This window comes from Jatropha curcas, chromosome 4, assembly GCF_041381405.1.
Source record: "Jatropha curcas cultivar XTBG-Jc1 chromosome 4, XTBG_Jcur_1.0, whole genome shotgun sequence".
NCBI lineage: Eukaryota > Viridiplantae > Streptophyta > Magnoliopsida > Malpighiales > Euphorbiaceae > Jatropha > Jatropha curcas.
In genome coordinates, this window is record NC_143154.1 from 27,529,483 (window position 1) to 27,599,692 (window position 70,210).

The following is a 70,210-nucleotide window of genomic DNA, read 5'->3' on the forward strand; positions in this document are numbered from 1 at the left end:
GTCAAAATTATTTAATTAATCTCCATGAAATGCTAGTATTAGAGTGTTTAAGGTTTTATAAAAAGTGCTTTGTTAGTCTATAAAACTTATTGTAAAAGCTATATTACCGAACGGTAGAATTAATAGAGATGAAATTTTAATTTAACCAAAACACTAAAGATTTAGTACTTTGAATGTTGTTTGAATTTAATTTCTATATTTTCCTACTGCTTATAAAGGTTTAGGGGGTATAGGAAAAATACTTGCACTAAGCTAATGATTCACCGCCATTAATTTCAGTCCTGACTGTGCATATGGTGTATATATATATATATATATATATATATATATCCAATTCCTATATTCGCACTAGTTAAATAAACATTAAACTACTGACAATATAGAAAAAAAAAAACTCTTAATATAAATTAACAAAAATATTTTCACTAAAATTTGAATTTTTGAAGGGATTTGAATTTTATTTTGAAGAAATAATTATTAAAAACCATTTTGAATTAAATTCAAGAAGTAGAAAGAAAGGGAAAAAGAAAGGGAAAAAGAAGTATTCAAAATCTATATACCCAAGTGTGCTTTCAACGGGAAAAAATATGAAGTAGATCCAGTTTTAAGTGCGTGAAAATTACTCAACGAATAGAAAATTTTTTCTTTTATTATATATTACGTCAGTTGAAGCTTGTGCATCAAAATTATCCTTTTTTTTTTTTTCCATCTCATTTTGTGTGTGATTCACACTTTATTCTACCATATGCGAGGTGCACATTTATTAATAAAAATTATAATTTTAGATGGATGACAGGTATCTTGTAAATTTAAAAGTGACACAAAGTTAAACATGTAAATTTTAAAGGTAAATTTATATATCTTATACTATGGTTGAGGGAACGTTCATATATAAGGGTATTATAATCTTTTCAAATAGTAAAAGAAGGGTAAAAAAGAGAAAGAGCACAAAATCACTGTTCCCGTCATTTAGTGCATATATAATATTTGGCTCGCCAAGTCTTTTTCGGTTTTTCGTGTGTTCCAACAAAAAGATTGGAAAATCATATATCAAAAACTTGTGTTTTGTAAGCCTTATTATTGGCTGTCATTATAGTGGAAAAATAGATCTTGCAAGTTGCAAACAGTGCATAAAGATATTGCAGATGCTTCTGATCATGTGATCCGGAAGGACTGAAAATTGAAGCTCTACATTTCCCAACTTTTTATGTAGTTTCCACTTTTTATAAGTTTATTGGAAAAGTATGGACTTTGGACCTAAGAGATCATTCCAACCAGATATTTTATCAAGTTATACATAGACTTACTCTAAATTATGCTTTCGTATATCTACTTATTTTCTTGTTGATAATGATTGAATGAGGAATTGTTAATGACAATAATAATGACAATAAAATATTATTTTGAGCAATAAATAGTTCAATAATAATCCAAACAAATAACCGAACAAGTGATGATCTGGTTAGTTTTTTTACTTACGTGAGAAATGAAAAGTCTTAAGCTTGAGTTCTCTCGATCACTAACTTTATAGATAGTAATTATTCTGTATTGAAGTTTAATTCAATATTAATATATAATTTGTTTAAAAGAAGGATAAAAAATATAAATAATTTGAACTTTATGAATTAATTTAGATGAATGTATGTATATGTATTAAATAAATACAAAAAAAAAAAAGTTGAATTAACTAAAAATATTATAGTGGACGGACTGTCTGCAACCATGGTCATGTCTAAAAGTAAAAGCATGATGTTAATTTTGCCGCATGTATTCACTATCGGAAGAGATGGACCGGTTAGAAGAAAAGAAAATTCAACAGATGAAGTATTATTTTAGAAAATTGAATGGTGAGTGTATGCATCAATTCTTGTACCAATAATGCAGAAGTAAATGCCATAGACTTGAAAGACTTGGAGTGGACAAGCAATTTTCATGAAGTCGCATTCATGGTAGACCAAATCAGTGGTGTCGTTGATTATATATATGCTTACCTTTGTTTTACAAATATAAATCATTTTAAATTTTTACACAGTAATTATATAACTTATATATAATTACACAGTAATTAAATAATCACCAAAAAACGACTTATATTTTGAGGTATAAAAGGTATTTTAAAAAATAACTTATATATAGGTATAAAAATTACTCTAAAAAGACTCACGTAATTACTTGGATTTCTGATTTTGCTAAATACATTATTTCATTATTATTCTTAGGGATGGAGACAGTATAAGTGGTTGTGCTCCCATCAATAATGTTTTGAAACTTTTTGATTCACTGGGAGGTTTAATGGGTCGACTGCGTGCTACATAATAAAAATATTTTTGAACTTTTAGTGTAATCCTTTTTTAAGAAATATAACTTAGTTTATCCCCCAAGCAAAATTATTTTTTGGTCTTCTGTTTAACTATGTCGGGTGATTCTCTATTTTCCGTATTATACACCTTTAAATTAATAATTTCTTTCGTCCAAAAATCAATTTTTACCGTTAGTCAGAATTGAGAGATAAAATTTCAAAGATAAAAACTCTCTTAAGCACATATGTAAAGTTTAAAAATGACTTCCAAAATAAACCACAGTCCTTTTCTTTTAATTAATATATTTTTCCTCTTTATCATTTCTCTGTTCTTAGTCCATGTCTTCTTTCGCCGAAAGCATCAGTTTATCTCTTAGACCATGAAAGACTTTATTTAGCATTTTTCATCTATTTTTTTGCTTGTTATTTTTTGGTTTTCTCTTATTTTATTTTCTTTTTTAAGCTTTTTGTTGTGGTGTGCCCACTTAAATGGGACCCACATGTGTGAAAGTAAGAAAAAAAAATAGGAGCAGCCAGTTCAACAGTGATAGCACATGGGCGGTGCAACTTGAAAGAGTTGTACACGGCATTCCTACGCGTTAACCTGCCTATAAATAGAGGCAGAGGCAGAACGCACAACACACAGCAGAAACACGCAGAAAGAGAAAATGTAGCAAGAGAGTGTTAGCGTTTTAGGAAGGGAAGGGCTTCCTAAAACGAGGGAGAGAAAAATAGTGAGGATTATTTTGGGGTGTTTTTGGGAAACACTTTGTGTGCCACTATTTTTGTATTACTCTCTTTGTACCTACTATTGTTTTAATAGTGGAAGAAATATTCGGAGTTTGTCCCGTGGACGTAGCCCTAAAAGAGTTGAGGGTGAACCACGTAAATTTCTGTGTGTCCCATTTCTATTATTCCGCTGCCGTAATTATTTTCTCTTAATTGGTTAAAAGGGCCCAACGAGTGGTATCAGAGCTGATGCCCAACAACTGGTATCAGAGTCGATATCCTAACAAGTGGTATCAGAGCCGAAGGTTTCGGCAGGTCAAACCGGTCAGATAGCAATACCGGATCTGTTGATATATTTTGAAAATAAATATACCACGATGAAGAGAAAATTACGACGAGTCCATTGGTGTTGTCCGCTCGGAAAGACGTTGCAGAATCGACTTAGTGATGAATAGTAAAATAGTAACTCGTGGTTGATGGTGAATAGTTACTATTGGTGTTACTGTTGCTGAGTCCGTCACTGTTAAGCCCAGCACTATTTAAGTATAGTACTATTTATGTGTACAGTTACTATGCATGTATACAGTTACTATTCGAGTATACTGTTACTATTCATGGTCACTATTCACGTATACTACTGTTCACGTATACGATTTATGTTGGTGATGATATTCTGCACAAGTCAAAATGGACAAGCAAAATGATCAGTCTAAATGGCGAGAATTACCATATATGGAGAAATGAGAGATCTCCTTATGGTAATCAGAATGTATTTGCCTGTGTTTAGTTGAACTAAACCGGAAGAGAAGACTGATGAGAAATGGGTTTTTTGAGCATGCGTCCAAATCTCAGTTGTAGATTTGATGATGAAGGTTTCTGTAGCACCTTCAGAAATGGTCAGTGGAGGCTCACAAAAGGTTCATTTGTAGTAGCTAAAGATCAAAAGCTGTACGTGATGCATGCGAAACTCTCCCAAGACACTTTGAGTGTAGCGGAGAATGACAGTACAGTTGAATTGTGGCATAAACGACTACGCCACATGAGTAAGAAAACTCTGGCAAGAAAGAATGTGCTACCTGGATTGGATGAAGTTCACCTAGATAAGTGTCCTGATTGTATGGCATGAAAGCTAAACAGAGTAGCTTTCAAGATTATCCCTCCTTCTAGAATGAAGAATGTATTAAATCTGATTCATTCAGATTTGTGTGGACCATTGACGTTGTCATATGGTAGAAATCGATATTTTGTGATATTTATCGATGACCATTCTAGGAAGACTTGGGTATACACATTGAAGCCTTCTAAACCTGGTTCAGAGATAGACAGGCAAGAAGCTGAAGTGTATCAGGACAGATAATGGTGGAGAATACACTAGGCCATTTGATGCTTTCTGCAAAGAGCATGGCATTCGACATCAAATGACACATCCCAAGACGCGGCAACTGAACAGTTTTGCTGAGAGGATGAACAGAACTTTGATGGAGAGAGTCAGATGTTTACTCTCACATGCAAAGTTGTCTAAAAGATTTGGGGTGAAGCGTTACTCACAGCAGTTTGCCGTTCACTCTGTTTCCCTCTATAGTATGATACTCTAGAGAGAGTATGGTTAGGAAAGGATGTTTCCTATGATCATTTGCGGGTGTTTGGTTGCAAAGCCTTCGTGATGTCAAGACTAGACAGTGTGTCTTCATTGGCTATGGCCAAGACTAATTTGGCTATAAGTTTTATGACCCAATCCAGAAGACGATTATAAGAAATCGTGATGCTGTATTTGTTGAAGATCAGACTATTGAAGATATTGAAGCAGAGTGCCAATAGATCTGATGAAGACTCAACATACATACAGAGAGTACCTCCAATAGAACGCAGACAAATTGGAGATGAAGAAACTGTTCCACAAGAACAAGTGCTAGAGTTAGAAAATCCAGAAGTCCTAATGAAAATGAACCAGATGAAGATTGTGGTGTTCATGTTCAACCACCAGCACCGGAAGGTTCTCAAACATTAAGAAGATCTAGTAGAGTTTGACAACCATCTACTAGATATCCAGTCAATGAGTATGTACTGACGACTGACAGGGGAGAACCTGAAAGCTTTGAAGAAGCTATGGAAATGAACACAAAAGGAACTGGATTGAAGCCGTGCAAGATGAAATGAAGTCCTTGCATGAGGATGAAACATTTGAGCTGGTGAAGTTGCCTAAAGGCAAGAAAGCTTTGAAGAATAAGTGGGTGTTCAGGATCAAGCAGGAAGAACACAGCTCCCAACCACGATTCAAAGCTAGACTAGTTGTGAAATGACATCCATTCGGACAGTGCTCGGAACGGCCGCTAGTTTTGATTTGGAAATTGAGCAAATGGATGGAAAGACTACCTTCCTAAATGGAGATTTGGAAGAAGAAATATACATGGAGCTGCCAGAGGATTTCGTAGAAAAAGAGGATTGTGTTTGCAAACTGAGGAAGAGCTTGTACGACTTGAAGCAGGCACTGAGACAGTGGTACAAGAAGTTTGAGTCTGTTATGGGGGAGCAAGGCTACAGAAAGACTACTTCAGATCACTGTGTTTCTATTCTCTGATGATGACTACATTGTTTTTGCTCTATGTGGTTGATATGGTGACTGTTGGTCAGAATTCTAGCTTGAAGATACAGCTAAGTAAGTCTTGTTCATGAAAGACTTAGGACCAGCAAAGCAAATTCTTGGCATGAAGATCGAAGAGCCAAGAAATTATGGTTGTCACAGGAGAAGTACGTTGAGAGAGTACTTCAAAGGTTTAGAATGGAGAATGCTAAAGAGGTTAGTTGTCTTCTTACTAATCACTTTAAATTGAGTTCTAAACAGTGCCCTTCTACGAATGGAGAGAAGGAAGAAATGGAAAAAGATCTGTAGGTTGTGCCTTGTGTCGAAAGTCTTCCCGACAAAAGGAGTTCGGGCGGCGTGTCCCGCAAAGTTGTAGCGGCGGTACAAGATGGTGGGCAGATCTAATAGATTATCGCTGCAGGGGGAGCCGTGTCGTGACAGTCAAAGCTCAATTCACCTTGGAAAGAATTCCTCCTTCCATTCTATCACTAGATCAGGGATGTGTTGGAGATGAAGCTGTTACAGCTTGAGAAGATCCATACAGGAGAAAACGGATCAGTCATGTTGACGAAGATTCTTTCAAAGGAAAAGTTTGAATACTGTCGGATAGTTGCATGGATGATGGAGAATATGGCTAATGTTCCCACTTAAGTGTGCAGGGGGAGAATTGTTGTGGTGTGCCCACTTAAATGGGACCCACATGTGTGAAAGTAAGAAAAAAAAATAGGAGCAGCCAGTTCAACAGTGATAGCACATGGGCGGTGCAACTTGAAAGAGTTGTACACGGCATTCCTACGCGTTAACCTGCCTATAAATAGAGGCAGAGGCAGAACGCACAACACACAGCAGAAACACGCAGAAAGAGAAAATGTAGCAAGAGAGTGTTAGCGTTTTAGGAAGGGAAGGGCTTCCTAAAACGAGGGAGAGAAAAATAGTGAGGATTATTTTGGGGTGTTTTTGGGAAACACTTTGTGTGCCACTATTTTTGTATTACTCTCTTTGTACCTACTATTGTTTTAATAGTGGAAGAAATATTCGGAGTTTGTCCCGTGGACGTAGCCCTAAAAGAGTTGAGGGTGAACCACGTAAATTTCTGTGTGTCCCATTTCTATTATTCCGCTGCCGTAATTATTTTCTCTTAATTGGTTAAAAGGGCCCAACGAGTGGTATCAGAGCTGATGCCCAACAACTGGTATCAGAGTCGATATCCTAACACTTTTTAATTTGGTTAGCGAACGCAAACATTAATGGGTTAAAGGGTCACCTAATCCAATATCCATTTTTTTAAACGTTTCATCTATTTCCTTGTTGCTGACGGAATTTTTTTTTGTGTTTACCTACAGCATTTGGACGTAAGTGGGCAATCTTCTAGTTCGGGTTTTAGCATTTTGAATTTGCTAAATTTTTCCAGCATTTAAAAACAAATTAATAAAATATTTTATTTTGCTGATTAAAAAAAAAATCTAATTACCTGTTGACAAACTTCTTAAATCTCTTTAACTACTTTTATTCTATACCTTCTAACCCAAAAATGATAAGAAAAGGTCCCAAAAAATTGGAAATATCAGTTCTAAAAATTTTACGCGCCAATTTGGAGCAAGGAACCCACAACTGTTTCATCACTAAACGTGACGTGATTAGTTCTTCTGATGCAGAAGGGTCTTGTTAGTTTTACTCGGTGATGAATAGCTCTTATGACAGTTAAAATAAGGATCTTGTCTCCATAGTTACACATAAAATTAGCTTTGTAATTTTGAGGTTGTTGAGATCTATCCTTCCATGGTGTTGGGTTCTCCAATGTGATTTCCCGAAATCAATGAGAGTTGGGCTTTTCAGGGGGTAGATGATGTGGGCATTTTATGCACACATTTTTGGGCCATAGTTCCTATAGTATAGCATCTAAATGATACCTCATTTTGCCAAATGCACCACATTTTTTAATCCTTGTCATGTTTCTTTTGAATAGGTGAAAATATAGAGTGCTTACAGCTGAAAAAGGACCAAAACGAGTAAATCCCAAAAGCCAGGAACTAAGCTGCAGATTAACAGAGGCACCCAAAAACAGCCAGTAGCTATCCCTCAAGATAAGTCCCAAAGGGCTGTCATTCAAATGAGAAAGCTAAGCCCATGCATCAAGAATACAGTAATAAAATTTTCACACATATTATTGTTTTGATTAAATATTGTTACGGGAACACTATTTCCTTAAATACTTTTCCTTTAAACACCATCTTGGGAAAAAAAATTCAAAAACTTTATCTAATTTTAAAGGAAAATTGAAAATTTTTTTTAGAGCTTGGGGTCATGGCTGCCTTTCATTTCCTTCTCTCTGATCCTGTCTGTCTTTAGAACTTTAAATCACTCAAAGCTTCAAACTACAAATAATTTTGATTCTACTTTTAACCCCAAAACAAGAAAAATAATGTTTAATGAATAAGTATTATAATTGTAATGTCTTAGAAAATGTTTCTAACCACAAATATTTGAAAACATATATAGAGCATTAATTGCTAATTAACAATTGTTAAAAGCTGAAAACAAAAAAAATATATCAGCCAATCCTTGAGCCTAACACATCCGTAGTTGAACTACTTGTATCAAAATCAGTTGATGAAGTTGAGTCTGGCTGAGGTCCGTCGGCAATATCAACACATTGGGCAGGGAAAAAAGATACATCAGGATGGACTATTTCACCATCAGGGCTGATTCCCATATTCTCAGCTTCTGCATCGTCTTGCAGCTTCAGTGCAAACTCAAGTTCTTCCATAACATCTCTCATATTGGGCCGTTCAATGCCTTTGCTATGAACGCAACTGAATGCGATCTCCACAAATTTTTTGAAACACCGTGGAGCTATCTTCCCCTTCAAATAAGGATCAATTATTTGATAAATGTTTCCATTTTGAATGCATTTTTCAGCCCAGATGGCTAAGTTCATATGTTCTTCCACCAAATTTCAATCAAGCGGCTTCAGAGCACACAAGACTTCAAATAGTACTACACCAAATGAGTACACATCAGATTTTTCTGTTAATATTTGGTATCTTGCATATTCTGGATCTAAATAACCCCAAGTTCCCTTCACTATAGTAGTACTGACCTCCTGTTTGAAAGCTGCTTTGGATAATCCGAAATCTGAAACTTTTGCAATCCAGTTTTTGTCTAGCAAAATATTAGTTGTCTTCACGTCTCGATGGATAATGGTATGCGTGAACTCAGAATGAAGATAATGCAATCCGCGTGCTGCACCTATGCATATGTGAAGCCTTTTTTTCCACGGAAGAGGATCATTGTTTGTTTCATGTAAATGTTCTCCAAGTGTGCCGTTGATAAGGTAATCATAGATGAGAATCATTTCACCTTCATCAATGCAATATCCGATCAAAGATACAAGATTGACATGGCGGACTTGTGACAACGTCTCTATTTCTGTCGTGAATTCGCGAGTCCCTTGCTTTGATGATGAATTTAGCCGTTTGATAGCGACTGTGATGGATTCATTATCTATGTATCCTTTATATACATTACCAAATCCTCCAGAACCTATAAAGTTTTGATCGTCAAAATTTCTGGTAGCTTCTTTGATTTCGAGAATTGTAAATCTACGGCAACGCTCTGTTGGCAATGGTGAAGCAATTGTCGTGGACTTATTAGATTTGTCATCGAATTTGGATGTGGCTACCTCAATTTCGAAAATTGAGAACCGACGGAATTGATTAGAAGGATTTAGAGAAGATTTTCTGGTCGTGGATCTTGAAGTGTGAGGAAAAGGGGCTCGAAAGGATTTGGACTTGGTAATAATTGAGTACTTCTTTCCTCTCCTCCTCTGATTAAAAACAAAGAAACAAATAATAAAAGCAAGAAATAACACACCACCAAATACTGGTCCAATTAAAATTGTTACTTTCTTTACGTTTTTTCTTTTTGTTCTTTCTAATAATTTTGGTTGCTGGACTGGTGGTGTCTGAACTGGTATTGGTTCAGAGTTTGGCCCTGCTAAACTACCCTTTGAATTATTCAACTTGAATATCTCCAAACCGTTCAAGATCGCGTCAGCAATCTCACTCTCATCAGATGGGTGTAAAGCGAGCCACAAGTCCTGCTTGCTAGGGCTTCCTGCTGGAAACCATATGACGTGGTCTTTGTACACTGGAACACCTTTACCACCGCTCCAGTATATTACATCCGCTGTCCGTTCCGCTGTTTGATTATTGATGAATATGGAGAATACCAGTTGAAACGCACCGGTAACTTCTTTTCCAGTCTGACAAAAGTGGAGACGAACAAGATAGTTGAATCCAGTATCAACGGGGAATATCCAAGTGAGATTGTATTTAATGTTAACATTTGCATTAGGACCCATTGAACGCATAGTACTATATACTAATTCAGGAGCAACCCAAGCCGGAGTACTCTTTGTATAATTTATTTTAATTTTAGAAATAGACGCCACTCCAAATGCAGCACCAAAAATATAATTAGAGTCTTGAACCCATTTCCTGTACATTCCGGTGTCACCTGAGCCGTCGATATGCAGTCCTCCAACATTTAACCGATAAACAGTCTCAAGAGCTGTTGTTATTGGTTAGGTGGCTTGCAAATCCCACATCCAAAGAAAGGGAAGGGAATAGGGAGTTGTTTGGCTATAAAAGGAGCTTAGCTCCTTAAGTTTTATTCATTCCAAAACTTGTCTTCCAATTCTTAAGTGGGTTAGACAAGTTTCTCTCCTCTCTCAATTTGTATATTTCTTTAGTGAAATATAAATTTGGTAGTGTCCGAGGACGTAGGCAAAATTGGCCGAACCTCGTTAAATTTTGGTATTCTCTTTTATTTATTGCTTTTGTCTTTATTTATTTAATAGCTATTGTTGGGCAAAAATATTTTTGGTGGTTATTGTCTAATTAATTACTTCTAGGTAAATTCTGTCTAGGCAAGTGAGTTTTAAGTGAGACCATTTGTGACTCCTCCACTTACCTGGGAATTTATTTAGTGTAGTTAGTAAGTACAGTAATTCACAAATTGCTTTTGGTGGAAAAAGCCCAATTTCCACAACAATTGGTATCAGAGCCAAGGTTACTAAGTATTCACTGTGGTTGCAGCGTAGTCTGATCTGCCACATAAAAAAGGTTCCTTGGTTGTGTTCCGCATTTTTTGAAATGGCAGACGGAAAGAAAAATACCACACATGCTACAGCATCAACCTTCATAAGAAATGCTGCATCAAATGCAAGATTTACAGTGGAGATTTTCGATGGCACCGGTCATTTCGGCATGTGGCAAAGTGAAGTTCTAGACGCTCTCTTTCAGCAAGGTCTAGATGTTGCTATTGAAAAAGAGAAACCAAACGAGATGGAGGAAAGTGAATGGAAGACCATCAATCGTCTGGCATGTGGTACAATTCGGTCATGTCTTTCTAGAGAGCAAAAATATGCTTTCTCGAAAGAAACTTCTGCGAACAAATTGTGGAAGGCATTGGAGGAGAAATTTTTGAAGAAAAACAATCAGAATAAACTCTTCATGAAGAAGAAATTGTATCGCTTCGATTATGTTCCCGGTACCACTATGAATGAACACATCACAAAATTTAATCAGTTGGTGGGTGATTTGTTCAATTTGGATGTGATATTTGGAGACGAAGATTTGGCAGTGTTGTTGCTAGCATCTCTTCCTGATGAATTCGAGCATCTTACAACGACTCTAATTTATGGGAATAAAGATGTGACTTTCAGTGAAGTTTATGCTGATCTTTACAGCCATGAACTGAGAAAAGAAGGAAAAGGCAACTGAAGTAGAAGCTCTGGTAGTTGGAGGCCGTTCACGAAGCCAAAAGAAAGGGGGAAAGAAAAGTAGATCTCGTTCAAAAACCAGAGTTGAAAAAGATGAGTGTGCCTTTTGCCGTGAGAAAGGTCATTGGAAGAAAGATTGTCCAAAGCTAAAAGTCAAAGGCAAAGCTGTTATTAATTCAAACATAGCTGAGTGTGATGATGAAGACTCAGACTTCTCATTAGTTATCATGGCATCTATAGACAATTCATCAGCAAATTTGACAAGTTCTGGTGAGGTATGGCTGCTAGACTCTGCATGCAGTCATCATATGAGTCCCCACCGGGACTGGTTTTTTGACTTTAAAGAACTTGAAAATGAAGTTGTCTATATTGCAAATAATGTTCCTTGCTTCACAGAAGGGATTGGTTCAATCCATTTGAAGAATCATGATGGGTCAATCAGGATCCTGACTGATGTTCGATATGTACCGAGTTTGACAAAGAATCTCATTTTAGTGGGAGCCCTAGAATCAAAAGGACTCACTGTAATTGCGAAAGATGGAGTGATGAAAGTCATCTCTGGTGCACTTGTGGTGATGAAAGGAGTTCGGAGAAGGAATAATTTGTATTACTATCAGGGTAATACAATTATTGGATCGACAGCAACAGTTGTTTCTAGTGATGACAAAGAATTGGAAACAACTAGATTGTGGCATAGGCGTTTGGGACATGCAGGTGAAAAATCCTTGAAAAGATTGTCAGATCAGGGATTATTGAAAAATGTCAAAACCTGCAAGTTGGACTTCTGTGAGCATTGCACCAAAGGAAAGCAGACAAGAGTGAAATTTGGCACCGGAATCCATAATACCAAGGGTATTTTGGACTATGTTCACTCTGATGTATGGGGACCCTCTACAACAGCTTCTTTGAGTGGTAAACACTATTATGTGACCTTTGTTGATGATTTCTCTCGAAGGGTTTGGGTGTATACCTTGAAGTCAAAAGATGAAGTGCTTAAAGTTTTCCTTAAATGGAAAAAATTAGTGGAAACTCAGACTGGCAGACGCATCAAATGTCTCCGAACAGATAATGGAGGAGAGTATAAAAATGATGCTTTTGATAAAATTTGTGCAGATGAAGGTATTGTTCGGCACTTCACAGTTAAAAATACACCGCAGCAGAATGGGGTGGCAGAACGCATGAACCGAACGTTGCTGGAGAAATTTCGGTGTATGTTGTCTAATGCTGGGTTAGACAAGAAATTTTGGGCTGAGGCTATATCATATGCATGTCATCTCATTAATCGATTACCATCAACTGCTATTGGTGGCAAAACACCTATAGAGGTATGGTGTGGAGAACCTGCTAATGATTATGATTCCTTACGTGTATTTGGTTTCACTGCATACTATCATGTTAAGGAATCGAAGCTGGATCCAAGAGCTAAGAAAGCCATTTTCATGGGGATAAGCACCGGTGTTAAAGGCTATCGACTATGGTGTACAGAATCAAAGAAAATAATCTTTAGCAGAGATGTCACTTTTGATGAATCTACCATGTTAAAAAAGGTGACATTAGAGAAGCCAGATGGTACTCCACAACAGGTGGAGGATACTCCCAAACAGGTGGAGTTTGATAGAAAAATCCCAGTGGCAAGTACTGAACCTGCAGAAACTCCTGAGGTAGAAGGAGGTTCAGATGAAGAAGAGGTTCAACTCCAAGAACCTCCACAGCAACTTGAGTCAATTGCACTTGATAGGCCAAGGAGAGTTATAAGAAAGCCTGCTCGTTTTGATGATATGGTGGCCTATGCATCTCCAATTGCAGATGATAGCATTCCATCCACTTTCAATGAAGCTGTCAAAAGTTCAGAAGAATTAAAGTGGAGAAAAGCTATGGAAGATGAAATGAAGTCCCTTTATAAGAATCAGACGTGGAACTTAGTTGATCCACCAAAGGGAAAGAAGGCAATTGGATGCAAATGGGTATATGCAAAGAAAGATGGATTTCCTGACAAAGACAGTGTTCATTATAAGGCAAGGTTGGTAGCTAAAGGCTACGCTCAGACGGAGGGAATTGATGAAGTATTTTCTCCAGTTGTAAAACATTCCTCCATTCGGATTTTGTTAGCCTTGGTAGCACAGTTTGATTTGGAACTAGTTCAATTGGATGTAAAAACTGCATTTTTACATGGAGATCTGGAAGAGGAAATCTATATGACTCAGCCAAAAGCATTCAAGGTTGTTGAAAAGGAAAATATGGTATGTAAACTTGAGAAATCGCTTTACGGATTGAAGCAATCTCCGAGGCAGTGGTACAAGCGATTTGATAAGTTTATGCAAAGGCAAAAGTACACAAGAAGCAAATACGATCATTGTGTGTATTTGCGCAAGCTACAAGATGGCTCTTTCATTTATCTTCTTTTGTATGTTGATGATATGCTGATAGCTTTAAAGAATAAACAAGAAATTGAGAATTTGAAGAATCAGTTGAATCAAGAATTTGAAATGAAAGATCTGGGCGAAGCAAAAAGGATTCTCGGCATGGAGATAACCAGAGATAGGAAATTGGGGAGACTTTGTCTGAATCAGAAGCAATATCTGAGAAAGATACTAAAGCGTTTTGGTATGGATGACAAAACCAAACCTGTTAATACACCTCTTGCTCCTCATTTCAAACTCAGTGCAGCTCAGTCGCCAAAAAATGATGCAGAACGGGAATACATGTCAAAAGTTCCCTATGCAAATGCTGTAGGTAGTTTGATGTATGCTATGGTGTGTACAAGACCAGACATTTCACAGGCAGTTGGAGTTGTGAGCAGATACATGCATGATCCTGGCAAGGAGCATTGGCAAGCTGTGAAATGGATTCTGTGGTACCTTCAGAACACCGTGGATGTTGGATTGATTTTTGAGCAGGAGAAGAATAGTGGTCAACGCATAGTCGGATATTGTGATTCTGATTATGCCGGTGATTTGGATAAACGTCGATCAACTACTGGTTATGTGTTTACTCTTGCAAAAGCACCAGTTAGTTGGAAATCTACTTTACAGTCAACAGTGGCTTTGTCTACAACAGAGGCAGAGTATATGGCAGTTATAGAAGCTGTGAAGGAAGCAATTTGGCTTCAAGGATTGCTTGATGAATTGGGAATTAGACAAAACAACATTGTTGTACATTGCGATAGTCAAAGTGCTATTCACTTGGCAAAGAATCAAGTTTATCATGCAAGGACGAAGCATATTGACGTTCGATTTCATTTCGTCAGAGAAATTCTGGAGGAAGGACAGATTCAACTTCAGAAGATTCAGACTGCTGAAAATCCTGCTGATATGTTGACAAAAGTGGTGACAACTGTCAAGTTCAAACACTGTTTGGACTTGATCAATATTGTTAAAAATTGAAGCTTGGCACTGCCAAGCACATTTGTAGACATTGCAACTTTGTGAGAGAAAGAGCAGAAGCTTGCATTGGTGGGATTTTTCGCCAAGGTGGAGATTATTGGTTAGGTGGCTTGCAAATCCCACATCGAAAGAAAGGGAAGGGAATAGGGAGTTGTTTGGCTATAAAAGGAGCTTAGCTCCTTAAGTTTTATTCATTCCAAAACTTGTCTTCCAATTCTTAAGTGGGTTAGACAAGTTTCTCTCCTCTCTCAATTTGTATATTTCTTTAGTGAAATATAAATTTGGTAGTGTCCGAGGACGTAGGCAAAATTGGCCGAACCTCGTTAAATTTTGGTATTCTCTTTTATTTATTGCTTTTGTCTTTATTTATTTAATAGCTATTATTGGGCAAAAATATTTTTGGTGGTTATTGTCTAATTAATTACTTCTAGGTAAATTCTGTCTAGGCAAGTGGGTTTTAAGTGAGACCATTTGTGACTCCTCCACTTACCTGAGAATTTATTTAGTGTAGTTAGTAAGTACAATAATTTACAAATTGCTTTTGGTGGAAAAAACCCAATTTCCACAACAGTTGTATTATCCAAATAGAAGGGATAGTCAATGCCAACATTTGTCAGCGGGCTATCATTTCCGTGTATATAAAGACTGTCTGGAATGGAAACGATTTCAATACCATTTATGAAGGCAAAAGATTTCAGAGATGGATTAAAAGTTATGTTAAGCATCTGATTCACCTGAATAGTAATGACAAACTCTTTCACAATGGCAGCAGCTGGAGGCTGCATGGCTGAAACTGTAAGAGAAGCGCTAAAGTTGCTTAGAAGTGTGTAGTCATTGGCTTCAACGGAGAAGAAGGATTTGGAGATATCAAGATTGGAGTAAGCAACAGGATAGAAGTAGAGACGAACAAATTTTGAGCCAGGTGAGACAGGAAACACGTAGGTGAATTTGGATTGAGATATACGTGCGGTCATGAATGGCACTTGAGTTATGTTAAAACAAACTACAGTGGAGAATTTACAGATTAAATCTTATGAGATTGATAGAGAATTCCAGCATATTTTTCATTGAAGAATACTGCAGAATTTATACAAGAATGAAAATAACAAACTTCCTATTTAGAAGCCACTCATAAGGTGGATAAAAACTGAATAAAAAATCTGCAACTAAGAGCTAAAAAACAGCCACTAACTTAAGCCACTAACTCCACCATTTGATGCTGTAAAAAAAAAGAAATAACAGAAAAATATTAACAGTATGCTGGAACTGAAATGCCAGAAATCTAACACTCCTCCATGGCATTTCGGTGACAAACACCAATTCTTTGTCTCAAGTCTTCAAATCTCTCCTTAGGAATGGCCTTGGTAAAAATGTCTGCAAGCTGATTTTCAGATGAGCAATGTACAAGTAGCACTTCGTTAGATTGTTGAACTTCTCTGATAAAATGAAACTTAATTTTGATATGCTTCGTTCGACCATGAAACACTGGGTTTTTGGAGATTGAAACTGCTGAAATATTATCACACATGATCTTTGTAGCTTCTGTCTGCTCACACTGCAAATCTTTTAGCATCTTCCTTAGCCAAATAGCCTGGTTTACAGCAGAGGCAGCAGCAATGTACTCTGCTTCTGCTGTTGATTGAGCTGTAGTTTCTTGTTTTTTTGAGCTCCAACTGAAAAAACTTGTGCCCAATGAAAATAAGTATCCAGAAGTGCTTCTTGAGTCTTCAATACAGCCACCCCAATCGCTGTCACAGTAACCAACCAACTTCAAATTCTCCCCTGCAACTGCTGCAAAGAACATCCCAAATGTGCTGGTTCCTTTTATATACCTTAACACCCTTTTGGCAGCTGTAAAGTGGGTTTCCCTAGGTGAATGCATGAACCTAGAGAGTAAACTTACAGCAAATAGAATGTCAGGTCTGCTAGCTGTAAGGTACAGAAGACTACCAATTAAACTTCTATAGAGGCTTGCATCTACTTTTTCAGCATTTTCATCCTTGCCTAGCTTTAAACCAGTAGAAATTGGAGTGCTTACAGGTTTGCAATCTTGCATTTTAAACCTGTATAAAATATCAGAAATGTATTTCTGCTGACTTATAAAAAAACCATCATTAGTTTGCAGCACCTCCATCCCAAGAAAGTATTTCATGATTCCAAGATCAGTCATCTCAAAGACTTTCTCCATTTCATTCTTGAACTTTTGAATGAGTTCAAGTTTGCTACCTGTCACAAGCATGTCATCAACATAAATTGAAACAACTAAACACTCATCATCTGTATTTCTTACATACAAGGTAGCTTCACTTTGACTTCTGCTAAAGCCAAGTTGCATGAGATGATTGTCCATCCTTTCATACCAAGCTCTTGGAGCTTGTTTTAAGCCATACAAAGCTTTCTTTAGAAGATAAACTTGATCCTCTTTACCAGGAATTAAAAAACCATCAGGTTGCTCTACAAAAATCTCTTCATTGAGAAACCCATTCAGAAATGCTGATTTGACATCAAGTTGGTGAATTTGCCATGAATTGTGAGCAGCAAAAGCAAGAAGGAGTTTGATTGTGTCATACCTTGCTACTGGAGCAAAAGTTTCTTGGTAATCCACCCCATATTGCTGTGCATATCCCTTCACCACCAATCTGGCTTTATGCTTACAAACTGAACCATCAGAATTAAATTTGGTCTTAAAGACCCACTTTACACCAATCACCTTGCGATTTGCTGGCCTATCAACTAGCTGCCATGTCTCATTCTTGTTGATCATTTCTAATTCAGCTTGCATAGCTCTCCTCCATGCTTGAAATTCTTGTGCTTCATCGTAGCTTGTTGGTTCATTGACAACTAAGCTACACCTTTCATAAACGTCCTCTAAGGACTTTGTACCTCTCACCGGTAAGTCATCCACCAAATCATCTGCTACAAGTTGAGGTTGCTCTTTTGGAAAGAGATTAGCTTGAGTATCCTTTTGATTCTCCCAACACCAAACAGCAGCCTCATCAAACTTTACATCTCTGCTCAAAATTATTTTTTCAGTTTTCAAGCAGAAAATTCTGTACCCTTTACACGATGAACCATAGCCCATGAAAATGCCTTTTTCAGCCCTGTTGTCTAGCTTGCTTCTTTTTGATTCAGAGACTTGATAATAACATATACACCCAAAGATTCTGATATGATGTACTGTTGGCTTGTGGTCATACCAAGCTTCATAAGGAGTCTTGTCTTGCAAAGCTTTTGTGGGAAGTCTATTTAATAAATAGACAGATGTATTGACTGCCTCTGCCCAGAATTGGTTTGGCATGTGTTTCTCAATTAAAAGACACCTGGCCATCTCCATTACTGTCCTATTCTTCCTTTCAGACACCCCATTTTGTTGCGGAGTGTAAGGTACAGTCAATTGATGTTCAATGCCTGCACTTTTACAAAATTCAGCAAACTGGCGAGAAGTATATTCTCCACCATTGTCAGACCTTAAAGCTTTAATTTTAAGATTACATTGATTCTCTACTAAAGCTTTAAATTGTTTAAACACATCAAAGACTTCACTTTTGAGTTTAATGAAATAAACCCAACACATCCTGGTGCAGTCGTCAATAAATAGGAGAAAATAATTGTTACCACTCAAGGACTTGGTTGTCATCGGACCACACACATCAGTGTGGACGAGTTGAAGTTTTTGATTTGCTCTCCATGCCTGATTTGTTTGAAATGGTAGCTTCGATTGCTTCCCTTGCTGACAGATCTCACAAACTTGAGTATCATAGGAAATTTCAGGCATATCTTCCACCAGACCCTTCTTGTTCATTTCAGCAATTGTTCTTTGATTGAAATGTCCCAGCCTTTTATGCCATAAGTTTGTAATTGAATGTGAAGCACTTGTGTAAGCTTTCTCAGATGCTTTCTCCCAATTTACCACAAAACTTCTATTTTTCATGTTCACACTAAATAATTCAACTCCAGAAGGATCAAAAACAATGCATTTGTCATCCTTAAAAAGAAGTGAATAATTTTTTTCAAGCATTTGCCCAACACTTAGCAAATTTTGGCTAATTTCAGGTATGTACAAAACATCTGGAATGGTTTTGATACCTGATTTTGTTAAGACAACCACTAATCCTCTTCCTTTGACTTCTAGGAATTCTCCATTTCCCACCTTTACTTTGGATTTGTAGGTAACATCAAGAGTCCTGAACATCTCTGCATCATTGCACAAGTGATGAGTGCAGCCACTGTCGATAAGCCATGCATCAGAGAAGTCATTCATTGAGAAGCAAGAAACTGCAAAAAGTTGCTCCTCCTGTGCATTATTTTCGTCTGCCATTTGAGCTTGAGAAGGTTTTGAGCCTTTGTTTTTGGATTTGCAGACTTTGGAAACATGCCCAATCTGCTTACAACTGCCACATACAGCATCAGGTCTCCACCAGCAATATTTCTCAAGATGTGTTGTTTTTTTGCAGTGTTTGCAAGAAGGAAACAGTTTCTTTGACCCTTCACTGCAATTTCCACCATCGTGCTTGCCCTTATTTTTCTGGTTGGGATGATGTTTCCCCTTATAAGAGTTTTGCTTTTGCATAGAGAAAGCTCCTTCGGTGAATCTCTCCTGCCTCATATTCCTTCTTTGCTCTTGCGCTTGAAGTGCACTCATTAGTTCACCTAATGAAATCGTACTTAGGTCCTTGGACTCTTCAAGAGAAGAAATCTTGGATTCAAACCTCTCTGGAAGAGTCACAAGAACTTTTTCCACAATTCTTGTATCTGAGAAATCTTCACCAAGCAATCTTATGTTATTAACAATCAAAGAAATTCGATCGGCATACTTACTGATTGTTTCATCCTCCAACATGTTCAACGACTCAAATTCCCTTTTCAAGTTCAAAACTTGCATTTGACGTGTTCTATCACTGCCTTGGTATTCTTCCTTCAACCTGTCCCAAGCCTCCTTTGCAGTTTTGCAAGCCATAATTCGGTAGAACACAGAATCTGCTACTGAATTTTGAATAACTGACTTGGCTCTAGATTTCTTTGCTTTTTCTTCACTGTTGGATTTGATTTGTGCTAAGGTGGGGTTTGCTGGTAGAGAAGGAATTGGTTTATCCTCTGTTACAGATTCCCATAGATCAAAGGCTTCCAAGAAAGCTTGCATCTTCACTGACCAAATGTGATAATTTTGACCAGTTAAGATGATAGGCGGGTTTAAAGATTGGCTGCTGGATGCCATTTGGAGTTTTGGATTAAAAAAACTTTGGTTGTAGTTTGGTCCCGTAAGATAAACTGCTCTGATACCACTGTTAAAACAAACTACAGTGGAGAATTTACAGATTAAATCTTATGAGATTGATAGAGAATTCCAGCATATTTTTCATTGAAGAATACTGCAGAATTTATACAAGAATGAAAATAACAAACTTCCTATTTAGAAGCCACTCATAAGGTGGATAAAAACTGAATAAAAAATCTACAACTAAGAGCTAAAAAACAGCCACTAACTTAAGCCACTAACTCCACCATTTGATGCTGTAAAAAAAAAGAAATAACAGAAAAATATTAACAGTATGCTGGAACTGAAATGCCAGAAATCTAACAAGTTACAGAGGGATCTTGAAGGGAGGCTGTATACTCAAGTGAAGAGATTTGAGAATTAAAGGCTAGAAATTTGGAGTTGAAATCGCTAACCCAATTTCTTCCATCCAGTGATGTAGTGTCGAAGGATGCGCCACAGTTGAGCAGGAAGATTTCTGTTGGATCATACGGCGTCGAGTTGTTAATAGCAGTGATGCATGGGAGAAAATTTATAAAGAGAGATGCACGAGAAATTAATTTTGTCAAGATTAGAAAGACAGAGAACAAAGAACAAACTGAGACATTTATGAAGCCCATGGATGTTGTGTTTTGGATTTTGAATTTAATTTCTTTCCGTATGTTCCAAATACTTGTAAAGGTTTAGGGGCATAAGAAAAATACTTGCACTAAGCTAATAATTGACTGCCATTAATTAATCATGTGATAAATATATGAGAAAATATACAATATATAGAGATATTGACAATATAATATACCAATTCACTCCTGACTGTGCATATGGTGATCTATATCTCCAATTCCTGTATTCGCACTAGTTAAATAAAAATTAAATTTAAGTGATAAAAAATTCTACTAATTTTTTTTAAGAAAAATGTTAAATAATTGATTTTTTATCATAATAAAACTAGATATAATTTATTATTCAATCAGAGAATATAATTCATCACCATCAGACACACCCTTTTCTTTTATCCAAATTACTGAAGTCACAAGCTCAGAGCTTTTGCAACATGTATACCAAAGTCTCTTTTTTCTTGTTTTGAAGAACTGTTAATTGTTAACTTAAAAAGCATTTTTGGGAGTAAACAAAGACTTGAACAAGTCTTCAATGTTGACAAGTTTTGGCACTATCATTTAATCAAGTGGTACGTGCTCAGAAAGTAAGGGGCTGACCGTAAGGTCTAATTGTGGTTGGACAAAATATGTAACATCGACAAAATGGGTCGGGCAAGAAGACTTCTAGTATGTAGAAAGTCATCCATAGGATTTTAAAAAGACCTTGTTGAATACAAATTAAATAAAGAACTGCGGAAGACCTGGTGAATAGATTAGCTATAACGACAATGACAACAAAATAGTATAATTATACCCTTCACAAACAGAGCAATGCAGATCTTAAGAAGTTGGATTAATTATATCATTGGAGAGAAATCCATATCAAACTATTAATTATATTAATTAAAATCTAGATAGTACATTATTTAGAAATAGTATAATTACATAGAAATGCTTAAATTTTAAGAAAATATTCAAACTAGCAGAATAGAGCAGCGGTAATGATCTTAGTCTCCATATTTATCCAATTGCAATTCTTTCAAACAACTAAAAGCCCAGTAACCGGGAAACAAATTTTTTAAGAAATCAAAAACAGAGCAGGTCTTATTGTCTGTAACAGCACATTGTCGAGTATAAACAAATTTTTTCCATTCTTATAGTAACTACAAATTGGAAAAAGATCATCAGCATTTACTCTCAGGATTCCTTTCTAAAACCATGCAAAATTTGATAGACTGTAATAAGCATACCAGAGACTTAAATCAATTGGATTTAACTACAATTTTCATCTTCCCATTTGATTCATAATTTCCGAAAATACAGACTTAGACTTAAATCCAACAGGATCAAGTTTAGCAGCACTCCCTTCACCACTGCTAACTGTGCTCTTGGAGTCCTCCTTTTGTTCGCCTGAAACGCTAAATATATCATCATCATCAGTAGTTACAACAGCTTCCCCACGCAACAACAATGGACTTTCCTGCTCTTCACCCACACTCTCAACACTACTATTTCTACTCTTCTCTGCCGTCTCTTGAAGCTGCAATGCTAACTCCAGCTCACATATCACGCCGCTCATTGCCGGTCTTTGTGCTCCATTGTCACGCAAACAGCTCTCCGCAATCTCTCCAAATTTCTCCAAACAGGCAGGATCAGCATCACCTCTCAAGTGCGGGTCCATTATTCGATCGAGTACACCTCTTCTATAGCAGATTCTAGCCCAATCAGCTAAATTCGCTTGCTCTTTGGGCAATCCTGGAATTACAGGTGGCCTAGCACATAATATCTCCAATAGAACAACTCCGAACGAGTACACGTCAGATTTTTCAGTGAGGTGTTGCCTACGATAATACTCTGGATCTACATACCCAATACTACCCCTGACAACAGTGCTGACGTGAGTTTGGGACTGGCTAGTGGGACCCATTCTTGACAAGCCAAAGTCAGAAACTTTAGCCACCCAGTTCTCATCTATCAGTATGTTCGTTGACTTGACGTCGCGGTGAATGATCGGGTGTTTCGCACCTGTATGGAGATGATGCAGTCCATGTGCAGCTCCGATGCAGATCTGTAGTCTTTGCTTCCATGGAAGAGGAGGGTTTTTGGTTTTGTAGAGATGATCACGGAGAGTCCCGCGGTGCATGAACTCGTATACTAGAATCATCTCGCCTGGATCATCACAGTATCCTATTAGAGACACAAGATGCGTGTGACGGAGCTTGGAAAGCATCTGGATTTCTGTTTTGAACTCGCGAGCTCCCTGTTTTGATGATGAATGTAATCGCTTGATTGCGACAGTAAAGGCGCCATCATCGATGGATCCTTTGTAGACATTTCCAAATCCACCGGAGCCAATAACGAATTCGTCGTCGAATTTGGATGTGGCTACTTCAATTTCGAAAATTGAGAACCGACGGAATTGATTAGAAGGATTTGGAGCAGAATTTCTGGTCGTGGATCTTGAAGTGTGAGGAAAAGGGACTCGAAAGGATTTGGCCTTGGTAATAATCGAGTCCTTCTTTCCTCTCCTCCTCTGATTAAAAACAAAGAAACAAATGATAAAAGCAAGAAATAATACACCACCAAATACTGGTCCAATTAAAATTGTTTCTTTCTTTACGTTTTTTCTTTTTGTTCTTTCTAATAATTTTGGTTGCTGGACTGGTGGTGTCTGAACTGGTATTGGTTCAGAGTTTGGCCCTGCTAAACTACCCTTTGAATTATTCAACTTGAATATCTCCAAGCCGTTCAAGTTTGCGTCAGCAAACTCAAACTCATCAGATGGGTGTAAAGCGAGCCACAAGTCCTGCTTGCTAGGGCTTCCTGCTGGAATCCATATGACGTGGTCTTTGTACACTGGAACACCTTTACCACCGCTCCAGTATATTACATCTGCTTGACCTCCCGCTGTTTTATTATTGATGAATATGGAGAATACCAGTTGACGCGCACAGGTAACCTCTAGTCGAGTCTCACAAAAGTGGAGACGAACAAGATAGTTGAATCCAGTATCAACGGGGAATATCCAAGTGAGATTGTATTTAATGTTAACTTTTCGTTGAGGTCCCATTGAACGCATAGTAATATACACCAATACAGGAGCGACCCAAGCAGGAGTAGTCTTCGTATAATTTATCTTAACCTTAGAAATAGACACCACTCCAAATGCAGCACCAAAAATATAATTAGAGTCTTGAACCCATTTCCTGTACATTCCGGTGTCACCTGAACCGTCAATATCCCGTCCTCCAACATTTAACCGATAAACAGTCTCAAGAGCGGTTGTATTATCCAAATAGAAGGGATAGTCAATGCCAACATTTACCAGCGGGCTATCATTTCCGTGTATATAAAGACCCTCTGGCATTGAAATGATTTCAATACCGTTTATGAAGGCAAAAGATTTCAGAGATGGATTAAAAGTTACGTTAAGCATCTGTTTTTCCTGAATAGTAACGACAAACTCTTTCACAATGGCAGCAGCTGGAGGCTGCATGGCTGAAACCGTAAGAAAAGCGCTAAAGTTGCTTAGAAGTGTGTAGTCATTGGCTTCAACGGAGAAGAAGGATTTGGAGATATCAAGATTGGAGTAAGCAACAGGATAGAAGTAGAGACGAACAAATTTTGAGCCAAGTGAGACAGGAAAGCTGTAGGTGAATTTGGATAGAAAAATACGGGCTGTCATGTAAGGGACTTGGGTCACAGATGTATCTTGTCGGGAGGCTTTGAAAGCAAATGATGAGTTCTGAGAGTTAGAGGCACCGAATTTGGATCGGGCATCGCTAGCCCAATTTCGGCCGTCGGGTGATGTTGTGAGAGAGGACGCACCACAGTTGAGAAGGATAATGTCTGCTGGAGTATATGGCGGCAAGCTGTGAACGGCTGTGATGCAAGGGAGAAGGATTATGAAGAGAGATGCAAGAGAAATTAATTTTGTCAAGATAAGAGAGAGTGAGGCAATTATGAAGCCCATGGATAGTGTGAAATTTAATATCTTTTAGATCCAACCATTTGTTTATGGCGATCGGCAACGATAGGAATAAAGGGAAGAAGTTTACATCAACTTTCCAATTAAAAAAAAAAAAAAAAAGGGTAAAATTAGCTGCAAAAGTCTGCACTCATTTTCTGCGAGAAATGGTAATTTAAACGTACAATTAACGTTTAATAGTAAATTTGCTTTCTACTTTAAAAAAACAAAAAAAAAAAAAATTGTAGCATGATATATCCATTGAATTATGGATTAACTTGGTTAAAGGAAAAAAAATATATAAAAATATAATATGAAAGATACTTTTTAATAATTTAATGATATATCTTTGAATATATATTAATTAATTAATTATATAATAAGTAAATTAGTCATCCAATCAAAATTTTATAAAAGACAATGTAATTATTTTTAAAATTTGTAAAAAAAGAGAAAATAAAATGTTGAGAAAAGAGAGTATCAAGTTGAGGTTTATATATTTTTTTTTATTCTAATTTTATATTGATATATAGATATAAAAATAAAATATATAAAAAAATATTATATATATTTTTAAATTTTAAATTTTTAACTATTTGTCATCCCATGTATATTTGTTCTATTTAAAAATAAACTTTAAAAAGTAAAAATTTAAATTTTGGAAATTATACATATTCTATTTGAGAATTTAATATATCCAATCAAATTTTAAAAATATAAAAAATATTAATAAAAATGATATTTTTTTTCTTTTCTATCTCTCTCATCAGCAAAATAGTTAATAAAAAATAATTTTTAGTTCCCATGAATAAAAAATAAATTTGAAAAATAAAATATAAAAATTTTTAAATGTCTCTTTATGATATATTTATTGAAAAATAAATTAAAAAAAATAAAAAACGTAATTTTGAAATGCTTACTTATCTAATTTATTTATTTGAAGAATAATTTCAAATAAATTATATCTAATCAACTAACAAAATATATATTATGAGTGCTATCAGAAATTCTAGTACATCATTTCCGTATTTATATATATTATAGATTACAAATTATTAATGAATTATAATTCTAAAAAAAATTATTGTCTTATAGTTATTTCTCTTCTCTCAAATTGTCCCTGAAAATTACTTATAATACTTTTTTGGATTCTGGGAAAAAAAAAAAGAGTAATTATAATAATCTAGAAAATGAAATAAAGTAAAACATTAATAATTAATAACTCATTTTAAATTTTCAGTAACGCATAGCTACCAGTTCATTTTGAACCGAAACTGAATCGGAAGTGAATCATACCGTAGATGAATCGGAATCAGATCGAATTATCAGTTTAAAGTTTTGAATTGGAATTGGCGATTTAAGAACTGGTTAAAATTCATGTGAATGTTAAAATCTGAACCTGAATCGATCCAAAACTGGCAGTTCCAATCTGGTTCGAACCATAAATTTTCTATTTTTATTTTCAAAATGATAATCACTTACTCTATTCTATACACCTCTAAAAATCTAAATAAAATTTTAGTAAAAATACACTTAAGATTTTTTTTTAAATACACTTAAAAAGTTAAAAATCTAAAAAAGGTTAATTTCAGGTTAGAACTGAGCCAATTATCCTATTAATTCATAACAAGATCTGGCTATCTGGTTTGAAGTTCTTGTTGCTAAGAACTAAAATACAACGGTTTAGAGCCAATTCAAGTTTAAGTTTATATAATTATTTTTTTTCCTTAATTTTTAACTTCATAGTTTTAACATTTTAATAATTCTATAAAATTATTCTTTTTCTAAAATATAATTTATTTTACAGTTGAATTAGTTATATAAGCTATATTTTCAACTTACTTTACGGAAATGTCCATCAATAGTATAAGAAGTAAACGTACTTATCAACTATGAATTGATAATTTTTAAGGAGACGCAGTTTGCTTTTAACAATACAATTAGCAATTAATTGCCCGATTAAGAAATTCCTTTGTGACAACAAGTTAAGAATTTCGGGGGAAAAAAAGATCCTTTCAATAAGGTGTATAAAATCAGAAATTTTAATTAGAGAATGAACTGGTTTCTTTACGAGTATCTGCTCTGCACGATAGCCGGAGAATTTATGAAACCTTCAAGAATTTGCTATCAATAGAAACCAGAAAACCAAACAGATAATAATGGAAATGCCACAGAAGAATAAAAAAGTCGAGTAAAAACTAAGCTTCAATTATTCTCAAGTGTCTCCATCGCTGTGAGGTCATGAATTCAAATGAAATAGGATAAAAAAACTGAGCAAGCATAAGCGGGAAATGTTCTTCTCTTCTTAACAATAATCAAACACGATAATTTGCGGAAATTTCATTGCCATATTCGTAATTACAATGGGAAATTATTCAAACCTGCAGGCCATAAGCCTCTTGTTAATTCCCACTGCCAAATCTTCTGCATCGATCGTAAGTACTACAAGGTCGAATTTTCTTAGTGGGAGGTCCGAGGCAATTGCCATATTTAGCTTGACTGCAAAATGGTGGCTTTTGTAAACTTCCATAAGTTATATATGCCACAGACGTGGAAGGATTAATTAAAGGACTTGGACAGACATCATCTGAATATTCCATCGATAAATCTCCATAGCTTGCGTTCCCTTTTAGAGGCTCTGCTACAGCAACGTCTGTGATGATCAAAACAATCAAGACACTTGAAAGGAACCAAACCCATTCTTCAATCTTCATTTTCTTGTTTTTTCCTTGCACCTGTGTAAGGAGACTGTTATAAAACCAACAGCAGCTTATCAGAAACCAGAGCTGAAACTTGGGATGATATGTAAACAAGGACTCTGTTTACTGGGTTGACCGAGTCTTTTCCAGATAATATACATATATTACTTTCCTTAAAAAAGAAAAATATTTAATATAGTTTGCAATAAACAATATCCTATACTCTGGCACTATCATCTTATTATCTGAAATTTATTTTCGTTCTGTTCAAAAATAAAATAAAATAGAAACAAATAGCATCTTCCGTTGACAAGTTAAGAGCTTTCCACAATTCCACTAAGTTTCCCTCAAACGAAGGCGCAAATAAATACAAATTAGTCCCCTCTGGATTTGGGACCATGTAACCAAGAATTGACATTCAATTATCATGACAAATTTGGCGTTTTATGCCGATGATTGTGCTGAAATTTTGCCTACGAGCGTAAATTCTACTCCAACTTCTGTAAGACTAATAAGTGGTTCTTGTGTTTCTGAGATTTAGTACTTACAAACACCGAATTAAAGAGACTTGGTCAAGCGAGGTTCGAAGAAAGTCACCTTGCATATAAAAGTGATATATAGTCATTTCTCAATCAAACCTTCTCTGTAACGCGTTTTTTGGCCCTGCACTGAGTTTTCATAACCAACAATTGAACATTTCAATCAACTTGATGCGTCAGATTCTAAAAAAATCTATACTCGACCCAGCAAGAAAATATTTACCAGCTCATCCAGTTGCCCAACCTCAGGTTAGGGATAGGTCAGGTCTTACTTACGACTTCTTTTCTATTCATTCAGTTATATGTTTTTGTCTCTAATTTTAACCTGAATATAGCAAATAACACGAAGCTAAATTTTTTAAGGAAAAAAAAAAAAGAAATTCTATAAATTCACTAGATTTGGATAACCTTAAATAAACAACCTAACAACTAAAGTTCGAGCGTAAATGTCTGCATTCTGGATTTTTATTTATAGCATATTTAGTTTTTATATTTTTAAATTAACATTTAATAATTATATTTTCAACATATTTGTTGAATTCAGTTGTATTATAGATTGATAGTATTCTTAAATGTAATTATTTTTGTAACATTTTTGCAAAATTCATAATAAATAAAATTATATATCCAAACATTATAAATAAATAATCTAAACTATTATAAAATATATTTTAATTTTATAAATCCAAAATTAAAAAATAATTATTTTATAATTTAAAATTAATTAATGAAATCATACTAAAATAAATTTAAAAATTATATTTTAATTTTAAAAGTACTGCTTAATAAATAATTAAAATCAATACAATACCATATAATGAATATAAATATATTAATTGAATTTTCCAACTTTTATTGGTAATATTTAGAATTAAAAAAAAAAGTCTTATTCAATTCAATTCAATTAAAACACTTAATTTTTTAGCGAGAATATCAATCTTCTTCTTGCTTCTCTGCTGCTCTTAATTTTGTAATCACAATAGTATCTGTTACAGCTATTGTCAATTGAAAACTTGTTGTAATCTCATAATTACTGGTGGTGTTTTTATTTTTAAACATGACACAACTTCTGGAGAGACATTAAAGTGGATTCCCAAATTAGACCCGTCAACAGTATCAGTTCATGTTGTTGATTGTAATAAGCTATTAGAGGAACCAAGTGAAGGTGTTGAAGCTGAGAAAGCATTTTAACTTCTGTGAACACCAAGTTTGATCAACAAAAAATGGCAATATTTTCTTAATCCATCTTTTTGAGAATTTGAGGGTGGAGTTATAGGTTAGAGATATGACAACAACATCTCTAGAAAAACAGGGGAAGACAAAGTACCATAAAATTTGCAGAAGAATGCATGGATGGATGGAATTGAAAATCCAACTGTTATCTAGACGAACTTTGATTATGGTTCTCATTATTCTGTTATAAAGAAAGGGAGAGATTATTGTATTCGGATTGAAGATTTTTCCCTTTGATCATCTTACAATATCCCATATCTGTTGATGGTTACAAATATAAAGGCACATATAAGTTTTGAGTTACACCCTGAGCGAACATTTGTTTAATTTTTGTCAAAGCTGAAAATACACTTGCGAAACCTTGATGTGGTCTAGAGGTACCACGCTTTATTTATTGTCTTTTTTCTGTAATGGGCTAATAGCCCAAAATCTTGAAATGTGCACATACCTTTTCTTTTTACTGATAAGATGTGTCTCTTGTTATTATTAAGTATCCACATATTATCGGTCATAATTTTATAAATTTATTCAATCATTTATATTATTATATGCCCTATAATCACAGAATATTAATGGCCAATCCTCTGCCTTTGATGAATCAAATATATATATATTACAAGAAAAAAAATCATTTTAAAGCCCTCTGTTTTAAATTTTTATATGTATCTAAAAAATTTTCTTTTTTGATATAAATCACAGCTACATCCCTTAAGTGATACCATTTCAGAACATTTTTATTGTTTATGTAACATTACAAGCTGCTACATTGTGGGCAGGAGGAAAACTTTCTCCTTCATTTAGCCTGTTACATTAATGCAATATAAAAAGAAATCCAAGTTTCAACTAATTGCTTTTGTGATGCTATGTTATTCAGCGAAAAATGCAATGATTAAAGAGCCACAAGATCAGATTCAGAGTAATAGCAAAGACACAAATATGATAGCTAGATATAAGTACTTGGAAGCTATTAAATCCAACAGTTTTAACTTATTTTGGGGGGAGTGTAAAATTTGCATAGCTGAACATATCTCTGCTGGACCCGCTGTAACGTGTAACTACATGAGCAGAAGAAGTAAATATCATGGCGGCCATATTCGTCAATAATAATGGTTGGAGGAAGACTCGTAGAAAGTCGTTGGCAGGACTCAACAGAGTTCTTTTGTTTAGGCAGAATCATTTTTTCTAACTTGAAAAGGAATTTGGGGCAAACAGAGACTTGCACAAAGCTTAAGCAGTGACAGTTTTGGCGCAACCTTTTGATGAAGTCGTTCTAAGGATCTAATCATTCACTTGTTGATTGTCTTTTAATGGAGGGACAGTAGACCTACCTAGCAACTTGGTTCATAAATTTTATCGTTGGCCTGAAGACAAGGGACAGTACTGTGCCTACCTACTTTTTTTCCATTAGTTCCAATCAAAGATCGGAAAATCTTAGCCCGGAAGTGGTAGGAGCATGCATGCAAGACTTGGAAAAGTCCTTGCCTCCTTGGACATATTCTGAATCCATTTTTCTAATTCAATAAAACTAAAAAAGTGAATTTGTATTCCTAAAACACATTCATATGACCCCTTAGTTCAGTTGTCATTTTAGTGGAAAAATAGACATTCCAACCAACGAATTAATATCGTACGCATGCTTCATCTTATCTGAAACGACTGGAAATTAACGCGTCAATTGTCCTTACTTCTTCTCGTATCTCCTTTTTATATGTAGGCTATAGCTTCCACCCACCCAACCCATTCCATCAAGCTGATTGGAAAAGTCTGGACCCAATTTCCTACGGCAGACGAAGACTTGTAAAGCTCTCCGGGTCAATGCAACTTGCACAAAAATAAAAATTGACGCTGATTACACTTCCTCTGTTGTCCAATAGATGTTACCGCCAGAATATAATTGCTTCATCAATTCAGATATTTGAAGCATTTCCATTGGATAAAAAAAATATTGATAGTACATTAATTTCTGGTTGAGTTTCAATAAATTGACAAGTAAGAAAAAATATCTTGAGGAATCTTTGAAGGTAGAATAATCTACCCTTATAAAAAGGAAAAAAAAGATATATCTACACAAAACGACATTCACACCACATCAATTTTAAAATTTTTTTTTTTAAAGAAAAAATACCTTTTGTGTTCTTAAGACAGTCCAATTAGCAGTGAAAAATTTTTTTTTGTTCATTTAATTTTAGATTTTTCGACTCTAAAGAAGAATTTTTAATCAAGAATTAGGTAATCCCTCTTAATTGTTTTCTCAATAGTTAAAATCCAATCAAAAGCATTCAACTTTTGCTATTCAGAAAGATTCCCAGACCTTGAGAAAATGGCAAATGGTTCTTATAATATTAAATTGATCAAAATTTATAAAATACTTTGTATTGACAACTTCACAGTTATTTTCCGGATTGCTAATCGCTCACAGCTATTCTCTGATCAATCATAGAGGAACCAATAATTTAACCTTCCACACAAATTATTATCAAATCTTCAGTGCTTCCTTTCTAATAACAGAATCAATCAAATCAATCCAGAAAGATAATTCTTTGAAAAACTATAGTAAAATTATTAAAGAATATACAGAAGAAAAATTACTAAAATGAAATAGAGTAAACCGTTTGCATTGATAAATATAAACTACTATATAGTTGGAAAACCCTAATGAGCTAATTCCTCAAACATTACACCATATTAAACTAAGCTAATTAATATTACACAATATTTCTTATCGGGCTCTTGGGTTGATGATCTCAGAAAATACAGCACCAGACATTACTTGCTCGGAATTGTTACTAATAAAACTTTGTTCATCACTGCTGCTTATTAATGTCATTCCACTAAGCCGAGAACCAATCACAAGTTCACTGCCGCTACTAAACAAATCGTCACTGCTATCAGCAACTGAGGACCCTTTTAGTGGACTCTCCATGTCAATGTAACTTCCAGTTTGAAGCTCGCCTTGCTTGGTAGCAGTTTCCTGCAACTGTAGTGCAAATTCAAGACCCCAGACCACGTCGCCCATTGATGGCCTGTCCATTCCATTTTCATGCAAGCAACTTACTGCTACTTCAGCAAATTTTCTCAAACAATCAGGTAAAATCTTTCCATGCAAATATGGATCCACTATTTCATCAAAGTTTCCCTTTCTATAGCTTCGCCTTGCCCATTCTGCTAAGCTTGCAGGATTATCGACCGTTGATCGATTCACTGGCGGTCTAGCAGATATCACTTCACATAAAACAACACCAAATGAATATACATCAGATTTTTCTGTTAATCGCTGAAGCCGGAAATATTCAGGATCTAAATATCCAAAACTTCCTTTCACTACAGTACTAATATGCGGCTTTGACATGCTATTGGGACCTATTTTGGATAATCCGAAATCTGAAACCTTTGCAACCCATTTCTCATCTAGCAAAATATTTGTTGTTTTGACGTCTCGATGAATAATTGTGTTGCTGGCCCCAGAATGAAGGTAATATAACCCCCGCGCTGCCCCAATGCATATCTCTAGTCGTTGAGTCCATGGAAGTGGAGGATTGTCGGTCTTGTAGAGATGATCGCGAAGAGTTCCTCGAGCCATGTAATCATATACAAGTATCATTTCATTATCTTCATAGCAATAGCCAATTAAAGAGACTAAATGAAGATGACGAAGCTGAGAGAGCATCTCAATCTCTGTCTTGAACTCATGTGCCCCCTGTTCAGACCCTGGATTCAGCCGTTTGATTGCAACAGTACTGGCCCCATTGTTGATTAAGCCTTTGTAGACATTACCAAAACCTCCAACGCCTATAATGAATAAATTGTCAAAGTTATTGGTAGCATCTATAATCTCGGAGAGTGAAAACCGGCGACAAACATCAGCCGGTAGAGTTGATGAGCTCTGAGTCTTGGTAGAAGAAATAGAAAATGGGCCCAACCATGAAGCTGCTCCATTACCCCTGTCCTTGACTCCAAGTCTTCTTCGCCGGCCAATCAAGAAAAGTAGGAGAGAGAGTATAGCAAGGCCTGATACAGTACCACCAATAACGGCACCAATTTTTGTCCCGTTATTGCTAGAATTTGAAGACGTGGGGCCATTAGTTTCAGTAGTGTGTGCACTTGTTAAGTTCACGTCAGGATTTGGTCCGGCGAGGCTATTGTCTATATTACTCATTTTGAAGATTTCAATCCCATTCAAAATTGCATCAGAATATAAAGTCAGAGCAACCCTGGGATGCAATGCGACAGACACATTTTGAACCTTTTTGTTTCCTTGGGGTTCAATCGCTACTCCATAATCTTTGAATATAGGAAATCCATTCCCCCCACTCCATTTAATTACATCGGCACTATCTGCCGTTTGATTGTTTATGTAAATCCAAAAAACCCTGTCCTCTATTTCAGTTATTGGCGATTGAAACTCACAAAAATGAAGTCTAAAAAGATAAGTAAAATTAGAATCAAGCTGAAACGTCCAAGTGAGATTATATTTCTCGTTAGTGCTCTTGTTGTCACCCATTGACCTTGCAGTTTTATACACCTCGGCCGGTGCACCATAACGAGCGATATTATTGAGATCGCCATATTTAAGATGAAGGGTGAGATTATAAAGAATTGCACTTGGTTTTGCAATAGTTAAATATTCATCATCAGCTGTCCAGCTTCGAAACATTCCATTATCCTTTAGAGGTGAGACGTCACCGCCTCCAACATTTATCCGGTAGGTTACTTCTAGAGCAGTGTTGCTTCCAAGGCTGCCTAGATCGCTCCTGTCAAGAAATTTAATTTCTGGATCGCCGGTTGCATTGTACAGAAGATTTGAAGGTATAGATACGATTTCAAGTCCGTTAATGAAAGCATATGCGCCAGTCATACTAGGAGTTGGACTGAACGTTACGTTCAACATCTGACCATCTTCTACATTTAAGCTGAATTCCTTAACAAAAGTGTCAAAGTTATGAGCCTGTGCATAAAGCGCGGCACTGAAGTTGCTAAGCAGAGTGAAGCCACCGGCTTTGACAGAAAAGAATGCAGTGGAGCTGCTGAAACTGACATAGGAAGCTGGGTAAAAATAGAGGCGAATAAATTTTGGCCCTGGAGTAACCGGTAACGTGTAGGTGAAATCGGACCGTGAGAGGCGTGCAGTTATATAAGGAACTTGATCGCCAGAGGTAGGATTTTTAGGAGCTGGGGATGTTATTGATGCGTTGGTTGGATCCAGGAGGGAGAATTTCGAATCGGTGTCTGCAGTCCAGATTCGACCACCTTCGGCAGTTGGAGCACTAGTAGAGCCACAATCAATAGTTATGTTGCCGATAAGAGGAGATGGTGAATCTCCGGCGGTGAGGATAGTAAGTTGGTGGAGCAAGAGAAAAAAGTAGAGAACGGCAGAGATCGATGGGATTTGCAGGGGAAGATATTTGTTATTGGTTTTTCTCATCTTGTGAGAGAAAGAAGAGAAGTGCGGAGAGGAAACAGGTGGTGGAGCATGCATAGAAGCTTTTCGTTTTTAGCTATATAAAATATATATAAAAAAAAAAAGTAAAAATGCAAGGGATTGACTTCCTTACAGTCGCGATGAAAGGAAATTTTTTCTAACCGGAAAGAAAATGATAATACTTTAATCATTTCCATTTTTTTATTGTAATTATATTTATTTAGATCAAATTCATAGATCAAATCGAGAAAATAAATATTTTTTAAAATTATTTTTATTTTATTTTTTTTAATATATAATTAGAAATTTTTTTACATATTTTAATAAAAAATTTTTATTTTTATTTATTTGATTTATAGATAAATGCATGGACAGATCTGAAAAAGACAATCCCTTTTATTGTTTAGTAGTTAAAGAGTGTGAAATTTTGAAGAAATACTCGATTGGATACAGAAAAGAAAAGGGATGATAGATACGAGAGATGGAGTAAGGACATGTAAAAATTTTATCAATAACTAATGGCAAGTGTCAGCCACGTGGCACTGCGATGGCCTAAAATTCAATTTAACGTGTCGAGGGATTTAGTGTTATAAAAATATTAGTTCAGTGATGAGTTAAATGTTAGGATTGATGAAGTGCGTATTGAAATAGTTCATGGATCAGCGACATAATTAATCCCTTTGCCCTTTTAAGGAATTAACCCCTTTCGCCTTTTAAGGGATCGTTTAGTAATATTAATTGTTTTATTAGTCGTTAGTTATTGCAGTAATTATTAATTATTTTATTAGTTATTAGTGTTTTAATTTATCAAAATATTAAAAGCTATTTTTTATAGTGTTCAGTAATATAGTGTTTAAATTAATTTTTAGAAGTTAAGGTAACATTTTATAAAAAGTTAATTTATATAATATTTAGATTTTAGCATTTTGTAAATGCTGCTAAAACAGCTATCAGTTAAACGCTACTAAAACAGTTCACAATTATCAAAATAACTAATTTTATTGAATATATCATTTAAAATAATTATATTTTTAGCGTTTAAATTTTTTATTTTTTTTTATTTTGACGTTTGAAGGAAAAATGCTAAAACAGCAAAAGATCAGTGACAACATGAAGCCTTTTGGACATTATTCTGAGTTTGCATCTACTTGTGACTTCAGAATGCGACTTCTGCTTTAAATGTCTCTGCCTCTCAGGAATACTTTTTGTACCCGCGCAAATGGATGTCGCGCTCGCGAATGTTGCTGACAAACCTTCTGACTCTCAGGAGCGATCAAGTTCATGAACTTCTAAAAATTTATAACTGGATGTCTCCAATTGAGCTGGCAGATCAAAATCGTGATCGCGCTACTATAGAATCCACTTTTTTAACAAGTGGCAGCTGAAGCGGACAAAAAAGCCTACAAGTTAGCCAAATCAGAGTTAGACTTTGTGAAAATTTACCTTTTTAACCTTCATTTAATGTCGTCCGATGATCAAATCTACCAATAATTTCAAGTAGCCTTTTTAACCTTCATTTACAGTGATATTTTCTCCGATTATACTTCCAATTGGTCCTTTAATAGAAGGGGTACTCAATGGTCTGGGTCACTTGATTTGAATAGAAATTTTTATTGAAGGGGTACATTTATCATTAGATTATATTTTGATATTTATTTAATATATGTATTTAAAAAAATAAATTTATAAATTCTATAAATTTTTTATGAGTAAAGATGTGAGAATAAATAAAGTAAATTAAAAATAGATAAATTAAAAATATAAATAAATAAATAAATATGAATTTAAACTGTTGGTAATATGTTTGCCAATTAGATTATCAATTTAAAAAAAAAAAGATAAAAATAGTAACATTTTTAAAAATTTTTTTTGATCTCAAACGCAGGAATACACAAGTATTATCCTTCAAAAATTAGGCAGTAGCAATTGAATCCAAATGAAACCAAAAGTTACAATATGTAATAATTTCTTAAAAAATTTTACTATTTCAATCACATGAGGCAGTAATAATAATGATAAGAAAACATTATGAGAAGATAGAATGGTTACACTGTTAATGGAACAAATATAATTAAACAAAATTACTATTTAGTTCATGAGTTTTGATCAAATACACTAACCATCTTTACTTTTTCAAAATATATTTTTACATTCTTATGTTCTTATGTTTTGTCGCTAGTCATATATACCCAACTGTAAGTTTTTCTTTTTTTTCTTAGCATTTGGGTATGATTGTCATATATGCATTTAATGTTTGGGAATGTAATTTTCTTTTTCTTTTTTTTTTTAAATTGAGGTATTCGATCTCTTAGTTGAAATTATTTTAGTTCTTATTTTCATTGGTTGCATTAAAGTACGTGGATAATCTTACATTAGATAAACACAAATTAAGTAAATGACATATAATGAGAAGGTGAATCAATCAAAATGGCTTAGAGCCTAAATTTTTAACAAGCTAAAAATAAGCCAAACTCATACTTGAATTTGATTAATTTGTTCATAGAGCCTAAATTTTTAACAAGCTACATACACTTTGGTAAAAACTCTTAAAACAGACGAAATAACTAAATTATTGGATGGAAGAAACGATGACTAATTTATATATTTGATCAAAACTAATGGAATAAATAGTAATTCTCCTATATTATTTTTTAGTAACAATTTTTCCAAAAATAATATAAAATCAAATTTGTTTGTTATTTTTTTAGTGTAGGAAATAGTATTTACCAATTTGTTAAATTTTCACAATATATAACATTTTGCTTTGAAAATTCATATCACACTCTTTTGGTGAATGAGTTTGAAACTACACCATTTGGTTACATTTATATATTTTATACTTAATTTAAGAAATTTGCCTAAGCGATCTATTTTTAACAAGCATCAGAGCTTCCATCTAAAAGTTAACAATTTGAAGCTAACACCATCTCATCAAAGAAGTTAACAAGTGAAGGTGTTGAAGCTGAGAAAGCATTTTAATTTCTGTGAACACCATGTTTGCTCAACAAAAAACAGGCAATATTTTCTTAATCCATCTTTTTGAGAATTTGAGGGTGGAGTTATAGGTTAGAGATATGACAACAATATCTCTAGAAAAACAGGGGAAGACTAAGTATATTAACCCTTTCTAGAGCTATAAATGTGGATGTTTCTTGCATTGGATCATTCTTTATGATATTGAGAATTTCAATTTCATTAAGAATTGCATCAGAGTAAAGTACCATAAAATTTGCACGAGAATGCAAGGATGGATGGAATTGAAAATCCAACTATTATCTAAAAAATTGTTATATGTATCTTTTTTTTTTTTTTTTTTTTTTGATGTAAATCACAGCTACATCCCTTAAGTGATACCATTTCAGAACATTTTTTATTGTTTATGTAACATTACAAGTTGCTACATTGTGGGCAGGAGGAAAACTTTCTCCTTCATTTAGCCTGTTACATTAATGCAATATAAAAAGAAATCCAAGTTTCAACTAATTGCTTTTGTGATGGCTATGTTATGCAGCGAAAATACATTAAAGCGTTACAAGATCAGATTCAGAGCAATAGCAAAGACACAAATATGATAGCTAGATTTAAGTACTTGGAAGCTATTAAATCCAACAGTTTTAACTTATTTTGGAGGGAGTGTAAAATTTGCATGACTGAACATATCTCTGTTGGACCCGCTGTAACGTGTAACTACATGAGCAGAAGAAGTAAATATCATGGCGGCCATATTCGTCAAGAATAATGGTTGGAGGAAATATGAGCCATCAACAAAGTGGGCCGGGCAGGAAGACTTGTAGAAAGTCGTTGGCAGGACTCAACAGAGTTCTTTTGTTTAGGCAGAATCATTTTTTCTAACTTGAAAAAGAATTTGGGGCAAACAGAGACTTGCACAAAGCTTAAGCAGTGACAGTTTTGGCGCAACCTTTTGATCAAGTCGTTCCAAGGATCTAATCATTCACTTGTTGATTGTCTTTTAATGAAGGGAAAGTAGACCTACCCAGCAACTTGGTTCATAAATTTTATCGTTGGCCTGAAGACAAGGGACAGTACTGTGCCTACCTACTTTTTTTCCATTAGTTCCAATCAAACATCGGAAAATCTTAGCCCGTAAGTGGTATGGGCATGCAAGACTTGGAAAAGTCCTTGCCTCCTTGGACATATTCTGAATCCATTTTTCTAATTCAATAAAACTATTAAAATGAATTGGTATTCCTAAAACACATTCATATGACCCCTTAGTTCGGTTGTCATTTTAGTGGAAAAATAGACATTCCAACCAACGAATTAATATCGTACGCATACTTCATCTTTTCCGAAACGACTGGAAATTAACGCGTCAATTGTCCTTACTTGTTGTCGTATCTCCTTTTTACATGTAGGCTATAGCATCCACCCACCCAACCCATTCCATCAAGCTGATTGGAAAAGTCTGGACCCAATTTCCTACGGCAGACGAAGACTTGTAAAGGTCTCCGGGTCAATGCAACTTGCACAAAAATAAAAATTGACGCTGATTTCACTTCCTCTGTTGTCCAACAGATGTTACCGCCAAAATATAATTGCTTCATCAATTTAGATATTTAAAGCATTTCCATTGGATAAAAAAAAATATTGATAGTATATTAATTTATGGTTGAGTTCCAATAAATTGACAAGTAAGAAAAAATATCTTGAGGAATCTTTGAAGGTGGAATAATCTACCCTTATAAAAAGGAAAAAAAAGAAATATCTATACAAAACGACATTCACACCACATCAATTTTAATTTTTTTTTTTTAAAGAAAAAATACTTTTTGTGTTCTCAAGACAGTCCAATTAGTAGTGAAAAATTTTTTTTGTTCATTTAATTTTAGATTTTTCGACTCTAAAGAAGAATTTTTAATCAAGAATTAGGCAATCTCTCTTAATTGTTTTCTCAAAAGTTAAAATCCAATCAAAAGCATTCAACTTTTGCTATTCAGAAAGATTCCCAGACCTTGAGAAAATGGGAAATGGTTCTTATAATATTAAATTGATCAAAATTTATAAAATACTTTGTATTGACAACTTCACAGTTATTTTCCGGATTGCTAATGGCTCACAGCTATTCTCTGATCAACCATAGAGGAACCAATAATTTAAACCTTCCACACAAATTATTATCAAATCTTCAGTGCTTCCTTTCTAATAACAGAATCAATCAAATCAATCCAGAAAGATAATTCTTTGAAAAACTATAGTAAAATTATTAAAGAATATACAGAAGAAAAATTACTAAAATGAAATAGAGTAAACCGTTTGCATTGATAAATATAAACTACGATATAATTGGAAAACCCTGATGAGCTAATTCCTCTAATATTACACCATATTAAACTAAGCTAATTAATATTACACAATATTTCTTATCGGGCTCTTGGGTTGATGATCTCAGAAAATACAGCACCAGACATTACTTGCTCGGAATTGTTACTAATAAAACTTTGTTCATCACTGCTGCTTATTAATGTCATTCCACTAAGCCGAGAACCAATCACAAGTTCACTGCCGCTACTAAACAAATCGTCACTGCTATCAGCAACTGAGGACCCTTTTAGTGGACTCTCCATGTCAATGTAACTTCCAGTTTGAAGCTCGCCTTGCTTGGTAGCAGTTTCCTGCAACTGTAGTGCAAATTCAAGACCCCAGACCACGTCGCCCATTGATGGCCTGTCCATTCCATTTTCATGCAAGCAACTTACTGCTACTTCAGCAAATTTTCTCAAACAATCCGGTAAAATCTTTCCATGCAAATATGGATCCACTATTTCATCAAAGTTTCCCTTTCTATAGCTTCGCCTTGCCCATTCTGCTAAGCTCGCAGGATTATCGACCGTTGATCGATTCACTGGCGGTCTAGCAGATATCACTTCACATAAAACAACACCAAATGAATATACATCAGATTTTTCTGTTAATCTCTGAAGCCGGAAATATTCAGGATCTAAATATCCAAAACTTCCTTTCACTACGGTACTAATATGCGGCTTTGACATGCTATTGGGACCTATTTTGGATAATCCGAAGTCTGAAACCTTTGCTACCCATTTCTCATCTAGCAAAATATTTGTTGTTTTGACGTCTCGATGAATGATTGTGTTGCTGGCCCCAGAATGAAGGTAATTTAACCCCCGCGCTGCCCCAATGCATATCTCTAGTCGTTGAGTCCATGGAAGTGGAGGATTGCCGGTCTTGTAGAGATGATCGCGAAGAGTTCCTCGAGCCATGTAATCATATACAAGTATCATTTCATTATCTTCATAGCAATAGCCAATTAAAGAGACTAAATGAAGATGACGAAGCTGAGAGAGCATCTCAATCTCTGTCTTGAACTCATGTGCCCCCTGTTCAGACCCTGGATTCAGCCGTTTGATTGCAACAGTACTGGCCCCATTGTTGATTAAGCCTTTGTAGACATTACCAAAACCTCCAACGCCTATAATGAATAAATTGTCAAAGTTATTGGTAGCATCTATAATCTCGGAGAGTGAAAACCGGCGACAAATATCAGCCGGTAGAGTTGATGAGCTCTGAGTCTTGGTAGAAGAAATAGAAAATGGGCCCAACCACGAAGCAGCTCCATTACCCCTGTCCTTGACTCCAAGTCTTCTTCGCCGGCCAATCAAGAAAAGTACGAGAGAGAGTATAGCAAGGCCTGATACAGTACCACCAATAACGGCACCAATTTTTGTCCCGTTACTGCTAGAATTTGAAGACGTGGGGCGATTAGTTGGAGTAGTGTGTGCACTTGTTAAGTTCACGTCAGGATTTGGTCCGGCGAGGCTATTGTCTATATTACTCATTTTGAAGATTTCAATCCCATTCAAAATTGCATCAGAATATAAAGTCAGAGCAACCCTGGGATGCAATGCGACAGACACATTTTGAACCTTTTTGTTTCCTTGGGGTTCAATCGCTACTCCATAATCTTTGAATATAGGAAATCCATTCCCCCCACTCCATTTAATTACATCGGCACTATCTGCCGTTTGATTGTTTATGTAAATCCAAAAAACCCTGTCCTCTATTTCAGTTATTGGCGGTTGAAACTCACAAAAATGAAGTCTAAAAAGATAAGTAAAATTAGAATCAAGCTGAAACGTCCAAGTGAGATTATATTTCTCGTTAATGCTCTTGTTCATACCCATTGACCTTGCAGTTTCATACACCACGTCCGGTGCACCATAACGAGAGATATTATTGAGATCGCCATATTTAAGATGAATGGCGAAATTAGAAAGAATTGCACCTTGTTCTGCACTAGTTAAATATTCATCATCAGCTGTCCAGCTTCGAAACATTCCATTATCCTTTAGAGGTGAGACGTCACCGCCTCCAACATTTATCCGGTAGGTTACTTCTAGAGCAGTGTTGCTTCCAAGGCTGCCTAGATCGCTCCTGTCAAGAAATTTAATTCCTGGATCACCGGTTGCATTGTACAGAAGATTTGTAGGTATAGATACGATTTCAAGTCCGTTAATGAAAGCATATGCGCCAGTCATACTAGGAGTTGGACTGAACGTTACGTTCAACATCTGACCATCTTCTACATTTAAGCTGAATTCCTTAACAAAAGTGTCAAAGTTATGAGCCTGTGCATAAAGCGCGGCACTGAAGTTGCTAAGAAGAGTGAAGCCACCGGCTTTGACAGAAAAGAATGCAGTGGAGCTGCTGAAACTGACATAGGAAGCTGGGTAAAAATAGAGGCGAATAAATTTTGGCCCTGGAGTAACCGGTAACGTGTAGGTGAAATCGGACTGTGAGAGGCGTGCAGTTATATAAGGAACTTGATCGCCGGAGGTGGGATGTTTAGAAGCTGGGGATGTTATTGATGCGTTGGTTGGATCCAGGAGGGAGAATTTTGAATCGGTGTCTACAGTCCAGATTCGATCACCTTCTGCAGTTGTAGCACTAGTAGAGCCACAGTCAATAGTTATGTTGCCGATAAGAGGAGATGGTGAATCTCCGGCGGTGAGGATAGTAAGGTGGTGGAGCAAGAGAAAAAAGTAGAGAACGGCAGAGATCGATGGGATTTGCAGGTGAAGATATTTGTTATTGGTTTTTCTCATCTTGTGAGAGAAAGAAGAGAAGCGCGGGGAGGAAACAGGTGGTGGAGCATGCATAGAAGCTTTTCGTTTTTAGCTGTATAAAATATAAAAAAAAAAACCGTAAAAATGCAAGGGATTGACTTCCTTAAAGTCGCCATGAAAGGAAAGTTTTTCTAACCCGGAAAGAAAATGATAATACTTTAATCATTTCCATTTTTTTATTGTAATTATATTTATTTAGATCAAATTCATAGACTCGATATGTAAAAATTTTATGAATAACTAATGGCAAGTGTCAGCCACGTGGCAATGCGATGGCCGAAAATTCAATTTAACAGGTCAAGGGATTTTATTGTCATAAAAATGTTAGTCAGTGATGAATTAAATGTTAGGATTGATGAACTGCGTATTGAAATAGTTCATGGATCAGTGACAGAATAAATCCCTTTGGCGTTTTAAGGAATTAATCCCTTTCCCCTTTTAAAAGTTTGTTCAATAATATTAATTATTTTACTAATTATTTGTTGTTATAGTAATTATTAATTTTTCTATTAGCTATTGTTAGCTGTTTATACAACAATTTAAAGGTTTTTTCGGCAATGTTAATTTCAGCAACTGTTAGTTGTTTTATTAGCGGTTAGCTGTTATCCATTAGCTTTTCGTTGTGCTCGACAACAGTTTTTTAATTTGCTGTTAGCGTTTTAATATGTCAAAATACTAAAAGCTATTTTTAATTGATTCGATAACATAGTGTTTAAACTAGCTTAGTTTTTAGAAGTTAAGGTAGCATTTTACAGAGAGTTAATTCCTGTGACATTTAGATTTTAGCATTTTATAAAATGCTGCTAAAACAACTAACAAATAAACCCAATTAATAATTATCAAAATAATTAATTTTGTCGAATATATTATTAAGGGATATTATATTTTTATTGTGCAATTATGGAATCCACTGTTTTCAACAAGTGGCAGCTGAAGCGGACAAAAAGAGCTACAAATTAGCCAAATCAGACATAGAATTTGTGGAAATTGACCTTTTTAACCTTATTTAATGTTGTCCGATAATCAAATCTACCAATAATTTCAACTGGCCTTTTTAACCTTCATTTCTTACAGTTGCGAATTTGACGAACAACGAAGAGATTCATTAACAATTATTAAAGTATTATTCATGGACTTTTGGCCAAAGGAAGGAAAGAGGACTACTGCAAGTACTGTTTTTAGCAAATCTGATGCAAGAGAGGGAGGAGATTAGTGGTGGTGGTGGTGTGCTGCTTGTTGATTGATTGGAGGTGGTTGTTTTTGTTTGAATTGTAAAATGAACGATAGTAGGACTGCTTAGGAGGGGTAGCCATTTCACAGCTTTCGAAATCGAAACTGCGGGTTTGAAACCTGTGAAAATGGAACCAGAATTAAGGGGCTACGATCCGATTTTGATTTCAATTTTTGAGGAACTGTGAATCAGTTAGAATATGTTATAATTGGCTTTTTTTTCCAACCGGTTAGATTTGGCGGTTCGGACTAGTGGTTCCACTCGGTTCCAGCAAATTTTTTTTGAAAATATTTTTATGAAATCCTCAAATTAACCCTCCTAATAACTACAGCTAGTTTTAAGAGTATTCGTAGAAAGTTGATTTTTTGGATTTACAATAAATATCACTTTTCATTTAAAAAAACTAAATTAAGTTCAAGCCATTTTTTTTAAAAAAAATAAGTACAATCTTTTTTTAAAAATTTTTCTTAAAGTTTTTCTAAAATTATTTCATATATATTTGAATTTTAAATTTTCTAAATTTTTAATTTCATAATTATGCGATTCGTTAAAAAATCAGTCAAAAAATTGGCTGAAATTGTTACGAAACCAGAACCATAACAGTTCGGTTTCAAACCGAAACTAGAACCATCAATTTTCGATTTAATTTCAACTTTAAATTTTTTTGAATCGGAATCGTGAATTGCAGAACGATGGCCGCCCTGCTGCTTAGAGAAGGTAGTGTTGTCGTTTTGTAATGTTAAGGAGTGTTTGTTTTACGTTTACTCACAAATATTGATCATTCAAATTATAATATAAAATTATACCAACTAAATAATTTTATACCAACTAAATGAAGGTTAAGAAGGCTAATTGAAATTATTTGTAGATTTGATAATCGGGCAACATTAAATGAGGGTTAAAAAGGTCAATTCCCACAAAGTCGAAGTATGATTTAGCTAATTTGTAGCTTTTTTTTTTTTTTGTCTACTTCAGCTGCCACTTATTAAAAAAAATGGGTTTGTATAATCATATTCCCTTCGGCCAGCACTGTTAGAGACACTTAATAATAAATTTTTAAAAGTTTGTGCACTCAATTAACAGCGTTTTTTATTCAGACACTAAAATAGAAAAAAATAAAAAGTTTAGGCATGCTAAATTAGCTATCTTAATAGTTATTAGTTATTTTAGCAGTGTTTAACTGTTAACTATTTTAAATAGCGTTTCATAAAATGCTAAAGGCTCAATGTTACATGGTTTAACTTTTCATAAAACGCTATATTGACATCTAAAAATTAATTCAAACATTATGTTACCGAATGTTATCATTAATTGTTTTATTAGTTTAATTCAAAAAATAAAACAATGAGTACAATTGTCAAAGAAACTTAATCAATATTGTGAAATATTAAAAGTTAGATCGTTTAATATTTCATAAAAAAAAGTTTGCAGCGGCCTTTAGAACTATTATAAAATTTATATTAGCCAACGGTACAAGTAATAAAAAGATAGAATTTTGATTTTTTTTTTTTTTTTTATATAAAGAGGGATTACAATCTTGCGGTTGCTACCGCAGCTATCATCACGGCCATTTATTAAAGGGATCAATTGAAATTCAGACAACAAGTCAATGTCATACAACTAATAGTTTGTTATACCAAGCTCTCTCGCAAATGTATTTCCATTTGGCATAAAAGAAAATAGTAGTTAAAAAAAAGAAAAAAAAAAAAAAAGGAATGAGGAGTCTCTCTCTAGCGATGGTGGTGATTTTGGTTCTGACGAGCGGAAGCAGTTGTTTCGGAGTTATAAGTACTCCGCAGGAAATGATCAGCAACATCTCCTTTTCCATAGCAGACACCAACATGGAATTAGGGTTCATGATGGACTCGGAGATCAACAGAATGCTTGCAGTTGGTAGCACCAAACTGAAACCGGGAACTTACGATACATTAAAGCCTCCTGCACTTTTTGGTTGCGGTCAAGGCAAATCCTACTGCCTTCCTCCTCCAAATTCGAAAAAGCCTCCAGGATCGAGTCCATACCTCCGCCGGAAACCATAGAATGCAACGGTCGGATTTTAAGATGAACTCGGGATCACACCAAAGGGTATGCTGTCAATTTCTATATCTTGTTACTGTTATTATAATAATTTAAATTAGGCTCAGATTAATGTTCAAAAATTAAATTTATAAATAATTTAAATTAATACTGAGCCAAACTTATTGAGTGTATTATATTTCATCTACTTTAATCTGTTTTATGTGTACGGAGTGGTTTGATTAATTAATGTGTATACTAAGTAACAGTATTATGATTATCTCTCTTCTGTTGCAATTTGTGTGGCTGACATTCTATTTCCCATGTTTGCATAATTGACGTTACAAAAAAAAAAAAAAAAAAAAAAAAAAAATTCCGCTTCCCTATCTTTGCTGTCCATATATGTATGAGTAGTGCTTTTGGTTCATTGCATTGGCTCTCTATCTGATAAATATCCGTCCTATCTGAAAATAGATTCTTTTTAAAAAAAATTTGTTTAAGCATTCCACATATGTCTAAGATTAAATTTATTTTAAAATTCGTTTCATCTCTAGACATGTTTTTTACATGAATAAATTAACCTACGCGACATATTGTTCACCTTGACTATTTTTTAGCGTTTTGACAAAGTCAAAACTCTATGTATTAATCGTAGCTTTTGGATTTTAAGAGAATTTTTTATAAAACGTTAAATACGGTTATGTTTAGCATTTTACATTAATTAATTAAATTTTTCATATAATTATATTCGTTTTTTTTCTCTCGAATTCAACTATTTAAACAGTTAATAGCATTTTTTATCATTTAAGGTTAAATAACTAATTAAACGACTATTTTTATAGAACAATAATAATTTAAATCACTTTAAAAATAGCTATCAATTAAAATTTAATAGCTAAAAGATAATAAAATAACTAACAGTTATTAAAATAATTAATATTATTACCAAATAACTTGATCGGAGTATTTGTTATTATTAAGTTAATTATCTACCAAATGTTGACCACTAAATAATGCACGAGTACTTGGAAAAAATGAAGGATTTGTTTTATGTTTGTTGGTTGGAAATACGGGCATCCTTGAATCGAACGAGGCAGAGTTTCTAACCATTATCGAAGTTGTTGAGGTATTTTATCTTTCAAATTTCAAGAACGATCCTATAATTTTTGAATCTAACTCTAGAAATGTTATTCTACAAATATTTTTATTGTAATAAAATAAAGTTTTAGAATTAAAATAATATATATATTTTATAGTACATAATACCATATAGGTTTTGATTAAATATTATTTTTTGTGTGTAAATGATAAAACATATTTATTTTTAAATACTTCTCAATATAAATATTTAAATAAAAAACAAAACTATCATAAGTAAAAATACAATTTATTTTCTAAAATTTTCAATTAAAATCAATAAAAAATTTTAAAATCAGTACAACACGTGGGGTCACCACTGGTTATACAATAATTACAAAGTCACTGTTCGAACAGACAAGTGATTGACTCGTGCCACATTGTGTTGCAAAGGGATAGTAATGTAATTCATAATTAATTATTCCTTATTGATGTATTTTAAAATTAGGAATAAAGTCTAATTTAATCTTTAAATTTGTTTAGCGTGATTAAAAGAATCATATTTGACCCACCTTTTAGGCTAATTTAATTTTTAAATTTGTATAAAATGATTAAAAAAATATGATTTTATTTTTTAGGTCAATTTAATCCCTAAATTTATTTAAAATAATTTAAAAATCATATTTAATATTTTGAGTCAATTTAACCATTGTCTCACTCCTCCATTCTCCACCCTCTAATTCTTACCTTCCAAAAAAAATCCTCTAATAATAATCCTCCTCCCAATTAAAATTAGTATTACAAAATGATATTTTTCCCATAGAATGATAGCCTATTTGATATTTATGTATAGAGATTTATAATTTTAATGAGTGATCTAAATAATTAATATCCAACGCTTTTTTTTTTTTTAATATTGAGGAGGGATTCGAATCGAAATTTTTATTGACAAGTCGTACATACACTTACCATTAGATTATGACTTAGTGTACATTTAATATAAGTATTTGAACAAAATAAATTTATAAATTCTAAAAATTTTTAATGAGTAAAGATATAAGAATAAAAAAATAAATTAAAATTATATATATATATATATATATATATATATATATATATATAAATATGAATTAAAACTGCTACTGATATGTTTGGCAATTAGATTATCAATTTTAAAAAAGATAAAAATAGTAACATTTTTAAAAATATTTTTTAATCTCATACGCGGGAATAAATAAGTATGTATCCTTCAAAAATTAGGCAGTAGCAATTGAATCCGAATAAAACCAGAAGTTACAATATTTAATATTTTCTTAAAAAACGTTGCAATTCTTTCAACAATTTTTTTAGTATTTAGACGTGAGTCGGTCAAAAAAGGCAATCATATCTGAGAGAATATTTAAAATGACAAGATTGACCTTTGGGAATTCGTGTAGAGTGAGAAAAAAAAATCTCTCTCTCATCTCTCGCCCTAACTCCATCTTCTTCTCATATCCTTTATGTCGATGATGATCCTCTACTCTACTACCTCCATCGGCTTTTTCCACCACTGCACCTTCTCTACCACCTTCCTTTCCTTCGTCCATAATATTTTTTTTAGCTCTCGACGATGGTTTTAGCTGCATCTTCGTTGCAAACCCCTTTGTCCACCTAAACACAATATGAATGTCGATGAATTTGTTATTCAAATTGGGTAGAAATTAAGATTGAAGCGCACAATATGAATATTAATGAAATTAAGTTTGCATATCCATTTTTATTGCTAGTCATATATACCCAACTGTAAATTTTTTTTTTCTTAGCATTTGGGTATGATTGTCATATATGCATTTAATGTTTGGAATGTAATTTTTTTTTTTTAAATTGAGGTATTCGATCTCTTGGTTGAAATTGTTTTAGATCTTGTTTTCATTAACTGTGTTGAAGTATGTGGATAATCCTACATTGGATAAATACAAACTAAGTAAATGACATATAATGAGAAGGTGAATCAATTAAAATGGCTTAGGTCATTTTGTATTAAAGATAAGCTAAACTCGTACTTGAATTTGATTAATTTGCTCATAGGGCCTAAATTTTTAACAAGCTGCATATACTTTGGTAAAAGCTCTTAAAACAGACGAAATAATTAAATTATTGGATGGAAAAAACGATAACTAATTTGTATATTTGATCAAAACTAATGGATAATTCTCCTATATTATTTTTTAGTAACAATTTTTCCAAAAATAATATAAAATCAAATTTGTTTGCTATTTTTTTAGTGTAGCAAATAGTATTTACCAATTTGTTAAATTTTCACAATATATAACATTTTGCTTTGAAAATTCATATCACAGTCTTTTGGTGAATAAGTTTGAAACTACACCATTTGGTTATATTTATATATTTTATACTTAATTTAAGAAATTTGCCTAAGCGATCTATTTTTAACAAACATCAGAGCTTCCATCTAAAAGTTAACAATTTGAAGCTAACACCATCTCATCAAAGTCTAGCAATCCTTAACTTTAGACACGTTCGTTTTTTCTTAAGAAGGCAAGTCCCCCTGCCCAAAAGTCGAAAAGCCCAGCCCATCATTTTGGCCTTTCACCTAGACCAGAGTATGTAAAGGTAATGTAGCATGTAGGGTTATTCATGGTTTAGGAATATTTGTACAAAATCCAATTAATTATGACAGTTTTTAAGAAATTTAAATCGATCTAATTTATGGAAGTTATTCAAACCAAATCAATTATTATTATAAAAGAAAATAAACAAAAATTACATTAACAAATCATTTATATTTATGAATGAAAAACCACTTGCTGATTTACTATGTGTGAGACGTAAATAAAATTTTGAGTATGAGAAATTATATTATTTAACATATGTAAGATATAAATTATTGAAAAGAAGTAATTGGTCATCTGAATTTGATTTTTATATATTCTATTTGAACGGTTTTGAATACAAAATTAGAAAAAAATTTACTTTTTATTTTTTATATTTTCAAATTAAATCAAACAACTAAATTTTCAAAATTATGATATTTAATCTTTTTAAATAATTTACTGAAATTGATGAATACTCGTAATGACAAGTCCAAGTCTTTTCCCATGAAAAGTTGATAATAATTTGTTTTAAATAAAGCTAGCAGACAGGCCAAAAATCAAAAGGAAAAGCAATAACTTTTTTGCTTTACCTTGTAAACTTTAAACTTCTTTAATTTGCGTGAAACACGAAACATCTTTAATTAGTTCAACACATTACTCTTTAGTTCCCACTAACAAAAAGAAATTTAATATATATATATCTCATGATTGATCTTGATGATGAGCCATGATCTCTATCCATGTACTCTCTGAAGCCAAATCATGCTCACACGTGCTTGATGAATCCAACGACTGCTCTTTCTCACGTGGCAATGACTTGTATGCAAATACTGCATAAAATAAACCTTTAAGCCTACGTAAAGAAGGTGGTCTCTTAATAAAACCTCTTGGCCTATCACTTAGAAACTTCAAACCTTCCGTTTCTGATAATGGTTTTTTATGCCAAAATGCTGGGCATGACTTTACTGAATAACCACTGTTATTACCGCTTCCACGTAGCGAAATTTCCTCTCTTTCACACCCATCAAACATGATTCCCTCCTCCGCAGCAGCATCGGCATTTTCCTGCAGCTTCAATGCCAACTCAAGCTTTTGCAACACTTTGGCCATTGTAGGTCTTTCATTTCTATTCTCGCGCAAACACTTGACTGCAATCGTCTGATAGACCTTCAAACATGCTGGCGCTATTTCACCCGTTAGATTAGGGTCAATAATTTGATCAAGCGTTCCATCTTTAACATGTTGTCTGGCCCACAGAACCAAACTATGCTGCTCTTCTTCCAGCCTTATGTCTACTGCTGGTCTAGCACATAGTACTTCAAATAGTAATACTCCAAAGCTAAACACATCAGATTTTACACTCAAGTGGTTAGTGAAATAGTAAGAAGGATCTAAATACCCAAATGTACCCTTTACATCGGTGGTTACGTGGCTCATAGATAAGCTTGTAGGGCCCAATCTCGACAGTCCAAAATCAGAAACTTTTGGGACCCAATTTTCATCAAGTAAAATGTTAGTGCTTTTGATATCACGATGGATTATGACACTATGCTCCGCACCTGCATGAAGATATTTTATTCCACGAGCAGCTGCAATGCAAATCTCTAGCCTTTGTTTCCATGGGAGCGGAGGATTATGAGTATGATAAAGATGAGCACGGAGGGTTCCGTGGGCCATGTACTCGTAAACGAGGACCATGAGCCGTTGATCATTGCAGTAACCGATCAGAGACACAAGATGAGGATGACGGAGCTTCGAAAGCATCTCAATCTCTGTCCAGAACTCTTTAGATCCTTGGCTTGAGTTAGGTTTAAGAGCTTTAATAGCTACTGGTGTGGTTTTTTCACTGTCCAAGTAACCTTTGAATACTCTACCAAATCCTCCATCTCCGATTAGAAGATCTCTGTCGAAGTTGTTGGTGGCGTTTCTTATCTCTTCAGCTGTAAAACGGCGGCAAATTCCTTCCGGCACGGGATTCATGTTCTCTTCACTGTGTCTTTTCCTTTTACAATAAAAGAAAACTGTGAAGCAGATAAGAAATAATAAAACAATTGTACCTAGTGCACCTCCAGTAAGGGCAAGTATCTCTGCACTCATTTTCATGGAATTTCTGGGCTTGCTTGTCTGGTTAAGAGCAGAAACTGTAAATCTAGTAAGGGTAGTTAAGTGAGTGGTGGTGGAATTGGAAACTAATGAGACATTAGGGCATTGGAGAGCAAAGGAATCCTTGTTTCACTTTTTTTCTAAGTCTTCTATGGCAGCTAGACGCGTTCATGGTTGGTTTGATTTGGTTCTGTAACAGAGCAACATTGCTTGGAAATTATTGGACAAGACAGGGCTAAAGATATACTTCTTACATAAAATTAAAAGAAAAAAGGGGACTTTGATTCCTGGAAAAGTTGCTTTTGACTCTCACTAAGAAATAAGAACTAGTGTGAGAACTATGGCGCACACCCTTGAACTGAATGGTTTAGTAAGAAATTAATGTAAATGAGATTATTCATTTAATAAATAAATTTATAATTTCAATTATTGAAGGGAAAGAAAATAATTTAGAAAACAAAATCTTAAAATACGTATGTACTATTACTTCTATCTAATTTATTTAATCAAACAATTAAGCTCACTTTAACAATTATTCCAAGTCATTCTTTATAGTTTTAGAAGAGACCAGCAGCATCATCTTTAGGAAAAATTGTGTTTTATAATTAAAGTCTTCTCCTTTCTTTTATCTTATGAATGGTCGACACGAGGCAGCTTTATTTGCATTGCCACTCCAAATTATCTCCTTCGCTTTTGGTAAAAGCACGACAATTATTAGTCATGTTGTTCTCTATATTATCACTTGATAAAGAAACCAGAATCGTTCATATTTCCACAGATAAATAAGCCTGGAACTTCTTTTTTTTTCCCTTAGCTTTTATCTCTTATGTGGCTGTCGTTCGATCTTTTTATTCATTTAATTAAACTCAATTTTATTGACATTTATTGCCGACAAAGAAAGTGTTTTGCTTTTCATTTAACATTGCTCTACATGCTTTCTGTTCTTTTACATATAAATAATATATATTTATATATATAAATTCAAGCAAAGATATTGCGATAAATAAATTCAAGTTATATATAGGAGATATTATTCGTTTATATCTATATATTGACTCATCTATATACCAATACAATAAATAATTGTTTAAAAAACTTTTATAACTTAACTTAGTGGAAAGTGGATATAATAGATTCATGTTCGAATCCCCTTCCAATATTAAAAAAGAGAAAAAATACGACTCTTTTGTCTTATTTTTTTATGTCTCTACTAATATTCTCCTGCCCTTATAATTAATTATTATTGCATAACGTTAATAAAATGTATTCATTTAAATCTTGCCACATTAATTGTATAGACAATCTCTGCAGTTATATTCATTAATATGTTTTTACAAAATAAAAAAAAAAACTCCAGTGTTATGGCATTGTAACCACAATGGTGACTTCCATGCATGAGAATTTTCATTTTTTTTTCTTGTGGAGGCCAAATTCAAAATGTAGGTGTTAAGATTACAATATCCCAAAGTGGTTTTTAATTATACATGTGAAATATTAAAATTTTAAACTCAGTTTCAAAAACCGGATGGAAGTTTCCCCTTATTTAGAAACAGGAGAAAATATATTGACGGAATAATATTTTCCTTCAATATTTCACTGCCATTTGATATTAAAATCAATAGAATGATCCATGCATAGGACAAACTAATAAGGGTATGTTCAGCAAAATTACTTAAAAAAATCTGGCATTTTACAGCACAAAATCACACATTATTTATGATTCTGATTATTTTCTTAACAATTTCAAATACTCATTAACCATTCTACAGAAACTAAAACGGAAATGCATTAAGAGCTGATGGTATCAGAGAAGCTATCAGACGAAATACTGGGAAAATTATCAGTTTCAAACTCAGACCAACCATATATATTTGCACGTAGAGAAGGATGAATTAGTACTTGGGGATATGAATGTTCACCTCCAGGATTCATTTTTTCCTTCTCAGAATCTGCAGTTTGTTGCAACTCCAATGCAAACTCAAGATTTTCTATTACATCATCCATACAAAGTCTTTGAATACCTGTACGACGCACACAATTCGCTGCAATCTCCACATATTTATTAAGACACTCTGGAAATATTTTTCCTCTTAATTTAGGATCAATTATTTGATGAATGGTTCCATTTTGGATGCAGTTTCGCGCCCAATCGATTAAACTTACCTCTTCTTTATTCAACTGCATGTTGGTTACTGGTCGAGCACATAATACTTCAAACAACACAACACCAAATGAGTAAACATCAGATTTTTCTGTTAATTGGCGGCTAAAATAATATTCTGGATCCAAATACCCAAATGTACCTGCTGCATCAGTGCTAACTGCATAAATATTTACCACGGATTTTGACAATCCAAAATCTGAAACTTTGGCAACACAATTTTCATCTAACAAAATGTTAGAAGTCTTTATATCTCGATGTATTATGGTATGTGAATCGCCAGCATGAAGATAATGAAGTACGCGTGCTACTGCAATGCAAATCTCTAGCCTTTGTTTCCATGGGAGTGGAGGATTATGACTATGATAAAGATGATCACGGAGAGTTCCGTGGGCCATGTACTCGTAAACGAGGACCATGAGCCGTTGATCATTGCAGTAACCTATCAGAGATACGAGATGAGGATGACAGAGCTTCGAAAGCATCTCAATCTCTGCCCAGAACTGTTCAGATACTAGGCTTGAGTATGGTTTAAGAGCTTTAATAGCTACTGGTGTGGTTTTTTCACTGTCCAAGTAACCTTTGAATATTCTACCAAATCCTCCCTCTCCGATTAGGAGATCTCTGTCGAAGTTGTTGGTGGCATTTCTTATCTCTTTAGCTGTAAAACGGCGGCAAATGGCTTCCGGCATGGGATTCATGTGCTCTTCACTGCTTCTTTTCCTTTTGCAATAAAAGAAAACTGTGAAGCAGATAAGAAATAATAAAACGATTGTACCTAGTGCAGCTCCAGTAAGGGTAAGTATCTCTGCATTCATTTTCATGGAATTTCTTGGCTTGCTTGTCTGGTTAAGAGCAGAAAATTTAAATTTAATAAGAATGGTTAAGTGAGTGGTGGAATTGGAAAATGGAGAAACTAATAAGACGTCAGGGCGTTGGAGTCCTTGTTTGATGGAAATTCTCACCAAATTAAATATGAATTAGAGAATAATTAATTTTAACAACTGAAAAAAAATACTAAATTATCTTTCTTTTTTTTTTTTTTCTAAATGAAAATATATAATTTTTCAAGGTTGAGCAATCCTTACTTAACCCTTATGTTTTTGTTCAAGGTGGAGCCCAGGCTCATGCCTTTGGGCTGCAAAGCCTGGCCCATCATATCACCCTTAATTTACCTTTTTTTTTTTTTTTTGTAAGATTTAATTTACTTTCCTGATTACAACCATCTAATTCATTTATTTAAACAATTAATAAGCTTGACCTTAAATAATTATTCCAAGTCATTCTTTACAGTTTCAGAAAGAGACCAGCACCATCATTTTCAGGTGTCCACACATAGCATTACAACTTTGATTTATAATTTAAGTGTTTTCTGTGCTTAATATGCCTTTTCTTTTCTTTTATCTTATGCATGATCCACATGAGGCTGCTTTATTTGCATTGCTACACCAATTATCTCCTTCTGTTTTTTTCTTAGAAAAAATATCCAATGATCTCCTCCACTCTTCGTAAAAGCGCGATATTTTTTTTTTTAGATTCATATGAGTAATGATTGCTACTTTACAATAAGGAACGCGACGCTCGGTAAGAAGCCTATACTACCCGACTTTGGCATTATGATTATTTTCTTAACAATTCCTACTATTTCAAATACGCATTAATCATTCTAGACAAATTAAGACAGAACCATTAAGCAAACAACACAGACACACTTTCCAATTACAAAAATCACAAGACAGGAAACCAATATTTCTAGTTCCTTGAAGAGTTGATGGTATCGGAGAAGCCATGGCTAGACGTTAAGCTAGCAGACAACATACTGGGAAAAGTCTGTCCAGTAGTAGTATCTGTATCAGTATCAAGATCCATTAACCCACTTGCATTACTTGAATCCAACTCAGACCCACCAAATATATTTGCATATCGAGAAGGATGAAATGATACTTTAGGATATAAACATTCACCTCCAGGATTCACTTTTTCTTTCTCAGAATCTGCAGCTTGCTGCAACTCCATTGCGAACTGAAGCCTCTCCATTACATCATGCATAGAAGGTCTATCAATACTCTGATCACGCACACAGCTCTCTGCAATTTCTACAAATTTATTAAAACACTCTGGATATATTTTTCCTACTAATTCAGGATCAATTATTTGATGAATATTCCCATTTTGGATGCATTTTCGCGCCCAATTGACTAAATTCACCTCATCTTCATCCAAATTGCGGTTGACTACTTTCCGAGCACATAGTACTTCAAATAATACAACACCAAATGAGTACACATCAGATTTTTCTGTTAATTGATGGCGTCGAGCATATTCAGGATCCAAATATCCCCATGTACCCTTTACTACAGTACTAATTGCAGAATTGTTTACACCAATTTTTGACAATCCAAAATCTGAGACTTTAGCAACCCAATTTTCATCTAACAAAATGTTAGTAGTCTTTATATCTCGATGAATTATAGTGTGTGAAGCACCAGCATGAAGGTAATGAAAACCCCGCGCAGCTCCAATGCATATCTCAAGCCTTTGCTTCCATTCAAGTGGTTTCTTGTTATTTTCATAGAGATGGTCTCGAAGAGTACCATTGATCATATAATCATAAACTAGTATCATTTCACCTCCATCGATACAATATCCTATTAAAGATACAAGATTGACATGGCGGAGTTGGGAGAGCATTTCTATCTCTGTCTTGAATTCGCGAGCACCCTGTCGAGACTCTCGATTCAAGCGCTTGACTGCAAGAGTCGTAGCTCCATTATCAAAATTAGCTCTATAAACATTTCCAAATCCACCTGAACCAATTATCAAACTCCCATCAAAATCATTTGTTGCTTCTTTAATCTCTTCTAGTGAAAAATGGCGGCATAGTTCTTGCGGTAGTGAGGAAGAAGCTGTTGTCCTTGATGATTTACCTTTGTAAGATTTCAACCGCAAACAATAGCTTAATGATTTATAATAAGCTCCATGATGATGCTTTCTCTTCCTCAGTTGCCAAGCAACTAAACAACCCAACAAAGAAATTATTATCAAACCACCACCAAATGCAAGGAACAGTACCTTTTTAGTATTGGACTTGCTGGTTGTTGTTGATGGTGGCTGGCTGGCCGGCGCTATGTTAGTTGTTGGAGAGACAGACACAACAGGATTAGGTCCGGCAAGATTACCGTTAGAATCATTCAACTTGAAAACTTCAAGCCCATTCAAGAAAGAATCAGCGGACATACTAGAAGAATTCGGCCTTAAAGTTATTAAAAGGATATAATCATCTGCAACCTCTCCTTTCTCCTTCCCAGTTGCGAATATATAGTCATTATATATAGGAGTCAACACACCACCGCTTGATTCAATAACATCAAAACCCAGATTCGCCGTCTGATTGTCGACATAGACATTGAATCGTCTCATGTTAATTTCAACATCTTCATTAAATTCACAAAAATGAAGCCTTACAAGGTACTTGAATCCTCGATCAACTGGTAAAATCCAAGTCAAATTAGTATCACCGATTCTCATTCCCCGATCTGTCAAGTAAACATCAACGGGTGCTATATAAGCTGGAATTCTTGAATAATTAAGAGAAAGACCCAAACCATCATCGACAAGGCCTCTGTCATTTGAGAAAATGGTATCAACATCCCATAATCTATACATGCCAGTATCACTCGTAGACGGAACGGTGCTTGCTCCAACATTTAATCTATAAATATTTTCTAATGCAGTGTCATTACCCACATAAAACTTTTCTCTTTCGCCGATGAATTGAAGACCTTTAATCTCTGGTGGCGTATGGTAAAGATTAGCAGGCATGGATAAAATCTCAATTCCATTAATAAAAGCATAGGAATTGAAAGATGGAGAAAAAGTTAAATTCAGTTGTTGATTCTCTCCGACGTGTAAGCAGAATTCTTTAAAGAAAGTCTCTTGCCCGTTAGAAGAATAAAGAGAGGCACTGAAGTTCTTGAGTAAAGTGAAAGGTCCTGTTTTGACGTCAAAGAAGTCCTTAGACTTGTTAAATCCGCCTTGATAATTAGATGGGTAGAAGAAGAGGCGGATAAATTTTTGACCAGCAGTAACAGGGAATGTATAAGTGAATTGGGATTGAGAGATGCGAGCTGTCATATAAGGAACAGACGCGACAGAGCTGCCTTGCCTAAGAGCGATGGCGGATACTGATTTGGTGGAATTGGAATGGTCTACAGGGCCAAATTTGGAGTTTAAATCACCAGTCCATTTGCGGCCATCACCTGTGGTTGTTTGGCCTGAAGAGCCACAATTGGAAAGGATTATGTCAGTTGGAACGTAAGGAGGTTTAGAAATGGCGATTTTGATGTGTTGCAGTAAAAGAATGAAGAGAAAGGAGGAGATAGGTTTGGGAAATGAATGGATATCCATGGACATGCGCGAACAATCTAACAGCAAATAGCTAGTCCTGAAGATTGGATTAGATTGATGAACTCGTGAATTTGAACTACTGATAATAATATTGTTCAATTCATCATCTTCAAACTGCAAAGGTATCTATTAAAAGCTAGTAGATTGGCCCCATACCCAGGTATTCCAGTCAATTTCCAATTAGTGTGATCGCAAAACCAATTTAAGTTCAAAAGTAGACTTCGGCAGACCTCTATTCATTGTTGATATTGTAACATGTGAAAGCAAATTCACTTATTGACTATTATAGTGTAAACCTGAAACTTTGTTCAAAAAGTGGCCTTCTCTTTTCTTTTCTTTTTTTTTTTAACTACTAATTATTTTTAAACAAAAAGCAAATCGATATCTCCGTGGAATTGACTACCTACATTTTTTTTAATATAATACTACATCCGTTCTCTTACTTTAAAGAAAATAGAACAAACTTTAGTATTAAAGAAATAGTTCAACATAAATTTTTATCTATTTTTTGTCAATAATACCTCTAATTAGCTTTAAATGTATGATTAATAATCAGAAAAACAACTCATTACTAGAGTATTTCTAAGGTTGCATTTGTTAGTCAAAATCTTTTAGAATTACAAGAGTCTTCTCAACTTCAAATTCAGTAAATTTACATTGTTTTCAAAAATAGGGCACTAGTAAGCAGAAATGACGAACTCATCTTCTTGATACTATGAAAGAAGGACATTGAGTTTGTTCGCTAAGACAAAAATTTGTGCGCATATTAGTAAGGTGCAATGTCAATTTAAAGGCAATTTTTGGCGATAGGATACAACAATATAAATCCGTGACAATTTATGAAAACTTTCTAAGAAAAAATAGTCATATTCATGTCACATGTGTAAAGTTGAGCAAACTTCTTTTGCCATAAAGACTTTTTTATTATTAACGCACAACAATTAAAATATGTGGTCATATTAGGATACCTCGCTGATCCAATACTCTTATTCGGGCTCAAATTTGTAAAATTGAGCACATTTCTACTAAACAGCTCATAAATGTAGCAATTACTCATGCTTTGGAAACATAAGTTCATTAATTGCCCAACCCACATTTTGTTTGCCACTATCTTGTTAATTGAACCCAAATAAAGGCAGTAATAAGGGTTATTGAAGGGCATTTTAGACTTTTTTTTTTGGTATCCTTTCCAAAATTTTCATTTATGATAAAATTCTCTATATAAAATAAATATCGAAAATGGAAATTTTCTCTAAAATAAGAGAACTGAGAGATTACGTTAGGATATCATAATAATTTCAAACTAACATAATAATACATGAAGAATAGGGTCCTTTTCCGGAGATTAGATATTAAGCAATACTGTTATAACTAAAGTAATAGTATAATAAAGTTTGTTCATCTAATAAGAAATCTAATGAAAATGAAAAACTAAAAAGTAAATTTGAAAATTTTTAGATCTAATAAGTAAATTTGAAATTTGTAGGTTGCTGCAAAAAAGGAAAAAAAAAGATTTACATATGGTGAAGATCACAAATAACTCGGCACAAGATGAACATAAACCATAAGAAAATAACAAAAATATAAATAATATAGATTGATAATTTATTTAATAAAAATTTAAATTTACAAAAGAAAAAGAGAAAAGAGGGAGGAGCTGTCACTTTTGATTCTTGTATTTTATTGAAAAAGAAAATAATTTTAATAAAGAAGAAGGAGAAAAGAAAAGAGAGAGCTGCTGCGATTTTTTATTTAAACTTGTAAATTCACTATTTATATAAATGAATATATAAAAGTTGAAGCTTGCTTATATATATGTGGCGATTTTATGTTGACATTATACTGTGAGTTTATTGTTGAAGTGGCATCATATCTTTTTTTTTTTTTTTTTTTAGATTTTTTAGTGATTTAGTATATTTGTCTGCCATTAAAAAAGGGATTAGCTTGTGTTCTTAATTTTCCATCTTCTTCTTTGCTGCGCCATAAGAACATTATTTCAGTATATTAGACTTTGTTGAGAAGAGACTGGCAAGTTGTGGTTAAACATGTCTATAGAGAGGATATTGGTGTTGCTGATGCATTGGCCTCCTCTGCTCTTCTTTTGGATAGAGGCCTGCATGTGATTCAAGATCCTCCCTGTAGCATCAGATTTGAAAATATGTTTCAGGAAAATAATTTATTTTCTTTTATTTAATCTCAATTTAAAACTGATAAATTGTGGTGTTCATAGTAATAGCAGTGGTGATCGTGATTAGTACATGGTGATTATTGATGATTGATGATGATACCTACCCATGAATCAATGTATTAACATTATATAAAGTTATAATTTCAATTTTCAAAAAATATTTTTCTCTTTTTGAAAAATTTTAAAATGACTTATAATTATTTTATGACAATAAACTTATAGAAATGTTTTTATCTTACAAAGTTGTCTAAAAACTTCCAAAAGTATACAACTTTGTATATATGAAATAATTCAAAAAATTATATTTTTTAAACAATTCTTACAGTTAGTAATTCTTTCATTTTCAAATTGTAGCATTAATTAACATTTAATTATATTTAAAAAAAAACATTTAATTATCAATTACACAAATCTTTAAAAATTAAAACGTTTTAATAATAGTGGGACTAATGAGCAACCAAAATACATATAATTCACAAATGCCATCAAAATTAGCAACCAAAAGCATAAGTTCTTTATTCTTCTGCCGAAAACTGACATACGTTGCCCACTGAAGTAAGAAGAAACGCATTCTTGATCAGACAATAACATGACAACAATGGGATTGGAAAAAAAAAAAAAAAAGAGGAGAAAAAGAGACAGAACAGCGATGATTGAACGGCAGAAATAAAGCAGATGATCTAACGGTAGCATTCGTCATCTATTTATAGCATTCGTCATCTCTTTTATGTGGTTTGTAAGGAGGGCAATTGCAATTCCTATATGAACGACCTTTTTTACATACAGGTACCGAAGTTGGAGTGTATGTATATCCAGCAAATGAATTCCCACCCTCTTGAAGCATCCGGCTTATGTCAGAATCCAGCAAAAACTCCACCTCCAAATCGTCGGCGATGAGGCAGTCGTCGAGGTTTCCATCGTCGCAACTGAAAGAGGTGTTTCTACTGCTTATCTTGTAATCAAGAAATGCAGCTCTGCAACTATTATTGGTGCTGGAAAATATTAACAGCACCAACAATAATACAAGAAGAGTATTATTATTATTATTAACACCCATTTCTTTTCCAACTCTTATCCTCTCTCCGCTCATTTCTTGTCACCTTACACTCAGTATGTGTATATATAGACTCATGGAGGAGTGGACTTACAAATATGACCCGATGCACTAAAACCTAGAAGTGAAATAATTGTTCTACAAGTTCTTTTCTTCAAAAAAAGAAAAAGGGAAAATGCAATTATATTTTAGAAAATGTGAAATAATTGTTATAATTCTCATCACATTAAAATATGTTTATTAAATCAAAATTAAATTTATCAAACAATTTATATAAAATTGATCCTGTCAATTAAGAATTTTAATGCACATTTTATACTTGAATTTATTCAAATTCAATTAAAAAATTGATCTAATAAATATTATTTTTGATATACTAACAATTTTTAGCTATTTATTTAGGATATAGGGTTCCTTAAATATAATGATTAGAAGATAGAATTTGGGCGTTGAAATTCCTAATTAATGCTATAATCTTAAATTCTTTACCTCTTATTGTTAACATAAATTAATTATTTAAAAGCTTTTTGTAAAGATGGTGAGAAGAGGTCCACAAAATTCATGCTTTATTCGAAAATCCAAATTGAAGGCTCAGTTTTCCTTTTTTTTTTTTTTTTTGTCTTTAAATGAGTAAAAGCACAGTCCACAATCCACATGGTGCTCTTTCTATTTGCTATCCATTAATTAACTAAAAAGCAAAAGCAAAAGCAAATTCCACACTTACACTTTTTTTTTTTTTTTTTTTTTTTTTTTTTGAAAGTAGTAGTGAGTGCGTCAATTTTTTTAATATTGGGAGGTGCATTTTTGCCTCTTCACTCAATGATTGATGCTATTAGTGCGTCCCTTTCTTTTTGACTGCGTTGGGCCTTGTTTGGTTTTTCGTCAAATAAAATATTTTTTTCACTTTTTGCAACATTTGTGATTTATAAATTAAAAAAACATATATATCATTTACCATAAATTGTTATACGTTTAGAAATTTAATCAAAGATTAAGGTTATAAAATTGTTATACAATTGCAAAAGAAGTGGTAGTGCTCATTCTTTGGAACTAAAAGAAGGCAAATGAAAAAGAAAAGCCATGGAATCGATCTGCCACTGTCACTGATGTTCCAACATTTCTTTTGTAAAGTTGTCAGAAATTCGTTGCCTCTAAATAAAAAATTTTGAAAATTTTGAAATTACTATTTTGTCATTCTATTTTGCAAAAATATACTAATTTTTCATCATGTTTTTTCAACGGTTACCCTGCTTTGTAGTTGATTTTTATACTTTGGTGAACTTTGGTGAATATATAATATATATATACATAGGGACAATCCCAAACCTTGCAGGTTAAAATGTAAATCAACTTCAGAGATCCACGAGTATAAAAAAATTAGAATTCAAGTAGTTATACGATTAAATGTGAAATTCAAGAAAATACAAAGTCATTTTTAAGATTCAAGAGGCCATATAATACTTTTATAGATTATATAGTTACACTTGTCATAAAGTTAATTTTTAAATTTAGAGTACTAAAAAATTTTTTGTCAAAATTCGAGAATTAAATTATGTATTCAGCCTATTTGTAACAGTTTTGTATCGTATATTTTCTATTTAATTAATAAAAAAACTACACATATAAAGAGAAATATTATCTGAATTAAAATTTTTATTTGTGAAAACTTGTGAAACAAAATCCTAATTGGAAAAGAAAAATCGAGATTGGCTGAGGGAAGATAAGGTTTGTTCCCCATGAGCGTGATTCATGTGAAATATATTTCGTTTGGCAACTTTAATAAAGTTACATTAAAAATACTTTATCCCTTCGAAAAAAATTATTGGAGGTTATTCTATCCAATATTATTACAATTATCTTATAATTTGCATTATCACACACACACACATATATATATATATTGTAATCTTTGTTTAATATTTGAATTATTTTAATTTAATGGTATCAATACAGAGATAGTATATTGATTTTTAATATGAAAAATGAAATTGAAATTAGAATCGATAAATCAAAATCAAAGAACATAAGGATTAAACTATAATTGAACCAAATTATGGTTTGTTTTCTAATTTTGGTTCCTAAATCATTTAGTTTCGGTTTTGATTTCAATTTCAAATTTGAGAAGAACTGAACAACAATTTTAATTTTCAGTCTTGTTGAGAATTGGGTCAGAACCGAAATGCACAACCTCAAGAAAAAATGTTTAGAGCTATGAATTGTCAATATTAATCATTGGCAATTTTATAGAGTTAATTAAGTTTCTTTTATTTAGAAATGAAAGAAAGCAAATAATCAAAGAAAAAATAAATAAATTTCACATTAAACAATATAGTTTCTTAATTCATTCATTATTTTGTTCTCTAATTTAAAGAAATTTTAATTTTCTCGGTTCATTAGAAAAATAGTACATATTTTTCTTTTCTTTTTTTTTTTTCCATCCTTTCCAAATGAGAAAAAATAATTTCTCTTAATATTTTCTATGGATATTTTCTTTCTTAATATTTAATATCTTAAAGATTATATTTGAATTTGGTTTATATTAATGATGTGAGTAATATTTTGGATGAAGCTCTTATTTATTGTAATATCCTGATAATATACGATTTGACAACAAAAGTATCAAACCATTTAATTTTGTTCATAGAAATTTCTCCTAATGCAAATCTATATATATATATATATATATATATATATATATATATATATATATATATATATATATATATATATATATATATATATTTTAGCAAAAGATATTTTTATTTTATTTATATCTCAAATATGTAGTCCCTATAGCCTCCAATAATACAATTCCTTTAAGCAAATGAGGCAAAGAAATAAAACAGGTAAAAGAAAGAGAAGTATGATGAAGTCTGTGATGAGTGGCCAAAAAATGTGCAGCTTGATTTCCTTCACGATATATGTGATGAATGGAAGATGAGTGAAGATGTAACAAATCAGCAACACGCAGCAAAACCGAAGGGCCTGCTCTAATCCACTGTGCCCAATTAATATGAGCAACTAGTTCCATACAATCCATTTCCACCTGGAGGGGATAAAAACCTTTATCAATACTCCAAGAAAGCCTCCAAATCAAAACCTCAAGCTCTGCATCATAAGCTATTCCGGCATCAATCGGAAAACAAGCGGCAGCAACAAATTACCATGGCTATTTCGGAGGATAGCACCCCCCGCTGCTGAAAATTTGTTGAAAGACGCATCAATATTCAGTTTATAGCAATCTTGCCTAGGTCGAATCCAAGTAATAATCATTGGCTTTAATTTTTATTTGCCAAAAGAAGCCGAAATGAAGTGGCAATCATCTTTTGCTGGCCAAGTTGCTGCAAATCTCTTACCAGAATTGGCAATGCTCCAGTTTAATAGCAACCTACTGATATCTTGTAAAAAGAGGTCTGGAAAGCAAGCTTTATTACCCCAATTACACTTACAATACATTTTCCACACAGACCATACTATTACCTGTGGTACCAAGCGCCTAAGCTTACCCAAACTCGAATCAGGTCTGTCACAAAGCCACCAAAAGATCAACGCTTACCGCAGAGAATTTTGTGACTCAAGAGTATCTAGGAAAAAAGAGCCGAAGTAATTCCAAAGTTTAGCAATGATGGGGCAGAAATAAAAAAGGTGGTCAGCAGTTGTCTCCGACTTGAAGCAAAATGGGCACCGGGATGGACCATAAATCCCAAATAATTGAAGACGTCGCGACAAAGGTAAAGCTCCCCTGAGGAGTTTCCATGTAAAAATGGAAAGCTTAAGCGGGAAAGATGAGTCCCAAATAGCGTTGCTTGAAAGGCAAGAAACTTTACTCTCTCTAACACAATTGTAGGCTGAAGCAAAAGTAAATTTGCCTGTCCTTTCTCCTCGCCACACCACATTAGTATCTGCAAAATCAACAAGTGACCAAGCAAGAGAGTGAACTTGACAAATCCGTTTCCAAGTGCAAGAGTCGATAAGTTGATAGCGCATATCTCCTTGCCGATGATATTTTTGGAACATATAGCTAGCCCACAAAGAATTCCTCTGCATATAAGTCCACCAGATTTTGAGCGAATAGGCTTTCTGTAAAGAGTGAAGAGACCTTCTGGAAGCAAAAGGCTCATATTAAATGGCTAGCTGATGGTGATTCAAATACAAAATTTTTCTATAATTATGTGAAGATGACTAGGAGAATTCATCGTATTTCCACTATTAAGACCGAGGAAGGGACATGGATTTCTAATCAAGCTAATTTGGGTGCGGAAGGTGTCACTTTTTTTTCTTCTCTCTTCAAGTGGAGTGATACTCAGCAGATTTATCAACCTCTTCTGGATTACTTACCATCTTTGGTTACTGAGGAAAATAACAAAAACCTTGAAAGATCTCCAACTGAGGATGAGATTAAACAGGCTATTTGGCAGCTTGATCCAAATAGTGCTCCTGGACCTGATGGTTTTGATGGCAGATTCTACAGAGAGTGTTGGGAGATAATACAGTGAGATGTGTGTAGTGCAGTGAAGGAGTTTTACTTGGGTTTGCCCATTCCGAAAGCCTTTGGCAGTGCTCAGATTATTCTTATTCCGAAAGTGGAAAATCCTTCTTCCTTTAATCAGCAAATCTATATATTTATATGTAATGTAAATCTGTAATATGCTTTTCATTTAAACAAGGTTGACTTAATAAAATGATAAATGTTATTATCTAAAACTACTATAAAAGTTCAATTTTTAAATTAAAAATCTCTGAATTTTAATATGACAATAAACTAATAATTATTTTTAAAAGTATAAATATCAGCATGCAGAGCCTATTTCAAAGGTGCTCTCTTCATTCTTTATCCTATTTTTCTTTTTTAGAAAATTTTGTGTTTTTTACTTTTTTTTCCCTTATTTTTTTTATGTTTTTTGATTTGTCAACGTAATTATTTTTTAATTTAATATTTAATATATAACAATGATATTTGATAATTTTTGAAACCAAAATTTATCCAATCATCCAACTTGATCCAGCTAAAAATATAACTTTTGAATTTATTAAATTTTTTTTAAAAAATTATGCCTATATCGACCTCTCTATATGTAGAACATACAGTTCAATTTTTTCATACCCTAATTCATTTTTCGTATATTCTCGAAAACCAAACTGATAACAAAAAAAAAAAAAAAAGAAAAAAAAATCTGTATTCAAGCTTTTCTGATATTTATATTAAAAATAAAAACTTTTTAAAAATAATAACGTAATTGATAATAATATTTATTTAAATATATAATATTTATTTATATATAACATTTATATATAATATTTATTTAAATATATAACATCCGAGTGCAAAATGCGAAATAACGACTAGTTTAATAATAATACCAATTCAAATTCATTTAACTTAATTTGAATGCTAATTATTATTCAAAGGTGTCTTCTGTCTTAGGAATAAGCAGCAAAGAAGATAAAAAGATGCATAAAAATAAGAAAACGAATGGAGATCTATGCTTGGCCCTTTTAATTTATTTACAGTCACATATGTGGAAAGACATAAAAGTTGTCTTCCAAAATACTTCTATGGGATCTATATGAGTTTACATCTGCAGGTTAAAACTCTAATCTCCTCCTGAACTGCCAGACAAATGGCAATCAATTGATGTGAACGCATGACTTAGCCTTTGACATATAGTACTTTTCGTAGGAGAGAAACACACACTAATACTAGTATTTATCAAAACCATAACAATCAAATTATGGCAAACAGACATCAAATCGTTCTTTCTCTGACGCTAATAGTATGGGTCAAATGTGTGTCTTGTCCGGTGTAATACTGCAAATTGAGTTTCAAGCTCCGACAATTCTCTCTTGATTTTTCTTCAAGTTTTTTCTAAGGGTTCCTTTAAAATCTTTAAAAAAATCAAGATAGTGCATAAACAAGTTGAATTCTGTCAAACAATCATCCTTTACTGGGAGCAAATACAGTAATACATGAGGGAAAAACACTTACAATACACCATTGCAAAGCCAACATAAATATTAATTAGAATAATACATGGAACCGGTTTGCTTTGTATACTGTAATATATACTGTTCTTTCGTTGCTTAATTAGCATCTAGGTCTGTAGATAGGGCATTTGCATCTATAAGATGGACTCTGACGACGGGTACATCCTGGTACTGCTACTCCATTATTACTCCAAATAGTAATACTCCAAAGCTAAACACATCAGATTTTACACTCAAGTTGTTAGTGAAATAGTAAGGATCTAAATACCCAAATGCACCCTTTACATCGGTGGTTACGTGGCTCATAGATAAGCTTGTAGGGCCCAATCTCGACAGTCCAAAATCAGAAACTTTTGGGACCCACTTTTCATCAAGTGAAATGTTAGTGCTTTTGATATCACGATGGATTATGATACTATGCTCCGCACCTGCATGAAGATATTTTATTCCACGAGCAGCTCCAATGCAAATCTCTAGCCTTTGTTTCCATGGGAGTGGAGAATTATGACCACGATCAAGATGATCACGGAGGTTTCCGTGGGCCACGTACTCGTAAACGAGGACCATGAGCCGTTGATCATTGCAGTAACCGATCAGAGACAAAAGATGAGGATGACGGAGCTTCAAAAGCATCTCAATCTTTGTCCAGAACTCTTTAGATCCTTGACTTGAATTAGGTTTAAGAGCTTTAAAAGCTACTGGTGTGTTTTTTATCACCGTCTTCTTTGACATAAACTACAATTTTCTAGATAATTAATTTGCCAAGATTTAATAATTGGTGCCTAGAATCTTTGACAATAAAAATCTACATCATTTGTGCGTAGAATTAATTAGAAAGAAAAAAATCTAGATATTATTAGAGAAAGATCTAGATACTAAAATAAAAAATAATTATTGGTCTAAGATTTTTCAGACCTTCACCACTTTTTCACTAGTATAAAAAAGCTAGTTCTTTTGTGTTGCATGTGTCCAACAAACAAGTAAGAAATTCTTTCCCTAAGTTTTGTGAAAGTTTGCTTCTTATTAATATAATTTTATTTTGGTGTTCTGTGTTAGTATTATTTTGGTTGTCTTTCCATTATTATTTTTTATGTTAGAAATTATTAATCAATCTTGGAGTTTATCACTACACCGATATCCAATACAAGTAACCTTCGAATGCTGTACCAAATCCTCCATCTCCGATTAGAAGATCTCTGTCAAAGTTGTTGGTGGCGTTTCTTATCTCTTCAGTTGTAAAACGGCTGCAAATTCCTTCCGGCATGGGATTCATGTTCTCTTCACTGTGTCTTTTCCTTTACAATAAAAGATAACTGTGAAGCAGATAAGAAATAATAAAATGATTGTACCTAGTGCAGCTCTAGTAAGGGCAAGTATCTCTGCATTCATTTTCATGGAATTTCTTGGCTTGCTTGTCTGGGTAAGAGCAGAAACTGTAAATCTAATAAGGGTAGTTAAGTGAGTGGTGAACAGGATTAAGCAAGCTTAAGAAAACAATGGACAATATCAGTACGAAAATGAATAAAGGAAAGAAGGAATGAAAGTAGCAGAGAGATTTTTTATTCTCTGCTGCATCTGGAAACTGTAATTCTCACTGTTATCAAAATATCTATTTACAAGAGAGTATATATGATCTGGTGTACAAGTAACTAACTATGGGTTTGGCTAAGTATACTGGGCTGTGATGATTATTAGACAATGGTGCTGTGATATTTAATATGTGCATACTGTGACTTAAATAATATCTCCTATACCCCCTCCTCAAGCTGGTGTTGGGGAGAAGTCAACCAACCCAAGGTTGGAAGAAAATGACTGAAATGTGGTTGTGGACAGGGGTTTAGTGAACACATCTGCAAGTTGCAAAGTTGAAGGTAGGTAAGGTGTGCTAATGAAGCCTAAGAGAAGCTAGGATCTGACAACATGACAATCAATGTCAATGTGTTTGGTTATTTCATGAAAAACTGGGTTTGCAGCTATGTGAATTGCTGCTTTGTTGTCATAATGAAGTGGTATTGGTTTTGGAATTTCAATGTGGAAATCAGAGAGAAGGGAATGCAGCCATTTTATCTCACAAACTGTTGTAGCCATGGACCTGTACTCAGATTCTGCAGAGGACCTGCTGACTGTGTTCTTTTTCTTTATTTCCATGAGACCAAAGCAGTGCCTAGGAAAATACAGCATCCTGTGGTAGATTTTCTTGTATCAGCACATGATGCCCAGTCTGCATCAGAAAAAGCTCTTAGCTTCATGTCATTCTGTGATGGGAGGAAGAGTCCTCTATAACTGGTGCCCTTCAAATACTTGACCACTGTCAATGCAGCCTTAAGGTGTTGTTGATCATGTGTTTGCATGAACTGACTTAGCTACTGGACAGTAAAGCTAATGTCAGGTCTGGTAAGTGACAAATACAGAAGTCGGCCAACAAGTCTCCTGAAAACATCTTGAGTTTAGAGAGGAGATCCCATGGCTGAACTGAGCTTTAGTCCCTGAATGAAAGGACTGGAGCTTATTTTTGCATTATGCAATCCAGAATCTTTGATGATATCTATGATGAACTTGTGTTAAGTGAGAAGAATTCCTTCATTTGATCTGGCAATTTCAATACCTAGAAAATATTTGGCATATCCTAGGTCTTTTATAGTAAATTTATGATGAAGATAGTCTTTGAGGTCTTGAATTAGCTCCTCGGATGGTCCTGTTATAATTCAATCATCAACATAGACCAAAATAGCAAGAAAAGAATCTCCTTTGCCCTTTGTGAACATGCAGTTGTCAAACATGGACTGTTGAAAACCTGTAGAA

At 34.0% G+C, this 70,210-nt stretch overlaps 3 protein-coding genes and 3 pseudogenes across 3 annotated transcripts; all 6 read right to left on the minus strand.

Annotated features, from left to right (window-relative positions):
• Nucleotides 1–8,029: 8,029 nt before the first annotated feature.
• LOC149497141 (receptor-like protein kinase FERONIA) lies at nt 8,030–10,277 on the minus strand. Its single transcript, XM_089720150.1, has 2 exons — nt 8,710–10,277; nt 8,030–8,606 (listed from the first exon to the last, which is right to left on the minus strand). Exons 1-2 carry the CDS (start codon nt 10,114–10,116, stop codon nt 8,580–8,582), a joined length of 1,434 nt encoding a protein of 477 aa, XP_089576276.1. The 5' UTR covers nt 10,117–10,277; the 3' UTR covers nt 8,030–8,579.
• An 11,477-nt stretch (nt 10,278–21,754) lies between these two features.
• On the minus strand, nt 21,755–24,702 carry LOC149497142 (putative receptor-like protein kinase At5g39000 pseudogene; annotated as a pseudogene).
• A 6,955-nt stretch (nt 24,703–31,657) lies between these two features.
• On the minus strand, nt 31,658–34,596 carry LOC105644181 (receptor-like protein kinase FERONIA pseudogene; annotated as a pseudogene).
• Nucleotides 34,597–39,738: 5,142 nt separating this feature from the next.
• Nucleotides 39,739–42,700, minus strand: LOC119371295 (receptor-like protein kinase FERONIA pseudogene; annotated as a pseudogene).
• Nucleotides 42,701–50,065: 7,365 nt separating this feature from the next.
• LOC105644180 (putative receptor-like protein kinase At5g39000) lies at nt 50,066–58,490 on the minus strand. The gene is made up of 3 exons (XM_012229454.4): nt 56,847–58,490; nt 53,992–54,000; nt 50,066–51,595 (listed from the first exon to the last, which is right to left on the minus strand). The coding sequence occupies exons 1-3, from the start codon at nt 58,185–58,187 to the stop codon at nt 50,213–50,215; spliced, it is 2,733 nt and encodes a 910-aa protein (XP_012084844.2). The 5' UTR covers nt 58,188–58,490; the 3' UTR covers nt 50,066–50,212.
• An 8,855-nt stretch (nt 58,491–67,345) lies between these two features.
• On the minus strand, nt 67,346–68,142 carry LOC149497143 (putative receptor-like protein kinase At5g38990). The gene has a single exon (XM_089720632.1). It carries the CDS (start codon nt 68,138–68,140, stop codon nt 67,583–67,585), a length of 558 nt encoding a protein of 185 aa, XP_089576758.1. The 5' UTR covers nt 68,141–68,142; the 3' UTR covers nt 67,346–67,582.
• Nucleotides 68,143–70,210: the final 2,068 nt, after the last annotated feature.

Coding starts and splice junctions, on each gene's coding strand:
- LOC149497141 (XM_089720150.1), bottom strand. CDS start 10,116: ATGTACAGGAAATGGGTTCAAGACTCTAATTATATTTTTGGTGCTGCA. Junction 8,607..8,709: donor AAGCAGCTTTCAAACAGGAG/GTCAGTACTACT, acceptor CATTTGGTGTAG/TACTATTTGAAGTCTTGTGT.
- LOC105644180 (XM_012229454.4), bottom strand. CDS start 58,187: ATGTCCATGGATATCCATTCATTTCCCAAACCTATCTCCTCCTTTCTC.
- LOC149497143 (XM_089720632.1), bottom strand. CDS start 68,140: ATGTCAAAGAAGACGGTGATAAAAAACACACCAGTAGCTTTTAAAGCT.